The 72,089-nt window shown below is 44.9% G+C and overlaps 11 non-coding genes across 11 annotated transcripts; all 11 read right to left on the reverse strand.

Moving 5' to 3' along the window:
* Positions 1 to 5,777: 5,777 nt before the first annotated feature.
* TRNAY-GUA (transfer RNA tyrosine (anticodon GUA)) lies at positions 5,778 to 5,867 on the reverse strand. The gene is given in 2 exon segments: positions 5,778 to 5,813; positions 5,831 to 5,867. It is a non-coding gene; the product is annotated as a tRNA-Tyr (tRNA).
* Positions 5,868 to 6,017: 150 nt separating this feature from the next.
* On the reverse strand, positions 6,018 to 6,089 carry TRNAG-UCC (transfer RNA glycine (anticodon UCC)). Its single transcript has one exon. It is a non-coding gene; the product is annotated as a tRNA-Gly (tRNA).
* A 4,206-nt stretch (positions 6,090 to 10,295) lies between these two features.
* On the reverse strand, positions 10,296 to 10,385 carry TRNAY-GUA (transfer RNA tyrosine (anticodon GUA)). Its single transcript is given in 2 exon segments — positions 10,296 to 10,331; positions 10,349 to 10,385. It is a non-coding gene; the product is annotated as a tRNA-Tyr (tRNA).
* A 151-nt stretch (positions 10,386 to 10,536) lies between these two features.
* Positions 10,537 to 10,608, reverse strand: TRNAG-UCC (transfer RNA glycine (anticodon UCC)). The gene has a single exon. It is a non-coding gene; the product is annotated as a tRNA-Gly (tRNA).
* A 3,342-nt stretch (positions 10,609 to 13,950) lies between these two features.
* On the reverse strand, positions 13,951 to 14,040 carry TRNAY-GUA (transfer RNA tyrosine (anticodon GUA)). The gene is given in 2 exon segments: positions 13,951 to 13,986; positions 14,004 to 14,040. It is a non-coding gene; the product is annotated as a tRNA-Tyr (tRNA).
* A 2,495-nt stretch (positions 14,041 to 16,535) lies between these two features.
* On the reverse strand, positions 16,536 to 16,607 carry TRNAQ-CUG (transfer RNA glutamine (anticodon CUG)). The gene has a single exon. It is a non-coding gene; the product is annotated as a tRNA-Gln (tRNA).
* Positions 16,608 to 21,123: 4,516 nt separating this feature from the next.
* Positions 21,124 to 21,195, reverse strand: TRNAQ-UUG (transfer RNA glutamine (anticodon UUG)). Its single transcript has one exon. It is a non-coding gene; the product is annotated as a tRNA-Gln (tRNA).
* Positions 21,196 to 23,072: 1,877 nt separating this feature from the next.
* On the reverse strand, positions 23,073 to 23,162 carry TRNAY-GUA (transfer RNA tyrosine (anticodon GUA)). The gene is given in 2 exon segments: positions 23,073 to 23,108; positions 23,126 to 23,162. It is a non-coding gene; the product is annotated as a tRNA-Tyr (tRNA).
* A 4,112-nt stretch (positions 23,163 to 27,274) lies between these two features.
* On the reverse strand, positions 27,275 to 27,346 carry TRNAG-UCC (transfer RNA glycine (anticodon UCC)). Its single transcript has one exon. It is a non-coding gene; the product is annotated as a tRNA-Gly (tRNA).
* A 1,856-nt stretch (positions 27,347 to 29,202) lies between these two features.
* On the reverse strand, positions 29,203 to 29,274 carry TRNAQ-CUG (transfer RNA glutamine (anticodon CUG)). Its single transcript has one exon. It is a non-coding gene; the product is annotated as a tRNA-Gln (tRNA).
* A 231-nt stretch (positions 29,275 to 29,505) lies between these two features.
* Positions 29,506 to 29,577, reverse strand: TRNAQ-UUG (transfer RNA glutamine (anticodon UUG)). The gene has a single exon. It is a non-coding gene; the product is annotated as a tRNA-Gln (tRNA).
* Between the last annotated feature and the right edge of the window lie 42,512 nt (positions 29,578 to 72,089).

Here is a 72,089-nt window from a genome sequence, read left to right on the forward strand (position 1 = left end):
CCCCAATAAAGGTTTAACCCCGTGATCACCCCCCGTCGCCAGTGTCACTAAGGCTGGGTTCACATTGCAGCGGTTTATGAGAACGGATGTGATTCACACCGCACTGCAGTGCAAATCACATCCGATCTCTGTGCGATTCGAGTTCAGCCATACAGATAGTATGGCTGAATTCGTGTCGCACCCGCCGCAAACTCGCACGGGACCCTTTTTTGGTCCGCAGCAGAATCGGATCGCATGGGTGTTCACACCATGCGATCCGAGTTTGCAGATCGCACTGCGATATGCGAACTGATCTGGGGGTGTCATTAACATTTCACTGACACTCCCAGAAGTTCGCATAGGGCAGTGTGAACTGCCGCCGGGAGGCATGCGATGCGGGAACCCGCCGCGGATTCGTGGCGTTCCCGCATCGCTCCAGTGTGAACCCAGCCTAACAAGCGATCGTTTTTCTGATCGCTGTATTAGTGTCACAGGTGACGCTAGTTAGGCAGGTAGGTATTTAGGTTCGCCGCAGCTTTTTATAGCGCCAGGGACCCCCATATACTACCGCATAAAGCCCCCTGATTGCCCCCTAGTTAACCCTTTCACCAGTGATCACCATATAACTGTTACAGGTGACGCTGGTTGGTTAGTTATTTTTTTATAGTTTCAGGGCACCCGCCATTTATTACCTAATAAAGGTTTAACCCCCTGATCACCCGGCGGGTGTCATTTGTGACTGTAATAACTGTTAGGGCAGTTAGGGTTAGCCCCCTTTAGTTCTAAGGTACCCCCCTAACCCCCCCAATAAAGGTTTAACCCCGTGATCACCCCCCGTCGCCAGTGTCACTAAGGCTGGGTTCACATTGCAGCGGTTTATGAGAACGGATGTGATTCACACCGCACTGCAGTGCAAATCACATCCGATCTCTGTGCGATTCGAGTTCAGCCATACAGATAGTATGGCTGAATTCGTGTCGCACCCGCCGCAAACTCGCACAGGACCCTTTTTTTGGTCCGCAGCAGAATCGGATCGCATGGGTGTTCACACCATGCGATCCGAGTTTGCAGATCGCACTGCGATATGCGAACTGATCTGGGGGTGTCATTAACATTTCACTGACACTCCCAGCAGTTCGCATAGGGCAGTGTGAACTGCCGCCGGGAGGCATGTGATGCGGGAACCCAGCCTAATAAGCGATCGTTTTTCTGATCGCTGTATTAGTGTCACAGGTGACGCTAGTTAGGCAGGTAGGTATTTAGGTTCGCCGCAGCTTTTTATAGCGCCAGGGACCCCCATATACTCCCGCATAAAGCCCCCTGATTGCCCCCTAGTTAACCCTTTCACCAGTGATCACCATATAACTGTTACAGGTGACGCTGGTTGGTTAGTTATTTTTTTATAGTTTCAGGGCACCCGCCATTTATTACCTAGTCTCACTAGTGTACCCCTAAATTTAGGGGTGTCTACTTTCCAAAATGGGGTCATTTGGGGGGGGGGTTTGTGCCATCTTGGCATTTTATGGCCTTCAAAACTGTAACACCCTTAGAAAGCCTGAAGGCGGTGCTTGGTTTTCGGGGCCCCGTACGCGGCTAGGCTCCCAAAAAGTCCCACATATGTGGTATCCCCGTACTCAGGAGAAGCAGCAGAATTTATTTTGGGGTGTCATTTCACATATGCCCATGGCATGCGTGAGCAATATGTCATTTAGTGACAACTTTGTGAAAAAAAAAAAAAAAAAAGTTTGTAATTTTCCCACAACTTGTGGCAAAATATAAAATATTCCATGGACTCAACATGCCTCTCAGCAAATAGCTTGGGGTGTCTACTTTCTAAAATGGGGTCATTTGTGGGGGTTTTGTGCCATCTTGGCATTTTATGGCCTTCAAAACTGTAATAGGTAGTGAGGAGTGAAGTCAAATATTTACGCCCTTAGAAAACCTGAAGGCGGTTCTTGGTTTTCGGGGCCCCGTACGCGGCTAGGCTCCCAAAAAGTCCCACATATGTGGTATCCCCGTACTCAGGAGAAGCAGCAGAATTTATTTTGGGGTGTCATTTCACATATGCCCATAGCATGTGTGAGCAATATATCATTTAGTGACAACTTTGTGTCCTATTGATGACGTAACGCGTAGGAAGTGACGTCTACATCTGGGCAAGACGCTCGGCGGTCTGCTGTGCTTGTGTTTACATTTCCTTGTGAGTAGATATTTTATTTAAAATAAAATTGTGTTTTAAACTACTACACTATGGCGGTATCTTTTGGTTTATCCTTCTGAGCCCGGTGACCATATACGAGGAAATTGGAGACATTTGTGTTATTCCCAAGACTCTGCTGTACAGCCATCCCCTGGATCATCCTCTGCCACCTGGTTGCCTTGTGTGATTTTTCGCTGCTTATCTTGCAGCGGGGAGGTAATTACCCAGCGCTAGCACTACTGTCACGAATCACCACCAGAGGATCGTCCCCCGTTTGGCACACTGCACTTTAAATTTATTTTTTCTGCTGCGATTTTTTCGAGTTGCATGTTTGCATCTTATTTGGGACACTTTAGCTTGATGCACTGATATCACTGTGTTTCACATATATGGTCCGTACCATATTGTATTTCACTGTTTGCTGCTACAATTCACTTATTTGATTTTATTTGAATATTTTATGCATAGGGTTTATGCATCTTTTATGTATGCAGCAATTTCTATTTAAATTTTGCACTAAGTCACTTTTCATTTTTAATTGCCTGTGTTAGTCCACATATTTTATGTATATGTTCACGTATTTTGTGCTGGTCCACATATTCCACATCCACTCACACCTGGTTGCTATTTAGAACATTGTTTGTTATTTCTTTTGATTTTTGGTTTAAAAGCGAGCGCACACACCCCCCCTTTTAATTTATCCTATACATTGAGAGTTCACTCATACAGTGATTGCTGCTGCTTTCGATTTACCTTCCCCAAATTTTCCATAGAGCGCGGAAGCTTACAGATATACATGTATATCAAGAATGATATTCAAGTGAATATGAGGGATGACATCACTAATGGAGCAATGAAAGAGGTGGAATGTAAGGGTGCAATCAGGGAGCGGAGGTGAGTAAAAAATTCAAGAAAATCTTTAAGTATATAAATAGTAAGAAAGGGAGGCCAAAACATATTGACCCCATAAGGGATGGTGAAGGGAATTTGGTTACAAAAGAAATGGGGGGATACAGTCACCAAGACGGTAATGTTAATTTTCATAACACATCACAGGAAGCACCCTCATGGCTAACAGAGGACAGAATTCAAAATAGACTTTAAAAACGAAACATAAATAAGTCACTGGGGCCAGATGGCTTGCACTCAAAGGTCCTTAAAGCAGAGGTCTGCCCACAGCTACAAAAATTGAAAGCCAGCAGCTACACATACTGCAGCTGCTGGCTTTTAACCAGTTCCCAACCAGCGCACGCCGATGTATGTCGGCAGAATGGCACGGGCAGGCATGTTTTTGGGGATATGTTTTTTATATATTTTTGGGGGATATTTATTATAACAAAAAGTAAAAAATAATGCTTTTTTTCAAAAATGTCGCTCTATTTTTGTTTATAGTGCAAAAAATAAAAACTGCATGGCTGATCAAATACCACCAAAAGAAAGCTCTGTTTGTAGGAAAAAAAGGACGTCAATTTCGTTTGGGAGCCACGTAACATGACCGCGCAATTGTCAGTTAAAGCAACACAGTGCCGAATCCCAAAAAGTGGTTTGGTCTTTGGCCAGCAAAATGGTCCGGGCTGAAGTGGTTAATAGTAGGACACTTTCCTGTCCTGGAGTCCAGCATTGTCTGCACTGCAGCTAATGTTTCCATCAGCTGTTGGGTGCTGTCACCACCATTGCGGATAAGGGAACCCGTCGGTGTAGCCTTACGGCCTACTGTGCATGCGTGAGACTTCTTTCCTCTCTCCTACTGGCCTAGCGGTAGGGAAAAGAGGAGGGAGCTGAGCGGTGGCGGCCACGGCTGTGGCTCCCGGAAGTGGAAACAGGATATCTGTCAAAGACCGGTATCTGATCTCCTCTCCCCCCCAAAAGGTGCCAAATATGGCACCGGAGGGGGAAGGAGACAAATGAAAACAATCCACTTTTGGGTGGAACTCAGTCAAGTGATAGCCAGACCATTGTTCCTAATTTTTATGGACAGTTTACTGACGGGAATGGTACCAGCTGATTGCAGAAAAGCCAACATAACACCAAAATTTTAAAAGGGGCTGAGATATATCCCTGGTAACTACAGGCCAGTCAGCCTAACATCAATAGTCTGCAAGCATCAATAACATCAATAGTCTGCAAGCTATTGGATGAGTTGATAAGGGACTATATACAAGGTTACAGTAATGAAAAATGTATCAGTAATCAGCATGGATTCATAAAGAATGCCAGACCAATCAATCAATCTTCTATGAAGAAGTGAGCTGCCATCTAGATAAAAGAAGAGCTGTGAATGTGGTATATCTGGATTTTACAAAGGCATTTGATACAGTTCCCCACAAACATTTACTGTACAAACTAAGGTCTGTCGGCATGGACTATAGGGTGAGTACATGGATTGAAAACTGGCTACAGAGGTGAGTTCAGAGGGTACTGATAAATGGGGTGTACTCAGAATAGTCGGTGTGGAAAGTGGGGTCCCCCAGGGTTCTGTCCTGAGACCAATCCTTTTTAATTTATTCATAAATGATCTGGAGGATGGGAAAAAAACAGCTCAATCTGAGTATTTGCGGACGACACTAAGCTAAGCAGGGCAATAACTTCTCTGCAGGGTGTGGAAACCTTGCAAAAAGAGTTACAAAAATTAATGGGGTGGGCAACTACATGGCAAATGAAGTTTAATGTTGAAAAATGTAAAGTAATGTATTTGGGTGCCAAAAATATGAATGCAATTTACTCGCTAGGGGGAGAACCTCTAATCTAGGCTAGAAAACAACATGGGGGTCCTAGCGAAAAATGAAAAGGTGAAAAAACTCCCCTCTGGTCCCTGATGCATGATCCTTATATGTTTCTCACTCTCTGCCACCCTTTCCAACCAGTATAATAGTCTGGCACTTTAAAATATCACTACATAGCACTGGGGACTAATGGCATAATGCAAGCAAGTGGGATGTGAATGTACTGGGGGTGTTTTTTTTATCTTAATGCTGTGAACTAAGTAAGGTAAATGATCTATAGCCTTTAGTACTACTTTAAAGTGGAGTTCCAGCATAAACCTATCTAGTCTTAACAATGTCCTCTCCCCCTCCTAAATCCTATGCTGGGAATCTGTTTAAAAAAGATGTATGAACTTTGGTGCAGTGACATGTTTCAGTCCTCTGTGTCAGTCAGCAGTGGCGAGGAGGGAGCACCGACAGATGGGCAATAGGGGCTTATGGGGTCATGTCACCACTCCAGGCTTTACTAACTGTTGGACACTTTCTCCTCTCCCCTACAGCTACTGCTGGATGACACTGGGGGATCTCATGACCGGACTGGAGCAGGCTGAAAATAGGTAAGTATATAAAAGTTAGCTAACATAGCTGTTCAGTGGGGACATTTTTAGGACTATATAGTTTTTGCTGGATTTCTACTTTAAGAAAACAAATTTACAGGTATGAACAGGCACATTATAGTACCTTTTGTTTTTGTGTGCATTTTCTGTCACATGTTTACTTGAGCTTTAAAAGTCAATAAAACAAAATGTTAGTTAATATAGATATATTTATCTATATTTATCTATATTTTGATATATTTAAAATCTTGCTGGTTTCTAGTTATGTTGCTAAAAATGTCCTTCGAGCCGGAATTGAACCAGCGACCTAAGGATTCCTGTGTGATTTTCCTCTACAGTCCTCCGCTCTACCAACTGAGCTATCGAAGGAGTTAAATAGCCACTAGGTGTCACTATTTATACAATTAGATTATTATAAATATTTATGTATATTGTTAGATAATAAGGACAACTTTAATAGACTTAATCATTTGAAAAGAAATGATAACGTGTTATCAATAAAGAGAAAAAAAACTTTACTGCGTTGGCCGGGAATCGAACCCGGGTCAACTGCTTGGAAGGCAGCTATGCTCACCACTATACCACCAACGCTTAATGTTAAGTTAGATTTCAAGTACACCCCTTCCCCTTCTTATATTTCATATTACCTTTTTACATTCTGGTAAATTCCACTATAGTTGGTTGACATACCATAATATTATATATACATACATATATATATATATATATATATATATATATATATATATATATATATATATATATATATATATATATATATATATATATACGTGTGTGTGTGTATATATATATATATATATATATATATATATATATATATATATATATATATTTTTTTTTAGATTCTTGTTTAGATAGTTAACCATTAATTTACTGCATTGATCTGTCTTAATTTAATTCTTAAAGCGGTGTTTCAGCCATAAAAAAAATATTTAAAGTCAGCAGCTGAAACAAAAGTAGCTGCTGACTTTTAATAAGGAGACTTACCTTTCCAGGGTGCCCGCAATGTCGGCCGCCGAGGCTGACATGTCCCTCAGCTCTCAGGCCCTAGCACTGCCATTCCAACTAAGGGAAACAAGCAGTGGAGCCTTGCGGCTTCACTGCCCGTTTCCTACTGCGCATGCGTGAGTCGCTCTGCGCTTTGTGACTAACTAATCCCTCATGACCTCTTGCACCTAGTGGAATCTTCATCTATTGGTCATATCACTTGGTCCGATCATGCTCCTGTAGCCCTTATTTACACTCCCTCAAAGAACCCCTTGCCCAGGTCATTATTTTGGCGCCTCATTGAGAGTCTTCTCCAGGATCCAGAGGTTTTGGCAGATGTGACTAAATCGCTCGACCTGTACTTTCAAGAAAACGAGGTGCAGATTATGACCAGGGAGTGGTTTGGGAGGCACACAAATCGGTTCTTCGTGGGGTTTTGATTAAACATGGGGCCCGGATTAAACGGGTGCGGAATGAACAGTTGACTAAGTTATTCTTTAAACTAGCCTCTACTGAGGCAAGCCATAAACATGCTCTTACGCAGGCCCTAGAAATTGAACTGGGGACAATACGTGCCGAGATCAATGATCTACTTCATTATAAAGCAAAGGCGGCACTCCAGTTTTGCCGGAAACTGACCTATGAGTCAGGGAATAAATGTGGAAAGAATCTAGCTCGGTCTGTTAGGGAGCTGAAGTCTGCTTCCTATATACCGCAGTTGGTGGATGCGAACGGTCAATGGGCCTCTACTCCAACTCAGATAGCCAAGGTTTTTGGGGAATTCTATCATGATCTTTACAATCTGCCCCCCTCTGGATCTAGTCAGGAAGAAATAGATAGGTATGTGGCCTGCTCTGGACTGTCCACGCTGTCATTGGATTTGCGGGAACGCTTAGAAGACCCGATTACATTAAAGGAGGTACAGCGAGCGGTGGGCTCTTTGAAAGGGGGTAAGGCCCCGGGCCCAGACGGATACACTTCACAATATTATAAGATCTTCCTCCCCGCCCTTGGCCCACGTCTGGTGCGATTCTTTAACGGTTTGGGTACATGGGGTAACTTTCCAAGAGATACCCTCAGAGCCCACATCTCGCTGATTCCCAAGGAGGGCAAAGACCTGGGCCTTTGTGGGAGTTATAGACCGATCTCCCTCTTGAACTTAGATTTGAAATTATTTTCCAAAATTCTTGCCACACGTTTGGCGCAACATCTACAATCCTTCATTCATATTGACCAGGTAGGCTTTATCCCTACCAGGGAAGCCCGGGATAATATCATCAAAGTACTTAATTTGGTGTATAAAGCGAAATCATCCGGGACTCCCTGTCTTTTTGTGAGTACAGATGCTGAAAAGGCCTTCGATCGGGTCAAGTGGACATTTATATTTTCGGTCCTCCGTCACATAGGCCTAGGGGGATGTATGATGTCGTGGATAAGTAAAATATATTCATGCCCTCTGGCTCAAGTAAAAGCGAATGGGGTGCTCTCGGCCCCTCTAGACATAAGAAACGGAACTAGACAGGGGTGCCCTCTGTCACCCCTTTTATTTGCACCGTCCCTAGAACCGTTCCTCTCAACTATCTGACAAAATCCAGACATAATGGGACTTCAAATGGGCAGTATTGAATGTAAGATCTCCGCATATGCGGACGATATGCTGTTCTCGATAACGAACCCTAGAACCTCTCTGCCAAACCTACTCCGAGAATTTGAAATTGATGGGGGGCTTTCCCATCTAAAAATGTATTTTTCAAAGTCAGAGGCCATGGGGATGGCTGTCCCTCCACAAATCTTATTAGATTTGCAGTCCAATTTTCGATTTAATTGGACGTATACGGCCCTAAAGTACTTAGGTACATACATCCCGCCGGATATAACGAGTGTGTTTGCGCTGAATTTTCCCCCTCTTGTTACTAGGACACGTGGTCTCCTTCAAAAATGGCGCTCTGGTCTTCATTCATGGTTCGGGGGATGCAATCTTATCAAAATGAATATTCTTCCTAAATTTATATATCTTTTTCAGGCTCTCCCAATCCAGATTCCAGTCTCATTTTTTAAACAGGCCCAGTCCATGTTTATCCAATTCATATGGGCCCACAAAAAACCTCGACTTAAGCGATCACAACTGACATTAGCCAAACAACAGGGAGGGTTAGCTCTTCCTGATTTGCGACGCTATCACCAGGCCTCTCACATGGGGCGGGTGTTAGACTGGAACCGTAATCAATCCACTAAACTATGGGTGCAATTAGAACAGTCTCACTCTTGATCCCGCTGAAAAGCGCCCTGTGGTGCTACAAAGATCTGCCTAAGGATTTCAAATCACATCCTATCATAGGGGCCTCTCTGAAAATCTGCTATCGGATGGCTAGCCAAAATGTACTTACGACCCTGGCCTCCCCTCTATTTCCTATCCTCGGACATCCAAACTTTGTCCCAGGGATTTATTCCCGAGAGTATGATTCGATCAGATGTGCTAAATTGGACCATGCATCTAAATATGTTATTGACGGAAAATGGCCAGCTATCTCAATCTTGATCGATCCATTGGGAAAATTTCAGTTGACTTTTTGGAGTGCAGTGCGATTATATCATTTCCTCCATTCTCTTCCCAATCCCCAAGAATTTGATCGCCGTCAGACGGATTTTGAGACGCTATGTACGAGTGAGGGTCCTTTGGCCTATATCCTATCTCAGACATATGCGCTCCTGAATACACCTTTGGAGCACTCCGATTTACCGTGTCTGACCAGTTGGGAAAGGGACTTTAATTGTACATTTTCCCCGGAGCAAAGACATTGTATTATTACTCTTGTTTTTAAGTCCTCGATGTGCACTAAGATGCAGGAGACAAATTTTAAAGTTCTAACCAGGTCGTATCTGACACCAACTAAACTGCATAAATATTCCCCCTCCCCCTCCGCCTCTGACAGATGTTGGCATTGTGGGGTAGAAGAGGGTACGTTGCTTCACATATTCTGGTCTTGCCCTAGTTTGACCGTCTTCTGGAGAGAGGTAAAACGCATAACACAGAAATTTACGGAAATTTCAATTCCAGAAGAGGCAGCATTTTTTCTTTTACACCTCTCACAGATCCCTATTAAAAAATATAGAAAATACATTCTAAGACATTTAATAAATGCTGCGAAGTCCTGTATTCCGTTTTATTATAAACAAAGCTCGCCTCCCTCCATTGTTCAATGGGTCAGGAAAGTAGAAGAAATTAAAAAGATGGAAGATTTGATCCTTACAGCACAAGATAAACAGGAGACCTTTAAACAAACTTGGAATGACTGGAATGACTTCATATTCTCGCTGGAGGGATGCCGCCTGCTTTCACCTTAGTGTCCGAAACTGACCCAACGGGGCCCTTGGGCAGTGGCTATCATTGTGGGTCCCCCTTTTTTTTTTTCTCCCTTCTGTTACTTATATCTTTTTGAAAATGTGAAAAAGTGGGACATGCGGCCCCCTTCTTGTGTATGGGAATGGCCGGTATCAGGGGGATATGGGGTTTATAGGATCTTGAACCCTGACACGGCACTTTCATTAGATCTCGCCAGGATATGATTGATGTATGACAGTCGTGTAACTGCGAGTCTTTGGCTTTATGGATTGTTTTGTACTCTGTCATGGTATGTTGTATTTTGGGGACCTCTTCTCCCTGTTTTGAATAAAGATTATAATGAAAAAAAAAGTCAATAAAACAAAATGTTAGTTAATATAGATATATTTATCTATATTTAGATATATTTAAAATCTTGCTGGTTTCTAGTTATGTTGCTAAAAATGTCCTTCGAGCCGGAATTGAACCAGCGACCTAAGGATTCCTGTGTGATTTTCCTCTACAGTCCTCCGCTCTACCAACTGAGCTATCGAAGGAGTTGAATAGCCACTAGGTGTCACTGTTTATACAATTAGATTATTATAAATATTTATGTATATTGTTAGATAATAAGGACAACTTTAATAGATTTAATCATTTGAAAATAAATGATAATGTGTTATCAAAAAAGGAAAAAAAATTCTTTACTGCGTTGGCCGGGAATCGAACCCGGGTCAACTGCTTGGAAGGCAGCTATGCTCACCACTATACCACCAACGCTTAATGTTAAAGTGCTTTTCAAGTACACCCCTTCCCCTTCTTATATTTCATATTACCTTTTTACATTCTGGTAAATTCCACTATAGTTGGTTGACATACCATAATATTATGCTGCTATTAGGCCCCAAATCAGTGGTAGATTAACCATATACATATATATATATATATATATATATATATATATATATATATTTTTTTTTAGATTCTTATTTAGATAGGTAACTATTAATTTACTGCATTGATCTGTCTTAATTTAATTCTTAAAGCGGTGTTTCAGCCCTAAAAAAAAAATATTTAAAGTCAGCAGCTGAAACAAAAGTAACTGCTGACTTTTAATAAGGAGACTTACCTTTCCAGGGCGCCCGCAATGTCGGCCGTCGAGGCTGACATGTCCCTCGGCTCTCAGGTCCCAGCGCTGCCATTCCAACTAAGGGAAACAGGCAGTGGAGCCTTGCGGCTTCACTGCCCAATTCCTACTGCGCATGTAGCAGTGATCAGGGATCCTGACTGGTGACAGTATACATGCAATAAAAAAACATAATGTGACGTGATTACAAAGCGATCATGTGGTATCTGGACCACTCACAGTGGCCCAATACCAGCCACCGCAATCCACTGTGTCTGGCAGCTCCTCTCCCATGCAGCCAGTTCTGGTTGATATAGGGCAGTGATGGCGAACCTTGGCACCCCAGATGTTTTGGAACTACATTTCCCATGATGCTTATGCACTCTGCACTATAGTTGAGCATCATGGGAAATGTAGTTCCAAAACATCTGGGGTGCCAAGGTTTGCCATCACTGATATAGGGGATCATATGACCGGACCAGAGCAGGCTGAAAATTGATAATTTATATGTTTTTTTATACAGGTGTAGCGGCAGGCTCCTGAAGAGCACACGTTATGTGTTTTCAAAATTTAACTTTACCCAAACTACAGTTTGGTTTGGGTCTATTTGCCTAAATTTGACTTCTGTGTCAGTCTGACTGGGCCGTGAAATGTTCAGCCTGGCCACAGGGGGGGGGCTATCTCTGGTGGCAGGCGTGGAACTATGGTCTGGTTGGGCGTTTAATTTACTCTCTCTCTGAGTCAGGTCAGGGGGAGTGGCCCTCTCACTATGCCCTCTGGGAGAGGGTATTTAAGATGCGGGCGTCACGTGGTTTGGGGTTCCGGTCCAGTATGCTGTACTGTTTACATGGTCCTAGTCCTCCTGACCAGCCCCCAGGAAGGCTATGGCCTGGGGTGCGGATCCACCTAACTTTAATGCCTTGGGGCTGGCTAGCCCAAGGCAAGGGAACTAAGGAAGAATTCCAAGGTGGATGGGTGCCGTCTCTGGTTTGGGAGAAAAACATTGAACTTCGAGCATTCCAGCGAAGGACTCTTTAGAAGAACACCACGTGTGGGTTGGTTTTCTTAACAAGAGCCTGGAAGGGCTGAAGTAACAGAGAGAATCCAGTCTTGTGGATATCGCCAAGCAGGCTGAAAGATCCAGGTATCCTACAAGTGTTCTACAGCTTAGTTTCCCTACGTGTTCTGCAACAATGTCGGTGATAAAGACTTGGTTCCTGAGTAAACACCTGGTTGGTTGCTAGGCCTTGTGAGAGAGGGACTGTCCAACCTGAGTGTTCATCCAGCTGTGAATGGCTATTCTCTGGATGCAGTCAAAGTAAGCAAGTTCTTTAACTTTTTTTGGACTTTGACATTGGGAGTACCTAAACTTTCCTTTCCAACCCTCTGACCCCAAGTTAAAGACTGTTCAATGGTTTGAGTTTTTGCAAATAAAATCCATTCAAGTAGATCTATTTTCAGTCTTAAGTTACTGGGCCATCTACCACGGGACATCCCCTATGTGAAACAAGGAGATCGAAAGGTAATGGTAAGCCCAAAAATAACCAGCAGCTCCTTCGGGGGTTAGTGCTACACAGGTTAGCCAGCATAGTTGATAGGAGGAATGTTTTTAAGACTAGATAGATTTATGCTGGAATTCTACTTTAACCACTTGAGATCCGCGCTATAGCCAAATGACGGCTACAGCACGGATCTCCTTTTCCGGGACGACGCCAATAGACGTAGTCCCGTGTATGAGCGGCCTGCGCGCCCCCTGAGGGGCGCGCGCGGTGCGCTCTGTGATCGGTGAGACTTGCCTGATCACCGATCCGTGCAAGGGGTCGATCCCGACCCCTTATCACGTGATCAGCTGTCAGCCAATGACAGCTGATCATGTGATATAACGGAGCCGGTAATCGGCTATTATTCCTCCTCGCGCTGACAGCGCGAGGAGAAAACAAAAAGCCGATCACCGGCGGCCGTGATCGGGACATCAGTCCCGATCACGGCCAGCCCTGCTAGTGCCCACCTGCCCCCTGCCAGTGCCCACCTGCCCCCTGCAGTGCCACATTTAATAAAAGTGCCCCCCGTCAGTGCCACCCAGCAGTGCCCATAGTGCCACCCAGCAGTGCCCACAGTGCCACCCAGCAGTGCCACCCACAGTGCCACCCACGGTGCCACCCACAGTGCTCACAATCTGCCTCAAAGGTGCTGCACCCCAGTGCCACATATCCGTGCCCATCAGTGTCATCTACCAGTGCCCAGCAGTGCCGCCCATCAGTGCCCAGCAGTGCCACCTATCAGAGCCACCTATCAGTGCCACCTATCAGTGCCCATCAGTCCCATCTATCAGTGCCACCCATCCGTGCCACCCATCCGTGCCCATCTTTGCCCATCAGTGCCGCCTTATCTGTGCCCATCGGTGCCGCCTTATCTGTGCCTATTAGTGCCGCCTTAACTATGCCTATCAGTGCCCACCAATGCAGCCTATCAGTGCCCACCAATGCAGCCCATCAGTGCCCACCAGTGCAGCCTATCAGTGCCGCCTAATCAGCGCACTTCAATGATGGAGAAAAATGACCCGTTTGCAAAATTTTATAACAAACTATTAAAACATGATTTTTTTTTTTTTGCATCTTTTTTTGTTTGTTTAGCAAAAAATAAAACTCCCAGCTGTAACTAAATACCACCAAAAGAAAGCTCTATTTGTGGGGAAAAAAATGATAAAAATTTCATTTGGGTACAATGTTGTATGCCCGCGCAATTGTCATTCAAAGTGCATCAGCGCTGAAAGCTGAAAATTGGTCTGGGACTGAGGGGGTTTAAGTGCCCAGTAAGCAAGTGGTTAAGCAAACAAATTTACAGGTATGAACAATCACATTATAGTGCCCATGTTTTTGTAAGCATTTTTCTTTCAATTGTTTACTTACCATTAAAAAAGCAAAACAACAACATTTAACAAGTGAACATGGTAAAAGTTTACTGGTTTCTCATTAAGAAGGTAAAAAAAAAAAATGTCCTTCGAGCCGGAATTGAACCAGCGACCTAAGGATTCCTGTGTGATTTTCCTCTACAGTCCTCCGCTCTACCAACTGAGCTATCGAAGGAGTTGAATGACCAGCAGGTGTCACTGCTTACACACTTAAATTATTATAAATATCTAATAAAGTTATCCTTATCCAACAATACACTTTAATAGAATTAATCATTTGAAAATGAACCATTAAACATTTTCAATAAATGACATTTTGTGTATATATACCATATTGTGAAGGATGGTGATTGAGATGAATGATCATGATGATGTCTATATTGCCTCCATCTGGTTTTCCTGTATTCCAATGCATTTTTCCTTTTCAAGATATGTATAACCAGCCTATCCAGAAGCATGGAAGGGAGTTCAGACTAGTGTTTTATGCTGTGCAGCATGATCTGGATTGCAAACATAAGTAACACAGCCTCTAGGTCACTATCTTCTCTCACCCAAAACACCCTCTCTGCTCCTTTTCAAAATGTTTTCCTCTATTTTATATAGAAGGATAGTGCAGTGATCAGTTCACACTGTCCAAATGTAAGCTTCATGCATTTATAAAATGAAGACCATCAGAGGCGTAACTAGAATCTTCAGGGCCCCGGTGCAAGAAATCATGAAGGGCCTCCACCAGGGGCATTGCTAGGTCTACAAAAGATCTCAGGCTAGAGCCCATAGCAGCAAAGTAAAGAAAGTCATACACATGTATATAATATACATGTTTGTGTTTGTGTTTGTGTGTGTGTGTGTGTATAATCTTTACATAACTGGGTGTGGATCCCCCACTTACATCAGAGTCCCCAGAGCCCCCTCATTACATCAGGGTCCCCAGGGAGCCTCCCTACTTACATTAGGTTCTCCAGACCCCCCCATTACATCAGGGTCCCCAGAGAGCCCCCCTTACATCAAGGTCCCCAGAGAGCCTCCCTCCTTACATCAGGGTCCCCAGAGAGCCTCCCTTCTTACTTTAGGGTCCCCAGAGCCCCCTCATTACATCAGGGTCCCCAGAGAGCCTCCCTCCTTACATCAGGGTCCCCAGAGCCCCCTCATTACATTAGGGTCCCCAGAGAGCCTCCCTCATTACATCAGGGTCCCCAGAGAGCCTCCCTCATTACATCAGGGTCCCCAGAGAGCCCCCTTACATCAGGGTCCCCAGAGAGCCTCCCTCCTTACATCAGGGTCCCCAGAGAGCCTCCCTCCTTACATTAGGGTCCCCAGAGCCCCTAATTACATCAGGATCCCCAGAGCCCCTCATTACATCAGGTTCCCCAGAGAGCCTCCCTACTTACATCAGGGTCCCCAGAGAGCCTCCCTACTTACATCAGGGTCCCATGAGAGCCGCCCTATTTACATCAGGGTCCCCAGAGAGGCCCTCCCTCACATTAGTGTCCCCAGAGAGGCCCCTCTTACATTAGTGTCCCCAGAGAGGCCCCCTCTTACATCATGGTCCCCAGATAGACCCCCCTTCCAGGGGTTCCCCATGTACCTGGCTGGTACCTGGGCTGGGGAGGTGACAATTGGCAGCTCTATGGTGTCCATGGGCAGTGGGATCTCCATGAGGCTTGTAGTTCTCTTCCCCAGTGTATACAGTGGAGAGAGGAGGAGCCTCTGACAGAGCATGTATCAGTAACAGTGTACAGAGCCGACTCACTTGTACACTGAAGAGTGAAACTGCTAAATGCTCGGGTCAGATGCCCCTCCACTGTGTAGACTCAGGAAGAGAATTACAAGCCCCAGGGAGATTCTGCCGCCCACGGGCAACAGAGCTGCCAATCTTCGCCTCCCCTCACTGCATTCTAAATGGACAGCCAGAGGTGCAGGGGGAGATTCCGGGTCTTGGGGGACCCCCACAGTGTCAGAACAGCAGGGCCCAGTCACAAGTGCGACTGCAGCGACCCCTATAGTTCCACCACTGAAGACCATATTTTCCCAACTACTCCACCTGAAGTTAGCAGACATTATCATTAACAGTTCTTATTACATTTCATGCTCAATTTGGTACATGTCTTGCTTTTTCTTTTTTTCTTTGTTTCTTCCCTTGGCTTTCACATCAGTGAACTGCTGTCTTAAGTGGAACTTCACCCTCTCAATCAACTTTGACTATTTTTAATCTTTATACTGCTAGCATTGACAAATAGATAAAGTATATCATTTATTTGCTTATTTCTTTTACATTTCTTTAGTTACTTCCTGGTTTTAATCCCTAGGCAAATGATATCACACATCCCAAGACTCTTCAGGAGGTGAGGATGGGTTTTCTCAGCTTAGCACACCCTCTTGCTTGCATGGCTGAGCTAAGGGCAGATGGATTTCAGGAAGTAAATGTTACATGAACCATCTGCCCTTACTTGAGATGACCACGGCCAGAAATTCTAGGGGGCGTCTTTTAAAGTGATTTCTCAGCAAAATAAAGCATGGAGACATGGATGGATGGGAGAGTTTGCTTTGAATATAAAAAATGTATTAAATAGTGTTTTTGGTTTTGTGGAGCTCAGATACAGTGTAGTTCCATATTAGTAATATTCACAAAGCTTTCAGTGCAAAAATACAAACATAAGAGTTTGTAAAGGAAGGTCCCACCGAGATTTGAACTCGGATCGCTGGATTCAGAGTCCAGAGTGCTAACCATTACACCATGGAACCTCAGTAAGTATGGAGGACTATAGAGACTTCTATGAGCTTATAGATGGCGTACAAGTTAAAATTGTTTTAGAACAGTGTGTTTCCTTTAACCACTGCAATACAGGGCACTTACACCCCCTTCCTGCCCAGGCCATTTTTCAGCTTTCAGCGTTTTCACACTTTGAATGACAATTGCGGGGTCATGCTACACTATAACCATGTGAAATTGTTATTTTCTTCACACAAACAGAGCTTTCTTTTGGTGGTATTTAATCACTCCTGTGTTTTTTTTTGTTTTTTTGGGAATAAAAAAACCCCAAAAAGTTTCTTAGTATCTGTCAGTAGATTTTGCAAATAAGTAATTTTTCTCCTTCACTGATGGGCACTGATGAGGCCGCACTTATGGGTACTGATTAGGTGGCACAAATATGCCGCACTTCTGGGTACTGATAGGCAGCACTCACTTGACGGTGGGCAGGCGGCAATTGGTTAAAAAAAACAAATGGTGGCAGCTATTTGGTGTGTATACAGGGTTAATTGTGGAGTATATCAACCCCAGTGATGGTCAATTCTATTACAGGAAGAGGAAAAATAAAAGATCCACTGGCAGACTCAACAGGTAATAAAATGGTGTCAGTTCTATTGAAAGACTGCATCATACAGGTGATACTCGAAAAAATTTGAATATCGTGCAAAAGTTAATTTCACTAATGTTAAAAAGGGAAATTAATATATGAGATAGACTCATTACATGCAAAGCAAGATAGTTCAAGCCATGATTTTGATGATGATGGCTTACAGCTCATGAAGACCCCAAATCCACAATCTCAGAAAATTTTAATATTACATGCAATCAATAAAACAATGCTTGTACATAGAACAAGATCGGACCTCTGAAAAGTATAAGCATGAATATGTACTCAGTACTTGGTTTGGGCCCATTTTGCACCAATTACTGCCTCAATGCGGAGTGGCATGGAAGCTATCAACCTGTGGCTTTAATAGCAGCCTTCAGGTCTTCTGCATTGTTCGGTCTCATGTCTCTCTTGGCAATGCTCCATAGATTCTCTATGGGGTTCAGGTCAGACGAGTTTGCTGGCCAATCAAGCACAGTAATCCCATGGTCATTGAACCAGGTTTTGGTGCTTTTGGCAGTGTGGGCAGGTGCCAAGTCCTGCTGGAAAATGAAGTCAACATCCCCATAGAGCTGGTCTGTAGAGGGAAGCATTAGGTTCTCCAAAATCTCCTGGTAGACGGCTGCGTTGACCCTGGGACTTAATGAAGCACAGTGGATCAACACCAGCAGATGACATGGCTCCCCAAATCAACACAGACTGTGGAAACTTCACACTGGACTCCAAGAACCTTGCAGTGTGTGCCTCTCCATTCTTCCTACATACTCTGGGTCCTTGGTTTGAGATGTCAAATTTGCTCTCTTCAGAAAAGAGAACTTTGGACCACGGAGCAACAGACCAGGTCTGTTTTTCTTTAGCCCAGGTAAGACGCTTCTGACATTGTTGTTCAGGAGTGGCTTGACAAGAGGAATACAAGATTTGAAGCCCATGTCCAGTATCTGTCTGTGTGTGGTGGATCTTGATGCACTGACTCCAGCCTCAGCCCACTCCTTGTGAAAGCCCTCTACACTTTTGAATGGCCTTTTCCTGACAATCAGCTGCAGTCATCCCTGCTTCTTGTGCACCTTTTTCTACTACACTTTCCCCTTCCACATAACTTTTGTATTAATGTGTTTTGATACAGCACTTTAGGAACAGCCAACTATTTTTGCAATAACTTTTTTGAGGCTTTCCCTCCTTATGGAGGGAGTCAATGATAATTTTCGGCACAACTGCCAGGCCAGCAGTCTTTCCCATGATTGTGATTCGTACTGAACCAGACTGAGAGACCATTTAAAGGCTCAGGAACCCTTTTCAGGTGTTATGGCTTAATTAGCCGATTAGAGAGGGACACTTTGAGCCTAGAATATTGCACCTTTTTACAATATTAAAATTTTCTGAGATTGTGGATTTGGTGTTTTCATGAGCTGTAAGCCATAATCATCACAATTATGACAAATCAGGACTTGAACTATCTTGCTTTGCATATAATGAGTCAATCCCATATATGAGTTTCACCTTTTTAAGTTGCATTAGTGAAATTAATGAACTATTGCACGATATTCACATTTTTTGAGTATCACCTATATATGTAACTTTTTAATTTGGTATATAGATACACTTTAGGACCTTAAGGGTTAGTTCTTTTTTTTTTGCAAAAAATGAAAAGGAGAACAAACTCACAGCACCCCTCTGGTCCCAGCTGCGTGGACTTTATATGTTTCTCACCCTTTGCCACCTTCTCCAGCCATTATAACAGTCTGACACTTTATAATATCACTACAAAGTCCTGGGGGCATGGAAATTAGTGTGAGATGCCATTCCAACAACCAAATAAAGAATCCTGAATAGCAGGCTGACAACTCTGTTATTTCTGAGACAGTGGTTTATTGTTGTCAGACTGCAACAGGAAGTGCTGTTACTGGCGGGATCTTTAGGTAATATGCAACAGTACCACTAAAAACAAGTATTTGCTTTGGAAAGCTGTATGCTGTGAGGCATGATCCCAAACATCCTGCATAACAGGTTTAGGGTTTACTTATCTCAATCTTAATTTTATTAGAAAATTATACAAATAGACAAATATGCATACATTAATGGCATAATCATACCATCAGTTAATTTACAAATACATTATACAAGCTTACATAACAAACAAAACAACAACAAAACAAAAAAAATAAAAGAAGGATGGGGGAAATGATGGCAACACATAAAGATCATGTTTAGAAAGATTATGTCTTATTTAGATTCTGCTCAAGTTCCCATAAATTGTTCTAATTTCCTGATATTTCCCCATCAGTCCTCCAGAGGGCCCATACCTGATGGCATTTCTCATATGTATCCAATTTGTGTGCCAGGAGGGTCTCCATCCTCTCATTGTAATCCATTTCCATTATCCATTCCTTCACTGATGGTGATTGATTGCCAATGTTGCAGGATAACCAATCTTGGCGCTGTTAACCAGTGTCTAAGTAGACCCTTTTTTAATATTTTTATAACAGCCTGGGAGACTTGATAGCAGAGTAGACATGTGCGATTAGTTTCGTACGAATCGAAAATTCGTACGAATTTCCATAAATCCGTACATTCGGGAGGATCTGAAATACGAATTGCTATGCGTCTGAATTCTGGACGAAATACGAAATTTAATTTACGAATATCAAATCCAAATGCCTAACAAACATTTGTAATTGTGACGAAAAGTTAACGAACCTAACATTTTAAAACCCAGGAAGTCAGCACAGCACAGGGATGGTGGGAACCCCTCATAATGATAAATTCATCATAATGAACATTCATAATTGTTCCGAAAAGTTAACAAACTTAACGAAAATTTGTATTTCGTACGAGATTTCGGACATGAATTAAGAAATACAAATTAATTCTAATACGAAACGGAACGGAACAAAACAAAATGAATTTATTGATGACGCACATATCTATAGCAGAATAATTTGTGGTGTATTGGGGACTAGCTCTCCTGTAACTGTAGTGTGCAGCTACATGATCCTGTTCCAAAAATGATGAATTTGGGGGCATTCCCATCAAATGTGTTTCAACGAATCCTTGGCAGAATGACCCTGCCAACATATGTCAGATGCATCTGGCATAGTAATGGGATTATACATGCCTTTTTTTGGTTCTTTTGTTTTTCACAACATAAAACTGCTGTCTTTAGTAGTATATGCAAAGCTTAAACCTAAAAATTTAAACAACAAGTTCCACCTAGATTTGAACTCGGATCGCTGGATTCAAAGTCCAGAGTGCTAACCATTACACCATGGAACCCTTAGAATTTGGATCTTTTTTTTTTGCTTTGGTACATGTTCCTCGGCAATACCCAGGCCCCCATAACCTTTTAATGGCCAATAAAAAGCCTTCAGAATGGGGACTTTTGATTTTTCCTGTTCGGGTCCCATAGACGTCAATGGGGTTTATTGTTTGGGTCTGCACTTTTGCAATGTTTGAGAGTTCTGGTGTGAACCTCTCCAGCCAATATAACAGCCTGACACTTTACGATATCACTACAAACACTGGGGGCATGAAAATTTGTGTTAGATGCCAGTCCAACAACCCAATGAAGGATCCCAAATAGCAGGCTGACAGCTCTATTGTTATTTCTGAGGCAGTGGTTTATTGTTGTCAGACTGCAACAGGAAGTGCTGTTACTGGCAGGATCTTTAGGTAACTTTAGGACTTTGCAACAGTACCACGAAAAACAAGTATTTGCTTTGGAAAGCTGTATGCTGTTAGGCATGATCCCAAACATCCTGCAAAGCAGGTTTATGGATTACGTACACATAAACCACTCAGCATAGCAATCAAAGGGGTTATACATGCCTTTTTGTTTTGGTTTTCATAACTTAAATCTGCTATATTTAGTAGTATATGCAAAACTTTAACTTAAAAATTAAAACTACAGGTTCCACCGAGATTTGAACTCGGATCGCTGGATTCAAAGTCCAGAGTGCTAACCATTACACCATGGAACCCTTTGGCTTGATGTTTCTTTAAAGCTTTTTTGTATTGGTACATGTCCCTCTGGAGCAATATTTTTGTCACAAATGGTAAAATGTTCACTTGTTTCTTAGAAAATTGTTCAAAATACCAAAATATTTTATATAAAAGTAAATATTTTATATTTACTTTTCAATTTGATAATTGATAAAATAGATACAAACAAGAGACTCAATCAGCGCAACAAATTCTGACATGAAACAGTGGCTGAACATTGAGGGCAAAATAACAAATCCCAGTAAACAATATAATAAAAGCAGACCGCTGATAAAGTCCCGCCCCCTGGGACGTAACGCGTACGGAACCACGTGACCTACGTGACGTCACCCACATCCTCCGTTTATCCTCCTGGAATATTATTGATGTCTGCTTTATCTCCTTAGCACTGAGGTACAGTGCTTGACTTGTAAGTGCAATATTTTTTTTAATAAATGCTTTTTTTACCTATCCAACGGAGAGCACTATATTGTACCATTATCATTCTATGTACGAACAAATCGGAGTCTATGGTCAGGACATTTCATGCCATTAGTATACACCTGTCTCCAGCAATCCTGCCATCCGGTGGACCAGCATACATACCCTTGTGAAGGGACTGCTTGACTGATACACTCAGGGGTCCACACATTGAGGTGAGTGGTTAGGATTCACTCATAGGTGTGCACAGCCTATTGCATTAGGGTGTGCACCCCAAAGCTCAAACACATATGCATGTGTATATAGCATATACTGCCAGTGTCAGTAGAAAAGTGGACAATGTCAATGGGGCAGAGTTTGGTGTCAGTGGGGCAGTGGACGGTGTCAGTAGCTTTTTATTTTAATTTTTTTGTGATTATTTTTACAATTTTATTATTTTTTTTACAATTTTATTATTTTTTTTACAATTTTTTAAATTTTTTTTATTATTTACAATTTTCGTTTTTTAATTTGTTTTTTAAAAATGTTTTTAAGGGCTCCATTAGGGGGCTTTGGTGAAATATCGCAGGTCTAAACAAATGGCATCTGCAGCACACAAGGTGATTAGGATGTGCCCAGGCACACCTGGCACACCATGTGCGCACACCTATGGGCCTGATTACCTTGTCTGTCATCCATAGGACCACCATTTATGGACACTTAATGGTGCTTTTTTACATCACTGACTTTATCATTATTTCTTGATTTATTTGTTTTGTTTGTCTGTTTATGCACTGCACTGCTTTTATTATATATTTATTATATTTTCTAATGACTTTATATTTTAATATAACAAAGAATGACAAATTTAGTACATACAAGGATGGTGGTACAATATTCAAATAGCAATAAAGCTAAACATATTGATTTATGAACAGGATGAGTACATAACAATGTAAAAATGTAACGAGTATTGTGTAACGAATAAACCAAAAACGTATTACATCGAAAGCATTAGAAAATTCCATCAGAAGGAAAAAAGTAAGCTAGTGACTATTAATTCATTTTGCATGAGCAGTAATAAGGATATCAATCTAATAGGTATATATTAGAAACAGAAGAGATAATGTGTTTATTAATACCACACAATATTAAAAGAAAAGTAGAAAACAAAAAATAGGAGTGGATAGAGAGAAGAGGGTAGAAAAAATGGGGAAAGGAATTGAGGTGGGGGGTGAAGTGGTGATGTGATCCCAAATGAATAGAAAGTCTAGTCAATGCAAATAGAGTAAAATTATCAAACAAAAAAATGTTTATCAAAATGTTTATCAAAAAATAACACCCCCCAGTGGTGATTAAATACCACCAAAGAAATAGGAAGGAGGCACTTCCGATTTCTTTGGTGGTTAACAAGTGAACATGGATAAAAGTTTACTGGTTTCTATTTAAAAAATTGTCCTTCGAGCCGGAATTGAACCAGTGACCTAAGGATTCCTGTGTGTTTTTCCTCTACAGTCCTCCGCTCTACCAACTGAGCTATCGAAGGTGCTGATTTACCTGCAGGTGTCACTGCTTACATACTATAGCTAATAAAGTGTATTGTTGGATGAGAAGGATAACTTAACTCCTTCATGACTAAACTTATTTCTGACATTTGGTGTTTACAAGTTAAAATCTGTATTTTTTTGCTAGAAAATTACTTAGAACCCCCAAATCTTATATATATTTTTTTTAGCAGAGAATCTAGTATAAAATGGCGAATGTTGCAATATTTTATGTCACACGGTATTTGTGCAGCGGTGTTTTAAATGCAACTTTTTGGGAAAAAGACACTTTCATGAATTTTTAATAAAATGAAACAGTATAGTTATAGTTTTTTTTTATATACTGTGAAAGATGATGTTACGCTGTGTAAATAGATGCCAAACATGTCACGCTTTATAATTGCACGCACTCGTGGAATGGCGACAAACTACGGTACCTAAAAATCTCCATAGGACTTTAAAAATGTTTTACAGTTACCAGGTTAGAGTTACAGAGAAGGTATAGTACTAGAATTATTTCTCTCGCTCTGACAATAGCAGCGATACCTCAAATGTGTGATTTGAACACCGTTTACATATGTGGGTGAAAATTCCATATGAGTTTTCTTTGCTGCATGAGCTTGCGGGGATGGGGCGCTTTAAAAAAAAAAATTCTTATTTATTTTATTTCATTTTATATAATTAACCACTTAAGGTAATTATACGTCGGCACAATGGCACAGACAGGCACAAGCACGTACCCGTACGTGCCTGCCTTCCAGCGGGTGGGGGGTCCGATCGGACCCCCTCCTGCTGGCTGCGGCGGTCCGTTTTGCTTCAGGAGCGATCCGGGATGAGGGGATGGCCGTTGGTTTCTGGCCATCCCCTCTCGATCGCTCCTGGCGAATGAGAAGCTTCCCCTGCCTGTGTAGTGTAAACACAGGCAGGGAGGAAGTGATGTCACTCTCCTCGAAGCGGTCTTTTTGACCGGAAGGCAAGGAGAGAAGACATCCTCGTAAGTGCACAACACTACAGTGACATGTAGGTACACATAGGCACACTTTAACCCCCAGTCACCCCCTGATCACCCCCCCCCGATCAAAACCCCACCCCCCCTCCCAGTCACAGTGTCACTGATTGCAGTGATCATTTATTTACTGATCACTGCATTTAGTGTCAGTTGTAACTGTAAAAAGTGTCAGGGCAGTTAGTGTTAGGTCCAGGGTAGCCCCCTACCCCCAATAAAGGTTTAACCCCTTGATTGCCCCCCAGGTAACCCTTTCACCCCATTTTGCCAGTGTCACTAAACGATCGTTTTTCTGATCGCTGCATTAGTGTCACTGGTGCCGCTAGGTAGCTAGTTATTTTTTTGGTTTTTATAGTGTTAGGTACCCCCATATACAACCTAATAAAGGTTTTAACCCCCTGATTGCCCCTAGAGTTAACCCTTTCACCAGCGATCACTGTATAAGTGTCACTGGTGACACTGGTTAGCCAGTAATTTATTTAGTTATTTAGGTTCCCCATCAGGTTTTTATATAGCGTCAGGGACCCCATATACTACCTAATAAAAGTTTTAACCCCCTGATTGCCCCCAGGTAACCCTTTCACCCCCTTTTGCCAGTGTCCCTAAGCGATCATTTTTCTGATCGCTGCATTAGTGTCACTGGTGCCGCTAGGTAGCTAGTTATTTTTTAGGTTCACTGCCAGGTTTTTATAGCATTAAGTACCCCCATATACTACCTAATAAAGGTTTTAACCCCCTGATTGCCCCTAGAGTTAACCCTTTCACCAGCGATCACGTATAAGTGTCACTGGTGACGCTGGTTAGCCAGTTAGTTATTTAGGTTCCCCGTCAGGTTTTTATAGCGTCAGGGACCCCCATATACTACCTAATAAAGGTTTTAACCCCCTGATTGCCCCTAGGTAACCCTTTCACCAGTGATCACCGTATAAGTGTTACGGGTGACACTGGTTAATTAGTTTGCTTTTTATAGCATCAGGGCACCCACCATTTATTACCCAATAAAGGTTTAACCCCCTGACCAGGCAGCGCTAGGTTAGTGCCAGTACCGCTAACACCCACGCGTAAAGCATACACCTCCCGTAGTGGTATAGTATCTGAACAGATCAATATCCGATCTGATCAGATCTATACTAGCGTCCCCAGCAGTTTAAGGTTCGAAAAAAACACATTGTTAGCCCAGATACCTGCTAACACCTGCGTTTTGCCCCTCCGCCCAGCCCACCCAAGTGCAGTATCGATCGATCACTGTCACTTACAAAACACAACACACATAACTGCAGCGTTCGCAGAGTCAGGCCTGATCCCTGCGATCGCTAACAGTTTTTTTGGTAGCATTTTATATTTAAATCCTGAAGGCGGTGCTTGGTTTTCGAGGTCCCGTACGTGGCTAGGCTCCCAAAAAGTCCCCACATGTGGTATCCCCGTACTCAGGGGAAGCAGTAGAATATATTTTGGGGTATAATTTCACATATGCCCATAGCATGTGTGAGCAATATATCATTTAGTGACAACTTTGTGCAAAAAAAAAAATGTGTAATATTCCCGCAACTTGTGACTCAACATGCCTCTCAGTAAATAGCTTGGGGTGTCTACTTTCCAAAATGGGGTCATTTGTTATTTTGGCATTTTATGGCCTTCGAAACTGTGATAGGTAGTGAGGAGTGAAATCAAAAATTTGCACCCTTAGAAATCCTGAAGGTGGTGATTGGTTTTCAGGGTGCCGTACGCGGCTAGACTCCCAAAAAGTCCCACACATGTGGTATCCCCGTACTCAGGAGAAGCAGCCGAATATATTTTGGGGTGCAATTCCACATATAACTATGGCATGTGTGAGCAATATATCATTTAGTGACAACTTTTTGTAAACTTTTATTTTGTCATTATTCAATCACTTGGGACAAAAAAAAATAATCAATGGGCTCAACATGCCCCTCAGCAATTTCCTTGGGGTGTCTACTTTCCAAAATGGGGTCATTTGGGGGGGTTTGTACTGCCCTGACATTTTAGCACCTCAGGAAATGAGATAGGCAGTCATAAATTAAAAGCTGTGTAAATTCCAGAAAATGTACTCTAGTTTGTAGACGCTATAACTTTTGCGTAAACCAATAAATATACGCTTATTGACATTTTTTTTACTAAAGACATGTGGCTGAATACATTTTGGCCTAAATGTATGACTAAAATTTAGTTTATTTGATTTTTCTTATAACAAAAAGTAGAAAATGTCGTTTTTTTTTTCAAAATTTTCAGTTTTTTTCCATTTATATCTTAAAAAATAAAAATCACAGAGGCAATCAAATACCATCAAAAGAAAGCTCTATTTGTGGGAAGAAAAGGTTGCAAATTTAGTTTGGGTACAACATTGCATAACCGCGCAATTACCAGTTAAAACAGTGCAGTGCCAAATTGTAAAAAGACCTCTGGTCCTTAGGCTGACAATTGGTCCTGGGCTTAAGTGGTTATATTGTGTTTTCAAAAATATATATATTTTGATCACTTTAATTGCTGTCACAAGGAATGTAAACATCCCTTGTGACAGTAATAGATGGTGACAGGTATTCTTTATGGAGGGATCAGGGGTCTAAAAGACCTCCAATCCCTCCTTTGCACTTAAGCATTCAGATCACTGAAAACTGCGAATTTGAATACTTTATTTTTTTTAAAACCGGCGCCATTGGCAGCTGAGTAAACCGGAAGTGTCACTGTGATGTTGCTTCCGTGTTTACATTCAGGAGCCTGGAATGAAGCAGTTTGCGGCTTCATTCCAGTCTGTCTCTAGGCGCCGGAGGTGATGCATCGCAGATCGTGACTCCCGGTTGGACAGGAGGCCCAGTGAGAGCGGCGGGAAGGAGGGTGGGTGTCCCCTCCTGCTCCTCCGGTATAACAGCCGAGTGGCTTTTAGCCACATCGGTTGTTATACCTGGAAAGCCGATCGCTGGCTCTAAAAAATGGTACCAGGATGATGCCTGCAGCTGTGGGCATCATCCTGGTATAATCCCCAAAAGCCAAGTACGCACAACTCTGTATGTTCAGAGGGAATTGATTAAATAGATTTAATCATTTGAAAATGAATTATTAAACGTTATCAATAAAGGAAAAAGCATATGTTGCGTTGGCCAGGAATCGAACCCGGGTCAACTGCTTGGAAGGCAGCTATGCTCACCACTATACCACCAACGCTATGTAGAGAGCATGCTACATATACCTGAATGTGATTGATTTAGTACATATAACTTATTGTGATTGATGATGATTGAGATGAATGATCGTGATTATGTCTATATTAGACATGTGCACACTGAAATATTTTGTTTCAGAATTACATTTTTGTCCGAAAAATACATTTATTTAGTTTCTCCTGAAATTCGTTTTTATTTATTTTGTTTCTCTAAAAAATACATTCGTCCAAAAATCCGAAATAATTAAGGTTGAATCTGTCATTGAAGGCTTATGGTGTCTGTTGAATGTTCTAAGAAGATAACGAAAATACCCGAAATTCAGACGAAAACGAATGCACATGTCTAGTCTATATTGCCTCCATCCAGTTTTCCTTAATTCCAAGGCATTTCTCCTTTTCAAGATACGTATAATCAGCCTATGCAGAAGCATGGAAGGGAGTTCAGACTAGTGTTTTATGCTGTGCAGCATGATCTGGATTGCAAACATAAGTAACACAGCCTCTAGGTCACTATCTTCTATCACCCAAAACACCCTCTCTGCTCCTTTTCAAAATGTTTTCCTCTATTTTATATAGAAGGATAGTGCAGTGATCAGTTCACACTGTCCAAATGTAAGCTTCATGCATTTATAAAATTAAGACCATCAGAGGCGTAACTAGAATCTTCAGGGCCCCGGTGCAAGAAACCATGAAGGGCCTCCACCAGGGGCAATGCTAGGTCTACAAAAGATCTCAGGCTAGAGCCCATAGCAGCAAAGTAAAGAAAGTCATACACATGTATATAATATACATGTTTGTGTTTGTGTGTGTGTGTGTATATAATCTTTACATAACTGGGTGTGGATCCCCCACTTACATCAGAGTCCCCAGAGCCCCCTCATTACATCAGGGTCCCCAGGGAGCCTCCCTACTACTAGTTCACTATCTTCTATCACCCAAAACACCCTCTCTGCTCCTTTTAAAAATGATTTCCTCTATTTTATATAGAAGGATAGTGCAGTGATCAGTTCACACTCTCCAAGTATAAGATTCATGCATTTCTAAAATGAAGACCATATTTTCCCAACTACTCCACCTGAAGTTGTCAGATGTAGAGTTTTTTTTATTACATTTCATGCTCAATTTAGTACATGTCTTGGTTTTTCTTTTTTTCTTTGTTTCTTCTTTTGGCTTTCACATCAATAAACTGCTGTCTTTAAGCAGAACTTCACTCTCTCAAGCAACATTGACTATTTTTAATCTTTACACTGCTAGCATTGACAAATAGATAATAAAGTATATTGTATTTATTTGCTTAGAACTTTTTTTTTTACATTTCTTTAGTTACTTGCTGGTTTTAATTCCTAGGCAAATGATATCACACATCCCAAGAGTCTTCAGGAGGAGAGGATGGGTTTTCTCAGCTAAGCACATCCTTCTGCTTGCGTGGCTGAGCTAAGGGCAGATGGATTCCAGGAAGTAAACATTACATGAACCATCTGCCCTTATATAAGATGGCCAGAACCAGAAATTCTAGGGCAGTGATGGCAAACCTTGGCACCCCAGATGTTTTGGAACTGCATTTCCCATGATGCTCATGCACTCTGCAGTGTAGTTGAGCATCATGGGAAATGTAGTTCCAAAACATCTGGGGTGCCAAGGTTCACCATCTTTGTTCTAGGGGGTGTTTTTCAAAGTGATTTCCCAGCAAAATAAAGCATGGAGACATGGATGGATGGATGAGGGAGTTTGCTTTAAATATTAAAAATATTTACATTACTGAATATTCCAGAATATTCAGATACAGTGTTGTTCCATTTTAGTAATATGCGCAAAGCTTTCAGTGCAAAAATACAAACATGAGAGTTCAGGTAAAGGAAGGTCCCACCGAGATTTGAACTCGGATCGCTGGATTCAGAGTCCAGAGTGCTAACCATTACACCATGGAACCTCTTACCATCATCTGTTCTGGAGGGCTGTAGACACTTCTATGAGCTTGCAGTTGGAATGTAAGTAACAACATTAACATTGTTCTAGCAGATTTTTAGAACAGTGTGAGTTTCCTTTAACCACCTCTGCACTTACATAGCAATCAGAGGAGTTTTGCTTTTTCTTTGGTTTTTACAACATAAAACTGCTGTCTTTAGTAGTATAAAAGCTTTAACCTAAAAATGTAAACAACAGGTTCCACCGAGATTTGAACTCGGATCGCTGGATTCAAAGTCCAGAGTGCTAACCATTACACCATGGAACCCTTAAGCATTTGTTGATTTTTCAAATGATTTTTCAAATGATTTTTCAAATGATTTTTCAAATGATTTTTCAAATGATTTTTCAAATGATTTTGCCATGGTACAATATTTTTTCCACATGTGGTAAAATGTTCATTTGTTTCTTAGAAAAGGAGGAAGCAACAGCAACAAAAACTGTTCTGAACAGCCTTTGGGTGACACCACTACTCCAGGTTTTTACTTACTGTTGTTGGGTGCTCTCTCTTCTCCCTTGCAGCCACTTTTGATTGACACAGGGGATCATATGACTGGACCAGAGCAGGCAATTTATATGCATAGTGTTATGTCTCAAGGATAACTTTCTCTCTCCTGAGGTTCAGAAAAGAGAATTACCTTGTCATTTAATTTGTATATTGTGTTGTCGCATTATTAAGCTATAAATTATGTTTGTTCTAGGTTAGCTGTTACGCTTGCACTACCTACTGGCCAAACATTATTATAGTGTATAAGTGATATTATCCAGCCACTTGGCAAGTGATGTAAAAATCGTCATATGCTCTTTAGTCAGGAAGTGAAACAGCCACAGGGATAAACATGTTCAATCTCATGGCAGCAGCATAGATGCTATCTCTCCCCATCCATGGCATCGGAGATAAGCAATATTCATTTTCCTCCTCTACAGGCTATCAGGGAAAGGAGTTAGTCATTTTAGTTATTATTTTATATGATGTTTACTATTGTATGGTAATGTTATCTTATTCTTGTTGTTTTCAGTTTTCCTGCATATCACATGTGTCATCCACGTGTATATTAAAATCTGCAACACTCCAATAAAAGACACAGACAAGAAACATCAATCAAATCAATTATTGTGTGCTCAGAAAAAGGTTATCTACCTGGATAGCTACCCATAGACTCCGGGAGTACTGGGGGTGAGGCCAGGACAGTAAAATTCCGTCCAGGAAAACTACGGATAGTGCAGAAGGGGAAGAGGTTTGGCCACAGGGAAGAGCTACAGTCTGCAATCGACTATACAGCCACTTTCATACAGCAGAGCAACATACAGAGACTGCAGCCCTATACACTTACTGCTCCCACAGGCCACTACTCAGTCAAGCAGCCATGTCATGCAGTAACACATCCTCACTCAAAACCAGATCACGAGTTTATGGTTCCAGTAAGCTGGTGACAGCCAGTGTTGCAGCTGTCATTGCCCGTGGGAAAGCGGCAAAGACGCGAGCTACCTTTGCCGAACAAGAAATGCAGTTGAAATTAGAAAAGGCCACACTAGAAGCCAAGCAAGCGCAAGATAAGGTCGCAATAGAAGCCTCTATAAAGTTTGAACAAACAAGTTTAGACATCGCACTGGAGAAGCACACTATAGAAAAGGAAGCTGCAATTGCCATAGATGAAGCCGAATCCCTCGCAACGCACTTCAGAGTACTTGCACCAGCACTTCAAATCAACCTACGATACCTCTTCTCTACAGGGAATAGACGATGTCCTAGGAGAAACAAACCAAGTACTGCAGGTAACAGAGCATGAGAGCAACCAAATTCCTCGGAGCTGCAAGCAACATAACTCCTGCCAGCACATTACAGATTATGCCTATGTCTCTACACGCCACGACCCTCAACCTCCAAACCAGCATCAGAATAACTCTTCTACTACACAATGATACGAGACGAGAAGCGGAAACTTCTGACAGGTATGGTCCATAGACCAAAGAGATCTGTGGAAAAATTCCCTGACAACCTTGTCTAACTTACAGGTCCCTTAACCATATGCTCCTGTACGTCTACAGAAATCCAAGAACAAAGACTTTGTGTTTTCTGCGATGCTTCTGTCAAAGAAATCACTGCGGTAGCTTACCTCAAGACCAAGGACATGAAAGGACAGTGCCATATAGGTTTTGTCATGGGAAAAGCAAAGCTTGCTCCACTCTCAGAACACACAATACCTAGGCTAGAACTTTTTGCCGCAGTGTTAGCTGTGGAGTTAGCCGACATGATCACTAGAGAGATGAACCTAGAAATCAAAGACACTGAGTTCTACACTGACAGTAAAGTAGTCCTGGGTAGTGATGGACGAACGTTTCGCCCGGCGGTCGTTTCGCGGCGAATTTCCGACATTCGCGGTCCGCACGTTCGAACGCCTTTTTCCGTCGTTCGCCGCGGCGGACTTACGTGTTTAATGTATACAAGAACTTTAACCTTTGGTGACACGTTTATCATGTGATACAGGACAGCCAATTGAGACATGACAGCACATGGACACTTGGACATTCCCCCTAACCTATAAATACACCCGATCCGGTGGCCATTTTACATTCTTTCTTCTGTTACGATAGGGACAGGTTCCTGTGTGGAGTAGGGAGAGATAAACCACTAGCTATTTGGTACACAAAAGTTCTTTTCAGGACTGGTATAGGTGTTAGGTGTTGATAGGTTTGCTGTGCTGCTGATTCTTGCAGCAGCCTGAGTGTCTTTTGTTAGTTTAGAGAAAGGGAAAGGACGGTGTATGCTACAGGGACAGCCAGATTAGTCTTTCATCATCATCATCATCATCATCATCATTAGCTGTTACTATCAAGGTCCACAAAAGAGCTGTTCCAGTAACCACTAATCGTTCTCTTTTTTTGCCAATTTGTATAGGGACAGGAAGGAAGCAGTGTTGTCAGGCAGTGAGGGTAATTTTAAAGACTTGCTGTTATTATTAGTTCCACAAAGGTTCTTTTCAGGACTGGTATCAGTGGTACAGTAATAGGCTTGTACATGTATAATATTCTTTCTTCCAAATATAGAAAGGATATTATACTTGACTGCTGCCCTTCTGCTGCAGTCTGCTAAACATTCACAACTCACTTGTTCCACAAAAGTTCTTATAAGGACTGGTAACTTGGTATAGGGTGCTACGGTACATAGGCTTGAGTGCGGTACAGTCTGCTGTTCTGTAAGGACCGCTATCGGTCCACAATAGATAGGGTTGACGTGCACCACTGCTGACCGCTGCCCTATACTGCAGCAGTCCTTCAGCGGTATAGGGACTGACGTACAGTCTGCTAATCACTAACACACAACCTGCTTGTTCCACAAAAGTTCTTATAAGGACTGGTAACTTGGTATAGGGTGCTACGGTACATAGGCTTGAGTGCGGTACAGTCTGCTGTTCTGTAAGGACCGCTATCGGTCCACAATAGATAGGGTTGACGTGCACCACTGCTGACCGCTGCCCTATACTGCAGCAGTCCTTCAGCGGTATAGGGACTGACGTACAGTCTGCTAAACACTAATACACAACCTGCTTGGTCCACAAAAGTTCTTATAAGGACTGGTAACTTGGTATAGGGTGCTACGGTACATAGGCTTGAGTGCGGTACAGTCTGCTGTTCTGTAAGGACCGCTATCGGTCCACAATAGATAGGGTTGACGTGCACCACTGCTGACCGCTGCCCTATACTGCAGCAGTCCTTCAGCGGTATAGGGACTGACGTACAGTCTGCTAAACACTAATACACAACCTGCTTGGTCCACAAAAGTTCTTATAAGGACTGGTAACTTGGTATAGGGTGCTACGGTACATAGGCTTGAGTGCGGTACAGTCTGCTGTTCTGTAAGGACCGCTATAGGTCCACAATAGATAGGGTTGACGTGCACCACTGCTGACCGCTGCCCTATACTGCAGCAGTCCTTCAGCGGTATAGGGACTGACGTACAGTCTGCTCACTTCCTTGACCCAAAAAAGCACACCGTACTATATGCCCCTACCCTCCTCTTTGAAGAGGTTGAGCGGTGTCATATTTCTACTGGGGCTGCTTATGATATCCCTGTGCTGTGCTGACTTCCTCCTGGGGGTTCTTATTATGAAGGGATCACACTATCCCTGTGCTGTGCTGACTTCCTCCTGGGGGTTCTTATTATGAGGGGATCACACCATCCCTGTGCTGTGCTGACTTCCTCCTGGGGCTGCTTACGGTGCTGCTGTCAGTGCTGTATGTCACGGTGCTGCTGTCAGCGCTGTATGTCACGGTGCTGCTGTCAGCGCTGTATGTCACGGTGCTGCTGTCAGCGCTGTATGTCACGGTGCTGCTGTCAGCGCTGTATGTCACGGTGCTGCTGTCAGCGCTGTATGTCACGGTGCTGCTGTCAGCGCTGTATGTCACGGTGCTGCTGTCAGCGCTGTATGTCACGGTGCTGCTGTCAGTGCTCTGTATTACGGTGCTGCTGTCAGATGCCTCTATCACGGTGCATGTGTCATTCCGGTATGTCACGCTGCTGGTGATCATCTCCTGCACCCTCTTCTTTGCCTACCCTGGTCCCTGACCTTCCCTCTCCTCCATTGCCTTCATTAGCTCCATAGTCCTGAATTGTTAGAACAATTTCCCAAATAAAATAAAAATGCTTGTAGTTATCGATCCCAAATTCACCTCATACATGTATTATGTCATTGTCCAGATGGTGGGACTACGTTTTACCCCCTAATAATTACCACGTGGCCGCAAATTCGACATGAAGGTTTGCAAAGTTCGCCTCCCATTGAAGTCAATGGGGCCCGCGGCGAACGTTCGGTTTCGCGAACGTTTGGGTCCGTTCGCATTTCGCTTTCGCGAAACGTCCCGTCGGAAGTTCGTCCATCACTAGTCCTGGGGTACATCTACAACAAAACCATATGCTTCTACGTCAACGTCAGTAATAGAGTGTTGAGGATTAGGCGATCCGTACACCCAAAGCAGTGGCACTTCGTTCCAACTAAACACAATCCAGCAGACCTAGTGACCAGAGCTGTCCCAGCCAACTGTCTTAAGGACACAACATGGTTTACTGGCCCTGTATTCCTGTACAATTCAGAACACAACACTTCTGAATCTGAGACCTTTAGCTTGGTAGATACAGTCAAGGATGCAGAAGTTCGTCCTCAAGTGTCTGCATTAGTCAAGTTGGCTTCACAATATCGACTCAAATCTCATCGGTTCGCCAGGTTTTCCACAAGGAAATCACTCATTAGAGCTATTACTGCCTTATCCCACATAGCCCGTTCTTTTGGGAAAAGGACTAACTGCAAAGGCTGGTACCGCTGTAAAAATACCTAAAGTACTCAGTGACTGACCTAGAGCAATAAAAACATCTGGTGATTTACACTGTGCAACAAGAGACCTTTGCTAGAGAGATTGACTGTATTAACAACAAAAGGACAATCCCTAAACACAGCGCCCTAAGGAAACTCGATCCATTCCTCGACAGCAGTAACCTGTTGAGAATAGGAGGACGCCTTAAAGAAGCTACCTTGGAGTACGATGAGAAGCATTCTCTCATTCTCCCAGCTCAGCACCGTGTCACTGCCCTGCTTGTATAACACTATCACAGTCAAGTTAAACACCAAGGCCGGCTATTCACTGAAGGAGCTTTGAGTGTTGCTGGACTGTGGATAATAGGAGCAAAAAGATGTGTGAGTAAGTGTATCTTTAATTGCATTACTTGCCACAAACTCCGTGGACTGTTACAAACCCAAAACATGACTGACCTTCCACCTGACAGACTTAACTCAGATCCTCCCTTTACAAGTGTGGGCCTTGACGTATTCAGTCCTTGGTCTATTACCACTCGCCAAACCAGTGGAGGCCACGCCAGCAGCATATGCTGGGCAGTTATTTTTACTTGTATGACTGTTCAAGCTGTTCACATAGAGTTGATTGAATCAATGGACACTTCCAGCTTTATCAGCGCTCTCAGGCGCTTCATTGCCATTAGAGGTCCCGTTAAGCACATCTGCTCTGATAGGGGTACCAACTTTGTTGGAGCGGCCAAGGAACTTCAGATCCTTTCCAATCTAGACAACAACAGCGTGGAAAGGTATCTCAACCAACAGGGATGTACCTGGACATTTAACCCTCCTCATTCTTCCCATATGGGTGGTGTGTGGGAAAAAATGATAGGCGTAGCCCGCAAGGTCTTGAATTCTATTTTCCTTCAAATGGGAAATGTCAGACTCACACATGAATGTCTGTCCACCTTCATGGCTGAGGTCTCAGCCATCATAAATGCTAGACCTCTGATCCCAGTTACTAATGATCCAGAGGACCTCATGTTGCTGACACCTGCAACTCTACTCACTCAAAAAACCAACATGGTCAGTGCTTCAAATGGAGACTTTACTGATAAAGAACTTTTCAGACGTCAATGGAGACAGGTGCAATGCCAAGCCAATACTTTCTGGGACAGATGGAGGAGATATTACATCCAAACCCTTCAACTCAGAAATAATTGGCACGTTAACAAACCAGAGTAGATGTAGTGCTCATTAAAGACTGCCAAGCACACAGGAATGACTGGCCATTGGGACTTATCACACAGACATTCCCAAGCAAAGATGGACATGTCAGGAAGGTTGAAGTTAAGATTTCCAAACAGGGTGAAGTAAAGTAATTTCTCAGACCCATATCGGACTTGATTTTACTTGTGTCCAATGACGCTATTAGTGGCGTTAAGGGATGAGCTGAACACCCCCCGGTTTGGTTCGCACCAGAACTTTCGAACGGACCCCAAATTCGTACGAACTTTAGAACCCCATTGAAGTCTATGGGACGTCCTAAAAAGGGTTTGGGGACCTGGCTCCTGCCCCAGGGGACATGGGTCAATGCATAAAATGTTTTTAAAAATGGCCGTTTTGGCGGGAGCACTGATTTTTATGACGATTAAAGTGAAAAAAAGTGAAATATTCCTTTAAATATGGTGCCTGGGGGGTGTCTGTAGTATGCCTGTAAAGGTGCCATGTGTTTCCCGTGTTTAGAACAGTCCCTGCACAAAATGACATTAAACTAAAATAACATCATTGAAAACTGCTTGCAGTTTTAATGTTATATCTGGTTCCTGCAATATGGTTGAAAATCATTGAGAAAAATGGCATGGGTAGCCCTCCCTGCCCATTACCAGCCCCTTTGGGTCTTGTACGCATATTAAGGGGAACCCCGTACCCATATTAAAAAAAAGAAATGCTTGTGGTCCCCAGGCCCTATATACTCAGAACAGCAGTGTACAGGCGGTGCAAACAAGACAGGGACTGTGTAGGTTTGTTGTGTTAAGTTGAATCTGTAATTTTCAACTGGTACATTTTTAAAGTGTAGCTCCAGTCAAAAAAACTATTTTGAAGCTTTTTGGAAAACATAGGGAAGGGTTATCACCCCTGTATAATTTGTTTTGTCATCCATCTTTTTTCATCTAACTTGCTGTTGTCTCCTTCCGTTTGCAAGTAGGAGATGTTTGTAAGTTGGATGTTTGAAAGTAAGGGCCTGCCCTATATGCTCTGCAGAACTGGCGGAACAAGGTGTTGGTTTTGCCACAACATTGTAAGCCCTGAAAGTGACTCTTGGTGGGCGCTGGAGCGCCCTGCTGTGAACGATTATATCAAGAATTGTAATTACATGCCATTGTTGAACAGTGGTAGAAAAATTGGGCCTTTGGTGGTTGTGGTGCTGGTGCCACAACACTATAAGTCCTCACAGTTACTCTGGGTGGGCACAGGAACGGGCCCTCCTGTGAAATATTATATCAAGAATTGTAATTACATGTCCCTGTTAAACAGGGGCAGAAAAATTGGGCCTTAGGCACTGGTGCTGGTGCCACCACACTGCAACCTCTCCCATATACTCTAGTTTTATTGCAGGAATTAGCCCTGCTGCAAAGCATTGCATCAAAAATTGTAATTAAATGCCCCTGTTAAACAGGGGCAGAAAAATTGGGCCTTAGGCACTGGTGCTGGTGCCACCACACTGCAACCTCTCCCATATACTCTAGTTTTATTGGAGGAATTAGCCCTGCTGCAAAGCATTGCATCAAAAATTGTACTCAAACGCCCCTGTTAAACAGGGGCAGAAAAATTGGGCCTTAGGCACTGGTGCTGGTGCCACCACACTGCAACCTCTGCCATATACTCTTGTTTTATTGCAGGAATTAGCCCTGCTGCAAAGCATTGCATTAAAAATTGTACTTAAACGCCCCTGTTAAACAGGGGCAGAAAAATTGGGCCTTAGGCACTGGTGCTGGTGCCACCACACTGCAACCTCTCCCATATACTCTAGTTTTATTGCAGGAATTAGCCCTGCTGCAAAGCATTGCATCAAAAATTGTACTTAAACGTCCCTGTTAAACAGGGGCAGAAAAATTGGGCCTTAGGCACTGGTGCTGGTGCCACCACACTGTAACCTCTCCCATATACTCTAGTTTTATTGCAGGAATTAGCCCTGCTGCAAAGCATTGCATCAAAAATTGTAATTAAACGCCACTGTTAAACAGGGGCAGAAAAATTGGGCTGATGGCATTACCCAGAACCAGAAATGTTCTTCCAACATATCAGCGGAGGAGGAAGAGGATAGACAATCAACATAACAGGACAGTCACTCAGCATCAGCATAGGCAGTCTTGAAGGGATGTGATATTTCAAAAAAAATTATTTGGTTACATCAGCTTCAAGTGCTTGGTAGCTGTGGGTGATCCAAGACTGATTCATCTTGATGAAGGTCAGTTGATCAACTGATTCGGTGGACAGGCGCACCCTGTGATCGGTAACAAAGCCATCAGTAGCACTGGTAGATGTAGCACTGGTAAAAGAACGCTGGATGCAGGACAGGCCAGTAGCTCAATTGCATACGGTGCAAGCTCTGGCCATTGATCCATCCTCAAGACCCAGTAAGCCAGAGGATTTTCAGTGGGAAAGGTGTCCAAGTCTGACCTTGCCCCTAGGTATTCCTGCACCATGTAAATCAGACGCTGGCGATGGTTGCTGGAACCGATCATACCTTGGGGCTGCGGACTAAAAAATTGTCTGAAAGCATCAGTCAGACGGCCACCTTCTCCACCACTCCTTCTGACCGATGCCTCAGCAACACGTTGCCCAGGACCAGGAGTTTGTAACCTCCCAGTCTCTGGGAACGCGTTGCACAGACCTTTCTGCAAGGCCTCCCGGAGATGTCTCATCCTCTGCTCCCTCTGCGATGGCAAGATAAGGTTGGCAACCTTACCCTTGTACCGTGGATCAAGGAGAGTGGCCAGCCAGTAATGGTCCCTCTCCTTGATCCGAAGAATACGAGGATCCTTCCACAGGCTTTGCAGGATCAGGGAGGCCATGCAGCGTAGGTTAGCTGAGGCATTCGGTCCGGAGTCCTCTGGGTCACTAAGGGCAACATGATCCGCAGCTACCTCCTCCCAGCCACGTACAAGTCCACGTGTTTCTTGGGACTGTAAATCATCCCTACAAGACTGCTGCTGCTGATGCTGAGTGCCAGCCTCCACCTCCATGCTGACACAATCATCCTCCTCCTCCTCTTCCTCCTCCTCATCCTCTTCCTGTGTGATGGGTGGCACAGCAGGAACACTGTCTGGATAAAGGGGGCCTTGAGAGGCAAGGAAGTCCTCCTCTTCCTGCCTCTGTTCTGCCTCAAGTGCCCTGTCCATTATTCCACGCAGTGTATGCTCCAGGAGGTGGACAAGAGGTACAGTGTCACTGATGCATGCACTGTCACTGCTCACCATCCTTGTGGCCTCCTCAAACGGTGACAGGACAGTGCATGCATCCCTGATCATGCCCCACTGGCGTGGTGAGAAAAAACTGAGCTCCCCTGACCCTGTCCTGGTGCCGTAGTCACACAGGTACTCATTGATGGCCCTCTGCCGCGTGTGCAGCCGCTGCAGCATGGCCAACGTTGAGTTCCACCTGGTGGGCATGTCACATATAAGGCGGTTCTTGGGCAGGTTCAACTCCTTTTGGAGCTCAGCCAGCCGAGCACAGGCATTAAATGATCGGCGGAAATGCATACAGACTTTCCTGGCCTGCTTCAGGACATCCTGTAAGCCGGGGTACCTGCCCAAGAACCGCTGCACCACCAGGTTAAGGACGTGAGCTACACAGGGCACATGGGTCAGTTGTCCCTGTTGGAGGGCGGAGAGGAGGTTGGTGCCATTGCCACAAACCACCATTCCTGGCTTAAGCTAGCGTGGTGTCAACCACCTCTTGGCCTGCCCCTGCAGAGCTGACAAAACATCCACCCCAGTGTGGCTCCTGTCCCCCAAACAAACCAGCGCAAGCACGGCATGGCATCGTTTTGCCTGCGTACTTGCGTAGCCCCTGGAACGCCTACGGAGCACCGCTGGTTCTGAGGACAGAGCACTGGAAGAGGCCAGAGAGGAAGAAGAAGAGGAGGGGGTGGAGGAGAGAGGTGTGTCACAACTAATAGTAGCATTTTGGAGGCGTGGTGGCGGAACAACCTCCAACACTACTGCACCTTGTCCTGCATCCTTCCCAGCTGCCAGAAGAGTGACCCAATGGGCCGTGAAAGACAGGTAATGTCCCTGTCCATGTCTGCTGGACCATAAGTCAGCGGTAATATGCACCTTACCGCTGACTGCCCTGTCCAGCGAGGCAAGGACATTGCCTTCCACATGCCGGTAGAGAGCCGGAATTGCCTTCCGTGAGAAAAAGTGGCGTTTGGGGACCTGCCACTGAGGTACCGCACATTGTACAAACTCACGGAAGGGGGCAGAGTCTACCAACTGAAAAGGCAGCAGTTGAAGTGCTAGCAATTTAGCCAAGCTAGCATTCAACCGCTGGGCATGTGGATGGCTGGGAGTGAACTTCTTTCGCCGGTCCAGCAGCTGGGGCAGGGACATTTGCCTGCTATAATCAGACGTGGGTGTACTGCTAGCAGAGTGCCCGGAAGCACTTGGCTGTGACACACCTAATTCTACACCTTCATTCCTCTCAGAGCAGATTTCAGAGAGGACTGAAGGTCTAGTGGGGTTGGAGATGCCAGCTGATGAGGAGCAAGGAGAGGTCCGCTTTGTTCTTTGGTGTGGGTCTTTGGGGTACGCTTGCCAACGAGCTGCATGGCAGGTCAACATATGTATGGTCAAGCATGTGGTGCCCAAGCGGCTGATGTTTTGGCCACGCGAGATACGCTTGAGACATATGTTGCAAATAGCAGCGGTGCGATCTGATGCACTCGTCTCAAAAAAGGCCCACACCAAAGAACTTTTAGAATAACGCGCAGAGGCAGTGCCCTGCACAGGCGGAGCTCTGCGGTGTGATTCAGTCGGTGTGCTGCCCCTAAGCTGGCCCCCGGAGGGCATCCTGCCTCGTTGGATATGTGCCTCCTCCTCCTCCTCCTCTCTTACCAGGCACCCACGTGGAGTCAGTGCCCTCATCATCCCCTCCCTCTTCATCGCTGTAGCAAACCTGGCAATATGCTGTAGCTTGTGGAACATGACTGCCAGATTGCTGTCCTTCTTGAGCATCCCCTCTCTCTGCATTCACGCTACTGCCTTCCTCTAGCTGAGTGTCATCATCAGAGCCTACAAAACACTGGGCATCCTCCTGGAGCATGTACCCAACACTGTGCTCAAAGAGTTCAGGAGACTCCTCAGGAGGACGTGGTGGGTCTAGGGAAGGAGTCACTGATGATGACATTGAGAGGAGGGAAGACGATGCGTTGGCAGCTGCTTTGCTAGTACCCTGAGACTGGGTGAGAGAGGATGAGGAGGATGAAGAGGGCTTGGTCATCCACTCTACCAAGTCGTTGGCATGTTGCGGTTCAATATGTCCAGCTGCCGAAAAGAAGGACAAGCGTGTCCCATGGCCACGTGCTGATGACAATGCACCGCGTCCACGACTAGCACTGTTGTCTCTAGACACAGAGCCTGCTTGCCCTCTTTTATCGGCTCACGCCTGTCTGCCTCTCCTTGCTGGCCTTCCAGACATGGTAATGGCCTGAAGGGAGTTGGGTAAAACAGCAGTGTAATGGAGTCACACAACACCCACTAAGCCCTGCAGATTGCTCTATTAGAGAACAGCAATAAACGGTAGATACAGGTGTATATTGTGCTGGAGTCACACAACACCCACTAACTCCGGCAGATTCCTTTATTATAGAACACCAGAGATAAAGGGGTATACTGTAATTGAGTCACACAACACCCACTAAGCCCTGCAGATGCCTCTATTAGAGAACAGCAATAAAGGGTAGATACAGGTGTATATTGGGCTGGAGACACAAAAAACCCACTAACTCCTGCAGATGCCTTTTTTATAGAACACCAGAGATAAAGGGGTATATACAGATGTATACTGTGCTGTGCTGGAGGCACACACAACTTCCAATAACTCCTGCAGATGGCAAGTGGGCTCAAATAGAGAAGAGCTATGTAGGTGGATATAGCGGTGTGTACTGGGTACAGAGCACGCAGACAGCACGCACAAGCTCCTAACACTACTGACTGCAAGCTCTATTATAAAAGATAGATCACTAGCTATATAGGTGAGGTGAATATAGCGGTGTATACTGCGGTCAGGGCACGCAGACAACTACCACTACAGAAGAGCAAGATCGAAAATCGGCCGATAACGATCGGTGTGTACTGTGTTGAAGGTACACAGAACACCCACTAACTGCTTCAGACGCCAACACACTACACAAGGCCACCGCGTTGGCGGCCTTATATAGTGTGGGGCGTGTACTACACAGCCTGAGCTATGATTGGCCACAGGCATCCTGCCTGTGGCCAATCATGGCTCTCCTCGCTGCTGGCGCTGTGATTGGCCAAGCATGCGGGGTCACAGTGCATGCTTGGCCAATCATGAGCCAGCAATGCACTGCGATGACGCAGTGCATTGTGGGCCGTGAGCGGCACACGAATTTGGCTGGAACGGCCCATAATGTTCGGAATTCGCCGAACGGGCGAACAGCCGATGTTCGAGTCGAACGTATGTTCGACTCGAACACGAAGCTCATCCCTAGTGGCGTTGGTTAACGCCTGACAGGGAGTGTTATGTCTCCAGGATACGTTTCTCTCTCCTGAGTAGGATGAGCTTCATGTTCGAGTCGAACATACGTTCGACTCGAACATACGTTTGACTCGAACATCGGCTGTTCGCTCGTTTGGCGAATAACGAAGGTTATTGGCCGTTCGCTCCAAATTCGCGTGGCGCTCACGGCCCACAATGCACTGCGCCATTGCAGTGCATTGCTGGTTCATGATCAGGCTGTGTAGTACACGCCCCACACTATATAAGGCCGCCAGCACGAGTTAGTGGGTGTTCTGTGTACCTTCAACACAGTATACACCGTTCGTTATCAGCTCTTACGTTCTTGCTCTTCTGTAGTGGGTGTTGTCTGCGTGCCCTGACCGCAGTATACACCATTATATCCACCTATATAGCTAGCTATCTTGCTCTTTTTTAATAGAGCTTGCAGTCAGTTGTAGGAGATTGTGCGTGCTGTCTGTGTACCCTGACCGCAGTATACACCGTTATATCCACCTATATAGCTAGCTATCTTGCTCTTTTTTAATAGAGCTTGCAGTCAGTTGTAGGAGATTGTGCGTACTGTCTGCGTGCCCTGACCGCAGTATACACCGTTATATCCACCTATATAGCTAACTATATTGCTCTTTTTTAATAGAGCTTGCAGTCAGTTGTAAGAGATTGTGCGGGCTGTCTGCGTGCCCTGACCGCAGTATACACCGTTATATCAACCTATATAGCTAGCTATATTGCTCTTTTTAATAGAGCTTGCAGTCAGTTGTAGGAGATTGTGCGTGCTGTCTGCGTGCCCGGACCGCAGTATACACCGTTATATCCACCTATATAGCTAGCTAGCTTGCTCTTTTTTAATAGAGCTTGCAGTCAGATGTAGGAGATTGTGCATGCTGTCTGCGTGCCCTGACCGCAGTATACACCATTATATCCACCTATATAGCTAGCTATCTTGCTCTTTTTTATTGGGGCTTGCAGTCAGTTGTAGGAGATTGTGCGTGCTGTCTGCATGCCCTGCCCGCAGTATACACCGTTATATCCACCTATATAGCTCTTCTGTAGTTGAGCCATCTGCCATCTGCAGGAGTTAGTGGGTGTTGTGTACCTCCAGCCCAATATACACTACCCAATTGCTGGTTTTCCCATCTCCTTTCAGGCCATTACCATGTCTGGAAGGCCAACAAGGAGAGGCAGACAGGTGCGAGCCGATAAAAGAGGGCAAGCGGGCTCTTTGTCTAGAGACAACAGTGCTGGTCGTGAACGCGGTGCATCGTCATCATTAGCACGTGGCCATGGGACACACTTGTCCTTCTTTTCGGCAGCTGGACATGTTGAGCCGCATCATGCCGAAGACTTGGTAGAGTGGATGACCAAGCCCTCTTCATCCTCATTATCCTTTCTCACCCAGGCTCAGGGTACTAGCAAAGCAGCTGCCAACGCATCGTCTTCCCTCCTCTCAATGTCATCATCAGTGACTCCTTCCCTAGACCCACCACGTCCTCCTGAGGAGTCTCCTGAACTCTTTGAGTACAGTGTTGGGTACATGCTCCAGGAGGATGCCCAGTGTTTTGTAGGATCTGATGATGATACTCAGCTAGAGGAAGGCAGTAGCGTGAGCGCAGAGAGAGGGGATGCTCAAGAAGGACAGCAATCTGGCAGTCATGTTCCACAAGCTGCAGCCTATTGCCAGGTTTGCTCCAGCGATGAAGAGGGAGGGGATGATGAGGGCACTGATTCCACGTGGGTGCCTGGTAGGAGAGAGGAGGAGGGGGAGGCACATGTCCAACGAGGCAGGATGCCCTCCGGGGGCCAGCTTAGGGGCAGCACACCGACTGAATCACACCACAGAGCTCCGCCTGTGCAGGGTGCTGCCTCTGCGCGTTATTCTAAAAGTTCTTTGGTGTGGGCCTTTTTTGAGACTAGTGCATCAGATCGCACCGCTGCTATTTGCAACATTTGTCTCAAGCGTATCTCGCGTGGCCAAAACATCAGCCGCTTGGGCACCACATGCTTGACCAGACATATGTTGACCTGCCATGCAGCTCGTTGGCAAGCGTACCTCAAAAACCCACACCAAAGAACAAAGTGGACCTCTCCTTGCTCCTCATCAGCTGGGATCTCCAACTCCACTAGACCTTCAGTCCTCTCTGAAACCTGCTCTGAGAGGAATGAAGGTGTAGAATTAGGTGTGTCACAGCCAAGTGCTTCCGGGCACTCTGCTAGCAGTACACCCACGTCCGATTATAGCAGGCAAATGTCCCTGCCCCAGCTGCTGGACCGTCGAAAGAAGTTCACTCCCAGCCATCCACATGCCCAGTGGTTGAATGCTAGCTTGGCTAAATTGCTAGCACTTCAACTGCTGCCTTTTCAGTTGGTAGACTCTGCCCCCTTCCGTAAGTTTGTACAATGTGCGGTTCCTCAGTGGCAGGTCCCCAAACGCCACTTTTTCTCACGGAAGGCAATTCCGTCTCTCTACCGGCATGTGGAAGGCAATGTCCTTGCCTCGCTGGACAGGGCGGTCAGCGGTAAGGTGCATATTACCGCTGACTCATACCGGGTTCTCCTCCTCACACACCGATCGTGTGTGAGGAGGAGATTGCGGTAACATCTCGTTACTGCCTACAGTGTACACCAATCATACTGATTGCCCCCCCAATAAAGAGGACCACCCCTCATAGTACCTGTCAATCACAGTCCATCAGAGTACCTGTCACAGTCCATCAGAGTATTTGAGTACCTGTCACAGCCCATCAGAGTACCCGAGTACCTGTCACGGTCCATCAGGGTACCCGAGTACCTGTCACAGTCCGTCAGGGTACCCGAGTACCTGTCACAGTCCATCAGAGTACCGAGTATCTGTCACGGTCCATCAGAGTACCCGAGTACCTGTCACAGCACATCAGAGTACCCGAGTACCTGTCATGGCCCATCAGAGTACCCGAGTGCCTGTCACGGCCCATCAGAGTACCCGAGTACCTGTCACGGCCCATCAGAGTACCCGAGTACCTGTCACGGCCCATCAGAGTACCCAAGTACCTGTCACGGCCCATCAAAGTACCAGAGTACCTGTCACGGTTCATCCGAGTACCCGAGTACCTGTTCCAGTCCATCTGAGTACCCGAGTACCTGTCACAGTCCATCTGAGTACCCGAGTACCTGTCACAGTTCATCTGAGTACCCGAGTACCTGTCACAGTTCATCTGAGTACCTGAGTACCTGTCACAGTTCATCTTAGTACCCGAGTACCTGTCACAGTCCATATGAGTACCTGTCACCGCCCTTCAGAGTACCCAAATACCAGTCACCAAGCCATCAGAGTACCTGTCACCAGGCCATTAGAGTACCCGAGTACCTGTCACCAGGCCATCAGAGTACCCGAGTACCTGTCACCAGGCCATCAGAGTACCCGAGTACCTGTCACCAGGCCATCAGAGTACCCGAGTACCTGTCACCAGGCCATCAGAGTACCCGAGTACCTATTTGCAGCTCATGTCTCATAGAATATACGTTGGGGTGTTAATTTCACTGTCCTCGTGGTCCAGGACCTTCAAAAGTGTGATAGGTAGGAATGAAATGAGATGTGTCATTTATGCTCCTAGAACGCCAGAACATACTACTTCAATGTTCGGCCTCTCTATGTGGCCAGACTGTGTAAAAGTCCTACACTTGTGGTATCGCCATACTCGGGAGGAGTAGCAGAATGTATTTTGGGGTGTCATTTTTGCTATATACATGCTATGTGTTAGAAATATCTTATAAATTGACAATTTTGTTTAAAAAAATGCGTTTTAATTTTTTTCCACATATTCCAAAAACTTCTAGAAATAAATTAACCATTCAAAAGACTCATTATGCCTCACAGATTATACGTTGGGGTGTTTGCTTTCCAAAATGGGGTTATTTTATGGGAAATTCCATTGTCCTGGTACTCCAGGGCCTTCAAAAGTGTAATAGGTGGATGAGAAATGAGATGCGTAATTTTTGCTCGTAGAACGTCTGAAGGTACTACATCAATGTTGGTGCTCTGTATGTGGCCAGGCTGTGTTACAGTCTCACACATGTGGTATCGCCGTACTCGGGAAGAGTAGCAGAATGTATTTTGGGGTGTAATTTGTTGTATGCATATGCTGTGTGTGAGAAATAACCTGATAATATGACAATTTTGTAAAAAATAATAATAATTAAAAAAAAATCTTCATTTTGCAAAGAATTGTGGGAAAAATTACAACTTAAAAAAACTCACCATGCTACTTACTTAATGCCTTGGAATGTCTACTTTGTAAAAAGGGGTCATTTGGGGGGTATTTGCACTTTCCTGACTTGTTAGTGTCTCAAGAAATGAGGTACACCTGATGTACTGAAGGCCTGATCAGAAGTGATCAATTTTCAGTGATTGGCACCATAGTTTGTAGACTCTATAACTTTCACAAAGACCAAATAATATATACTAATGTGGGTTATTTTTACCAAAGATATGTAGCAGTATAAATTTTGGCCAAAATTTATGAAGAAAAATTACTAATTAGCAAAAATGTATGACAGAAACAAAGAAAAGGGCATTTTTTTCACAAAATTTACGTTTTATTTTGTTTATAGCACAAAAAATAAAAAACCCACTAGTGATTAAATACCACTAAAAGAAAGCTCTATTTGTGTGGAAAAAAGGACGCAAGTTTCATATGGATACAGTGTTGGATGACTGAGTAATTGTCATTCAAACTGTGAGAGCGCTGAAAGCTGAAAATTGGTCTGGTCAGGACGGGGGTGTAACTGCACTGTATTGAGGTGGTTAAAGGAATATTTCACTTTTTTCACTTTAATCGACATTAAAATCAGTGCTCCCGCCAAAACGGCCATTTTTAAAAACATTTTAGGCATTGACCCATGTCCCCTGGGGCAGGAGCCAGGTCCCCAAACCCTTTTTAGGACAGTATCTTGCATATTAGCCATTAAAATTAGCACTTTTTATTTCGAACGTTCGAGTCCCATAGACTTCAATGGGGTTCTAACGTTCGTACAAATTTGCGGTCCGTTCAAAAGTTCTGGTGAAAACCGAACCGGGGGGTGTTCGGCTCATCCCTACTCCTGAGATTCAGAAAAGAGAATTACCTTGTAATTTAATTTGTATATTGTGTTGTTGCATTATTAAGCTATAAATTATGTTTGTTCTAGGTTAGCTGTTACGCTTGCGCCACCTACTGGCCAAATATTATTATAGTTTATAAGTGATATTATACAGCCACTTGGGAAGTGATGTTAAAATCGTCATATCTAGAGATGGACAAACTTCCGAAGGGGACGTTTCGCGAACGCGAACCGCGAACCGCAAAGTTTGCGGTGGGCCCTATTGACTTCAATGGCAGGTGAACTTTATAAACCTACAGTTCATATTTCCAGCCACAAAATTCTTACTAGCTGTGCACACATAGTCCCACCACATGGCCACTGACATAACACATGTTTTTTTATCTGTGAAATTTTAACAATTCAGGACTCAAGCGCATGAGGCAATGGAGGAGAGGAAAGGTCAGGGTAGGCTATGAAGAGGGTGCAGGAGATGATCATCAGCACCGTGATATAGACCACTGACACCAGCACCATGATATAGAGCACTGACACCAGCACCATGATAGAGTGCACTGACAGCAGCACCATGATAGAATGCATTGACACCAGCACCGTGATATAGAGCACTCACACCAGCACCGTGTATAGAGCACTGACACCAGCACCGTGATATAGAGCACTGACACCAGCACCATGAGAGCACTGACACCAGCACCGTGATATAGAGCACTGACACCAGCACCATGATAGAGTGCACTGACAGCAGCACCATGATAGAATGCATTGACACCAGCACCGTGATATAGAGCACTCACACCAGCACCGTGTATAGAGCACTGACACCAGCACCGTGATATAGAGCACTGACACCAGCACCATGATAGAGTGCACTGACACCAGCACTGTGATATAGAGCACTGACACCAGCACCGTGATATAGAGCACTGACACCTGCACCGTGATAGAGTGCTCTGACACCAGCACCGTTATATAGAGCACTGACACTAGCACCGTGATAGAGTGCACTGACACCAGCACCGTGATATAGTGCACTGACACCAGCATCGTGATATATAGAGCATTGACACCAGCACCGTAATAGAGTGCACTGACACCAGCACCATGAGAGCACTGACACCAGCACCGTGATAGAGTGCACTGACACCAGCACCGTGATATAGAACACTGACACCAGCATCGTGATATATAGAGCATTGACACCAGCACCGTGATAGAGTGCACTGACACCAGCACCATGAGAGCACTGACACCAGCACCGTGATAGAGTGCACTGACACCAGCACCGTGATATAGAGCACTGACACCAGCACCGTGATAGAGTGCACTGACACCAGCACCGTGATATAGAGCACTGACACCAGCACCGTGTTAGAGTGCACTGACACCAGCACCGTGATATAGAGCACTGACACCAGCACTGTGATATAGAGCACTGACACCTGCACCGTGAGAGAGTGCACTGACACCAGCACCGTGATATAGAGCACTGACACCAGCACCGTGATATAGTGCACTGACACCAGCATCGTGATATATAGAGCATTGACACCAGCACCGTGATAGAGTGCACTGACACCAGCACCATGAGAGCACTGACACCAGCACCGTGATATAGAGCACTGACACCAGCACCATGATATAGAGCACTGACACCAGCACCGTGATATAGAGCACTGACACTAGCACCGTGATAGAGTGCACTGACACCAGCACCGTGATATAGAGCACTGACACCAGCATCGTGATATATAGAGCATTGACACCAGCACCGTGATAGAGTGCACTGACACCAGCACCATGAGAGCACTGACACCAGCACCGTGATATAGAGCACTGACACCAGCACCGTGATATAGAGAACTGACACCAGCACCGTGATATAGAGCACTGACACCAGCATCGTGATATATAGAGCATTGACACCAGCACCGTGATAGAGTGCGCTGACACCAGCACCGTGATATAGAGCACTGACACCAGCTCCATGATATAGAGCACTGACACCAGCACCGTGATAGAGTGCACTGACACCAGCACCGTGATATAGAGCATTGACACCAGCACCGTGATATAGAGCACTGACACCAGCACTGTGATATAGAGCACTGACACCAGCACCGTGCTAGAGTGCACTAAAACCAGCACCGTGATAGAGTGCACTGACACCAGCACTATGATATAGAGCACTGACACCAGCACCGTCATATAGAGCACTGACACCTGCACCGTGAGAGAGTGCACTGACACCAGCACCGTGATATAGAGCACTGACACTAGCACCGTGGTAGAGTGCACTGACTCCAGCACCGTGATATAGAGCACTGACACCAGCACCATGATATAGTGCACTGACACCAGCATCGTGATAAATAGAGCATTGACACCAGCACCGTGATAGAGTGCACTGACACCAGCACCATGAGAGCACTGACAGCAGCACCGTGATATAGAGCACTGACACCTGCACCGTGAGAGAGTGCACTGACACCAGCACCGTGATATAGAGCACTGACACCAGCACCGTGATATAGTGCACTGACACCAGCATCGTGATATATAGAGCATTGACACCAGCACCGTGATAGAGTGCACTGACACCAGCACCATGAGAGCACTGACACCAGCACCGTGATATAGAGCACTGACACCTGCACCGTGAGAGAGTGCACTGACACCAGCACCGTGATATAGAGCACTGACACCAGCACCATGATATAGAGCACTGACACCAGCACCGTGATATAGAGCACTGACACTAGCACCGTGATAGAGTGCACTGACACCAGCACCGTGATATAGAGCACTGACACCAGCATCGTGATATATAGAGCATTGACACCAGCACCGTGATAGAGTGCACTGACACCAGCACCATGAGAGCACTGACACCAGCACCGTGATATAGAGCACTGACACCAGCACCGTGATATAGAGAACTGACACCAGCACCGTGATATAGAGCACTGACACCAGCATCGTGATATATAGAGCATTGACACCAGCACCGTGATAGAGTGCGCTGACACCAGCACCGTGATATAGAGCACTGACACCAGCTCCGTGATATAGAGCACTGACACCAGCACCGTGATAGAGTGCACTGACACCAGCACCGTGATATAGAGCACTGACACCAGCATCGTGATATATAGAGCATTGACACCAGCACCGTGATAGAGTGCGCTGACACCAGCACCGTGATATAGAGCACTGACACCAGCTCCGTGATATAGAGCACTGACACCAGCACCGTGATAGAGTGCACTGACACCAGCACCGTGATATAGAGCATTGACACCAGCACCGTGATATAGAGCACTGACACCAGCACTGTGATATAGAGCACTGACACCAGCACCGTGCTAGAGTGCACTAAAACCAGCACCGTGATAGAGTGCACTGACACCAGCACTATGATATAGAGCACTGACACCAGCACCGTCATATAGAGCACTGACACCTGCACCGTGAGAGAGTGCACTGACACCAGCACCGTGATATAGAGCACTGACACTAGCACCGTGATAGAGTGCACTGACTCCAGCACCGTGATATAGAGCACTGACACCAGCACCATGATATAGTGCACTGACACCAGCATCGTGATAAATAGAGCATTGACACCAGCACCGTGATAGAGTGCACTGACACCAGCACCATGAGAGCACTGACAGCAGCACCGTGATATAGAGCACTGACACCTGCACCGTGAGAGAGTGCACTGACACCAGCACCGTGATATAGAGCACTGACACCAGCACCGTGATATAGTGCACTGACACCAGCATCGTGATATATAGAGCATTGACACCAGCACCGTGATAGAGTGCACTGACACCAGCACCATGAGAGCACTGACACCAGCACCGTGATATAGAGCACTGACACCTGCACCGTGAGAGAGTGCACTGACACCAGCACCGTGATATAGAGCACTGACACCAGCACCATGATATAGAGCACTGACACCAGCACCGTGATATAGAGCACTGACACTAGCACCGTGATAGAGTGCACTGACACCAGCACCGTGATATAGAGCACTGACACCAGCATCGTGATATATAGAGCATTGACACCAGCACCGTGATAGAGTGCACTGACACCAGCACCATGAGAGCACTGACACCAGCACCGTGATATAGAGCACTGACACCAGCACCGTGATATAGAGAACTGACACCAGCACCGTGATATAGAGCACTGACACCAGCATCGTGATATATAGAGCATTGACACCAGCACCGTGATAGAGTGCGCTGACACCAGCACCGTGATATAGAGCACTGACACCAGCTCCGTGATATAGAGCACTGACACCAGCACCGTGATAGAGTGCACTGACACCAGCACCGTGATATAGAGCACTGACACCAGCATCGTGATATATAGAGCATTGACACCAGCACCGTGATAGAGTGCGCTGACACCAGCACCGTGATATAGAGCACTGACACCAGCTCCGTGATATAGAGCACTGACACCAGCACCGTGATAGAGTGCACTGACACCAGCACCGTGATATAGAGCATTGACACCAGCACCGTGATATAGAGCACTGACACCAGCACTGTGATATAGAGCACTGACACCAGCACCGTGCTAGAGTGCACTAAAACCAGCACCGTGATAGAGTGCACTGACACCAGCACTATGATATAGAGCACTGACACCAGCACCGTCATATAGAGCACTGACACCTGCACCGTGAGAGAGTGCACTGACACCAGCACCGTGATATAGAGCACTGACACTAGCACCGTGATAGAGTGCACTGACTCCAGCACCGTGATATAGAGCACTGACACCAGCACCATGATATAGTGCACTGACACCAGCATCGTGATAAATAGAGCATTGACACCAGCACCGTGATAGAGTGCACTGACACCAGCACCATGAGAGCACTGACAGCAGCACCGTGATATAGAGCACTGACACCTGCACCGTGAGAGAGTGCACTGACACCAGCACCGTGATATAGAGCACTGACACCAGCACCGTGATATAGTGCACTGACACCAGCATCGTGATATATAGAGCATTGACACCAGCACCGTGATAGAGTGCACTGACACCAGCACCATGAGAGCACTGACACCAGCACCGTGATATAGAGCACTGACACCTGCACCGTGAGAGAGTGCACTGACACCAGCACCGTGATATAGAGCACTGACACCAGCACCATGATATAGAGCACTGACACCAGCACCGTGATATAGAGCACTGACACTAGCACCGTGATAGAGTGCACTGACACCAGCACCGTGATATAGAGCACTGACACCAGCATCGTGATATATAGAGCATTGACACCAGCACCGTGATAGAGTGCACTGACACCAGCACCATGAGAGCACTGACACCAGCACCGTGATATAGAGCACTGACACCAGCACCGTGATATAGAGAACTGACACCAGCACCGTGATATAGAGCACTGACACCAGCATCGTGATATATAGAGCATTGACACCAGCACCGTGATAGAGTGCGCTGACACCAGCACCGTGATATAGAGCACTGACACCAGCTCCGTGATATAGAGCACTGACACCAGCACCGTGATAGAGTGCACTGACACCAGCACCGTGATATAGAGCACTGACACCAGCACCGTGTTAGAGTGCACTGACACCAGCACCGTGATATAGAGCACTGACACCAGCACTGTGATATAGAGCACTGACACCAGCACCGTGCTAGAGTGCACTAAAACCAGCACCGTGATAGAGTGCACTGACACCAGCACTGTGATATAGAGCACTGACACCAGCACCGTCATATAGAGCACTGACACCTGCACCGTGAGAGAGTGCACTGACACCAGCACCGTGATATAGAGCACTGACACTAGCACCGTGATAGAGTGCACTGACTCCAGCACCGTGATATAGAGCACTGACACCAGCACCATGATATAGTGCACTGACACCAGCATCGTGATAAATAGAGCATTGACACCAGCACCGTGATAGAGTGCACTGACACCAGCACCATGAGAGCACTGACACCAGCACCGTGATATAAGGCACTGACACCTGCACCATGAGAGAGTGCACTGACACCAGCCCCGTGATATAGAGCACTGACACCAGCACCGTGATATAGTGCACTGACACCAGCATTGTGATATATAGAGCATTGACACCAGCACCGTGATAGAGTGCACTGACACCAGCACCATGAGAGCACTGACACCAGCACCGTGATATAGAGCACTGACACCAGCACCGTGATATAGAGCACTGACACCAGCATCGTGATATATAGAGCATTGACACCAGCACCGTGATAGAGTGCGCTGACACCAGCACCATGAGAGCACTGACACCAGCACCGTGATAGAGTGCACTGACACCAGCACCATGATATAGAGCACTGACACCAGCACTGTGATATAGAGCACTGACACCAGCACCGTGATAGAGTGCACTGACACCAGCACCGTGATATAGAGCACTGACACCAGCACCGTGTTAGAGTGCACTGACACCAGCACCGTGATATAGAGCACTGACACCAGCACTGTGATATAGAGCACTGACACCAGCACCGTGATAGAGTGCACTAAAACCAGCACCGTGATAGAGTGCACTGACACCAGCACTGTGATATAGAGCACTGACACCAGCACCGTGATATAGAGCACTGACACCTGCACCGTGATATAGAGCACTGACACCAGCACCGTGATATAGTGCACTGACACCAGCATCGTGATATATAGAGCATTGACACCAGCACCGTGATAGAGTGCACTGACACCAGCACCGTGATATAGAGCACTGACACCAGCATCGTGATATATAGAGCATTGACACCAGCACCGTGATAGAGTGCACTGACACCAGCACCATGAGAGCACTGACTCCAGCACCATGATAGAGTGCACTGACACCAGCACCGTGATATAGAGCACTGACACCAGCACCGTGATAGAGTGCACTGACACCAGCACCGTAATATAGAGCACTGACACCAGCACTGTGTTAGAGTGCACTGACACCAGCACCGTGATCGAGTGCACTGACACCAGCACTGTGATATAGAGCACTGACACCAGCACCGTGATAGAGTGCACTGACACCAGCACCATGATAGAGAGCACTGACACCAGTACCGAGACAGAGAGCCCTGACAGCAGCACTGATACCAGCAACTCGCTGCTGGGCCCCAAAAATATGACACAGCTCAACCTCTTCAAACAGGAGGGTACGAGCATATAGTACGGTGTGCTTTTTTTGTACAAGGAAGTGAGCCAAATGTAGAAAAAAGGTCTGTGTGCTCGATTAAATAAATCGTTTATAGAGATATACATGGTCTACTGGTCACATGTGTTGAATTCCTCCGAGATCCATGCCTCATTCATTTTTATAAATGTGAGGTAGTCCACACTGTCGTGAGCTAGGCGAGTGCACTTATCGGTCACGATCCCCCCTGCTGCGCTGAACGTACTTTCGGACAGGACACTGGACGAGGGGCAAGCCAAGAGTTCCATTGCAAATTGGGCAAGCTCTGGCCAGAGGTCAAGCCTGCCCACCCAGTAGTCCAGGGGTTCATCACTCCTCAGAGCGTCCACATTGGCCATTAACCCGATGTAGTCGGACACCTGTAGGTCTAGGCGTTCCATGATACTGGATCCGGATGAGACCTGTGGATGGGTCGGCTGAAAGAATGACCTCATATCAGAAGACACCAACACATCTTCAAACCGCCCTCTTCTTGCAGGCGCTGTTGGATTAGTACCCGCAACTCTTTCTCTGGGAGTGGGAATTCCTCCTCTGCCAGCGCACACGCAAAAGCAGAATGCAGCATTTCTCGAAGCAAGGCCTGGAAGTGCTCCATTCTGACAGCCCTCTGTGACGGTGATAACATTTCTGCCATTTTGTGTTTGTACCGAGGGTCTAAGTACGTTGCCACCCAGTACTGGTCCTTGACCCTTATGCTTTTTATACGGGGGTCCCTATTAAAACACTGGAGCATGAAGGCCCCCATTTGCACTAAACTGGAAGCGGTGTGGTGGCCTAGCTCCTGCTCATCATCCAGGATAATGTCGTCCTCCTCGTTCTCCTCTCCCCATCCACGCACAACAACAGGGATCCCAGAAAGGTTTAAAGCATGCTCTTCTTGCTCTTCCTCATCCGCCCCGGCACCATTCTCCTCTGACTCCTCTTCAGACTCCTGTTGTTGACTTGTGAATGAATGAATGACTTATATAGCGCTACCTATACGAACTGAATCGCCTCTGGGCGCTTTTTCTTGCCACCGGTGTCCATCTGTTTTTGTCTCCGATAGAGTAGCCACCCTGGGAATTCATCCAGCATTGCGACTTCCTCATCTTCCCGCTCCTGCTCCTCCACGGCTTGATCAATGACACGACGCAATGCACGCTTCATAAAGAAGGCATAAGGTACCATGTCACTGATGGTGCCATGGCTGCGACTGACCAGTTTGGTGATCTCATCAAATGGCGCAGAAGTCTGCATGCGTCGCCATGAGCAGCCACTGCCGCGGTGAAAAAAACCCCAGCTCCCCAGAACCTGTTCTGCCGCAGAGTTCGTACAGGTAGACGTTAACTGCACATTTCTGTCAGAGCAGCCTATCAAGCATATAGAAGGTTGAGTTCCATCACATCGGGCAATCGGAAATAAGACGTCTGACCGGCAGATTGTGTTGCCACTGAATGTCAGCAAGGCGAGCCATGGCCGTGTAAGATCTCCTGAAATGGGCCGAGATTTTCCTTGCCTGCCGCAAGATGTCCTGGACCCCAGGGTATTTGACAACGAATCGCTGCACGACCAAGTTTAAGATGTGTGCCATGCATGGCACGTGCATAATTTTGCCCTGTTTGAATGCGCTAAGCAGATTGGCACCGTTGTCACACACCACTTTACCAACTGTCAAATTGAGCGGTGTTAGCCACTGATCTGCCTGTGAATGCAAAGCTGAAAGGAGTGCAGGGCCAGTGTGGCTCTTGGCTTCCAGGCACAACAGAAGCAGCACAGCATGGCAACATCTCACTTGGCATGTCAAATAGGTTCTGGGGAGCTTGGGCGGCGCAACGGAAGAGACGCTAGGATCAGCAGAAAAGGAGGAGTCAGCCGAGGAGGAGAGGGAGGAGGATGGAGTAGGAGGAGGAGAAGAAGAGGAAGGCCTGCATGCAATCCGTGGCGGTAAAACCAAATTTACACGGGTGCCACGGGTTACATGCTTGACAGCCGTCAGAAAGTTCACTCAGTGGGCAGTAAACGTGATATACCTTCCCTGCCCGTGTTTGCTAGACCACGTGTCTGTGGTCAGATGTATCTTGGCATCGACACTGTGTGCCAGAGATACATTCACTTCACACTGAACATGGCCATATAGCTCTGGGATGCACTTCTGTGAGAAAAACTTCCTTCCTGGGACCTTCCATTGTGGTGTTCCAATGGCCACAAATTTTCGAAAGGCCTCCGAGTCCACCAGTTTATATGGCAGTAGTTGGCGGGCTATCAGTTCTGACAAGCCAGCCGCCAACCGTTGGACAAGAGGGTTAGCCGGCGTCATCATTTTTTTACGCTCGAACATTTGGCACACGGAAGCCTGCCTTTTTGCAGAAAAAAGTGAGGATGGCGTGATGGAAGGGGGAGTGGAGGACAATTGTGAGGAGAGAGGAGAAGTAGAAGAAGAGGCTGGATGGTGAGAGCCTGGAGTGTGGCTTTGTGTGTTCCGTTGCTCCGACTGGGCTCGGTGATGGCAGCTCATGTGCCTTCTTAAGGCGGTCGTCCCTAGGTGAGTGTTGGGCTTACCGCGACTTATGCGTTGACTACAAAGATTGCAGATGGCAACACTATTGTCAGCAGCGGACATGTTAAAAAAAGCCCACACTGCGGAGCCATGTGCCAGCGTCCTGGGAGCGCCAGATGTGACCATACATGGTTGATGCCTCGCTCCTGATACATTCGGAGTCTGGTTGTCCCTCATGTGTGATCTAAGTTCTTCCTGCTTCTCCTTATCTGCTGGTCCATATCTCCCTCTGAACTCCCCACCTCTTCCTCTCTTGTGGGTTCCCACGTGACATCACTAGACACGTCATCATCAACGTCACCTTCTCCATCGCTACAATTAGAGATCTCGGAGTAGGCAGCAACAGTGGGGACCAACCTCCTCCTTGGGCTGATCTGGGTACTGTCGTCAGACTGCTGAGTGGTGGTTGTTGCTACCTCCTCTTCCTGATCCAATGCCAAGAGTGGCTGCGCATCGGAAATGTCTTGATATGGATCGGAAAATAATTCCTGTGACTCAAGCGGAAGGTATATGGTGGTGGTGGGGTTGGTGGTAGTGTCTTTGGGGGTGCACACAGCAGAGAGTGAAGAAGAGGGTGCAGATCGAGAGGAGGAGGAGGGTGCAGAAGAGTAAGGCTGAGTGAGCCATTCAACCAAGTCTGGTGCGTCCTTTGACGTAATTGCACGCACCTTCTGCAAATTGCCACTTTGGCTCAAGCCTGTTGTTCCTGCCCTACCCCTACCACCCATGCGGAAGGGCCTGCCTCTTCTTCTGCCTGTCATTTTTTAAATGACCCTGTGACAAAAGTCTCTAGAGAAGTGCAGTATGTATGTGGGAGAAGGTATATAACACCCCACTTCAATCTGTCGTTTTTGGGGGCCACTGGTCTATCACACCAGTTATAATACTTTTTTTTATTGCGTTTGTCACTCTTTGTAGTATCCCTGTAGAACCGCTCAGCAGTCACAATACTGCACAGTGGAAACACACTATACTATGCTTTCTATATGTGCAAGTATTTTATACGTGTATTACACACCTGTATACTGCACACCAAATAGTACACCTATACCAGTCCTTAAAAGGACCTTTGTGGACCTAGTAGCTAGTGATTTTCAGACTGTACCTCAGTCATTACACTGATAAAAGACTGCTGCAAAATAGGGCAGCAGTCAGCAGCAGTGCACTACAACCATATATATTGTACACCTATACCAGTCCTTACGAGGACCTTTGTGGACCTAGTAGCTAGTGATTTGCAGACTGTCCCTCTGTCACTACACTGATAAAAGACTGCTGCAGAATAGGACAGAAGTTAGCAGCAGTGCACCACAACCCTATATATTGTACACCTATACCAGTCCTTACAAGGACCTTTGTGGACCTAGTAGCTAGTGATTTGCAGACTGTCCCTCAGTCACTACACTGATAAAAGACTGCTGCAGAATAGGACAGAAGTTAGCAGCAGTGCACCACAACCCTATATATTGTACACCTATACCAGTCCTTACAAGGACCTTTGTGGACCTAGTAGCTAGTGATTTGCAGACTGTCCCTCAGTCACTACATATAGGACTGCTGCAGAATAAGGCAGTAATCTGCAGCACAGCCCTGCACCAGCACCCTATATATTGTACACCTACACCAGTCCTTACAAGGACCTTTACAGGGGGCTGCACATACAGGGGGTTCTTCCAAAGAAGCGGGGTTCTTTAATTAAGTGGCACTTCTGCTCTTATAAGATCCATCTGAACATTTTCTTCTCTCTTCACAGGTAAATCTGAATTTATACCCCCATCTAATTCAAACTGTACACTGACTTTACTGCTCACATGCTTCTTTGGTAAATCTGCGTTTATACCCCCATCTACTTCAAACTGAACACTGACTTTACTGCTCACATGCTTCTTTGGTAAATCTGCGTTTATACACCCATCTACTTCAAACTGAACACTGACTTTACTGCTCACATGCTTCTTTGGTAAATCTGTTTGTCACTGCTGTTTCAATCTCAATCTGTAGGCATGCTCACATTATTTCAATGTTTATCTAGCTATTAAGTCTTACCTAAATTATGGGTTCTCGTATCTTTACAACTTTGGCCTTTTGGTCCTCTTTCAATTTGAATGTGATCTGAAAAGATTTGCTCTGCTAGCTGTGTGCCCAATATTACCTCCTGATTGATTAATTGCCAGATTCAACCCACACCCAACACAGTATAAAAACAAGGCCTTCAACAAGGGGTTCTTCCAAAGAAGTGGGGTTCTTTAAATAAGTGGCACTTCTGCTCTTGCACTTCAGTGATTTGCACAAAGCAATCCACAGCAGACTGCAGGTAACCTAATTTCCAAATGATCTCACCTTCCTCTCTGAAACATGCACTCTTTACTTCTCCTCCTTTTCACAATTGCAGCCTCTCTCCTCAAACTCCCTTTTCTTCACCCCCCTGCTCCACCCCACAATCTGTACATATCGCCATCACTTCTCCCCTCTCCTTACTACTGCACTCATCACCTCTTTCTAACTCTAAGACCACTTGCTAACAAACACCCCAGGATACTGAAGCATGTCCCCTCATACAAATCCTACTCTCATATTACCTCCCTTACTTTTCTACTTCTAGCCACTGGAGATATTTCCCCTAACCCTGGGCCTCCCTTATTTAACTGTACCCAACACACCCATCACCCTATACCCTCCGGCAGTCGCAATCTATGCAATTTAGTATTGATTCCTCTTCTTCCCAACACCAGCTTCCCCCTCTCCTGCGTCCTTTGGAACGCTTGCTTTGTCTGCAACAAACTCACGGCTGTTCATGACCTCTTTGTCACTAATTCCTTTAATCTACTTGCTCTCACAGAAACCTGGCTCCACGAATCTGATACCCCTTCTTCCGCTTCCCTCTCCCAGGGTGGCCTTCACTGGACTCACTCCCCTAGGCCTAATGGACGCAAGGGAGGTGGAGTGGGACTCCTCCTATCCCCCAATGCACCTTCCAGGTTATTCACTCCCCTCCCTCTCTTTCCCTCTCATCATTTGAAGCTTACTGTATACGTCTATTCTGCCTGGCTACCCTACTTTCTGTCTTCAGAAATTCCCACAATCCTTCGCGGTGATTTCAACATCCCTGCTAATACAAACACTCCTGCTACTTCTAAACTTCTAAAGCTTCTACTCATTCTGATGGCAACACCCTTGACCTTGTAATCTTCTACCTTTGCACTCCATGCAACTTCTCAAATAAACCTTCTCTTCTTTCCGACCATCACCTAATTAATTTCTCTCTCTCCCTGTCTTCCAACACCTTTCCCTCCAATCGCCTAACCATCACCCATAGAAACTTTTGCAACTTCAACTCTTCTCTCCTCTATTCTGCTGCTGACCACCTCTATGACAAAATCTCTCCCCTGTCCTGCCCCAACCAAGCCACTTCCATCTACAATAAAACCCTGTCCTCCACCCTGGACAAGCTTGCTCCAATCACTACACGCAGAATCAGGCCTCGACCCCTACAACCCTGGCAAACAGATGACACATAAATTCTCAAAAAACGTAGTCGCGCTCTTGAACGTCTGTGGCACAAGACCAAGTCTCGCAAAAGCCGCGTACACACGGGCGGACTGTATGGCGTACTTAGTCCGTCATACAATCCGACGGACAGTCCGTCATACTTTCGACTGAACGAACTTGACCACACACGGATGCACAAACAGTCCGTCGAAAGCTTGCGCGATGACGTGTACAGCACGTATGACGGGACTAGAAATAGGAAGTCCAATACACAGCAAAGCACCCTTCCGCCGTGTAAATCCTTTCTGAGCATGCACCATTCTTAGTCCGTCGAACTAGCCTACTGACGAGCGGATTGTCCGCTGAAACCAAAGTACGACGGACAGAATTTCGAAAAATCCGAAATACTTAGTACGCCAGACTGCACGCTGAAAAAGTCCGCTGAAGCCCACACACGAGCGGACTGTCCGCTGAAATGTGTTTCGACGGACTAAGTACGCCATACAGTCCGCCCGTGTGTACGCGGCAAAAGACTTCAACCAATACAAGTCTGCCCTCCAAAAATACTACTCTTTCCCCCACACTGCCAAGCAGACCTATTTTACAACTCTTATTAACACCTTCTCGTCCAGTCCCCGTAAACTTTTCTCTACCTTCAACTCTCTACTCCGTCCTCCACTGCCTCCACCCACTGACTCACTCACTGCCCTGGAGTTTGCTAATCACTTCAAAAACAAGATTGATACAATCTGTGATGAAATCTCCACTCTACAGGTATCTCCCCCAGTTAAGACCCCACTACAACAGGTACTCTCAACGCTCCCCTTATTCAAAACTGCTACTACAGATGAAGTTGCTAAACTCCTTTCTAATGCCCACCTAACCACCTGCCCCCTGGATCCTATTCCCTCTCAAACACTACGGTTGCCATCTGACTCTATACTACACTCTCTAACTCACATCTTCAATCTCTCCCTCACCTCTAGCATTTTCCCCAATGCTCTAAAACATGCACTGGTCACCCCATACTTGGACCCTACTAATCCTAACAACCTATGCCCTATCTACTTGCTCCCATTTTCCTCTAAACTCCTTGAACGTCTGGTTTACAACCAACTGAGTGACTACCTCATTAAAAACAACCTTCTTGATCCCCTTCAATCTGGATTTCGCCCTCAACACTCAACAGAAACTGCTCTTTTAAAACTCACAAATTACCTACTAACTGCAAAAACCAACGGACACTATTCTGTACTCCTACTTCTGGACCTTTCAGCTGCATTTGACATGGTTGACCACCCTCTCCTCCTCAAAAAACTTTACTCCCTTGGTCTCCGTGACTGTGCTCTTCAGTGGCTCTCATCCTACCTATCCCAACGCACCTTCAGTGTCACTTACAATTCTACTTCCTCCACTCCTCTTCCCTTCTCTGTCAGAGTCCCCCAAGGTTCTGTTCTTGGACCTCTTTTATTTTCAATCTACACCTCTTCCCTGGGTCAGCTGATAGTCTCTCTTGGCTTTCAATATCATTTCTACGCTGACGACACACAAATCTATCTCTCCACCCCTCAACTCACTCAATCAGTCTCCTCACGCATCACCAACTTACTAACAGACATATCTGTATGGATGTCACAACACTTCCTTAAACTCAACTTGTCCAAAACCGAACTTATAATATTTCCTCCCCCATGTGCCTCTTCCCCTGACTTCTCTGTCATGAGTAATGGCACAACCATCCACCCAGCCCCACATGTCAGGGTGCTAGGTGTTATCCTGGACTCTGAACTCTCCTTTCAGCCCCACATCCAATCACTTTCCAAAGCTTGCCGCCTCAACCGCTGCAACATCTCTAAACTACGTCCTTTTCTAACCAATGAAACCACAAAGCTCCTGATTCACTCCCTGGTTATCTCTCGCCTTGACTACTGCAACTCCCTCCTCATTGGCTCACCTTTAAATAGACTATCCCCCCTTCAGTCCATCATGAATGCTGCTGCCAGACTCATACACCTTACAAACCGCACAGTGTCTGCTACCCCTCTCTGCCAATCCCTCCATTGGCTGCCACTTGCCCAACGAATTAAATTCAAAATACTAACACTTACTTACAAAGCCATCCACAACTCTGCCCCCAGCTACATCACTAGCCTAGTCTCAAAATACCAACCTAATCGCCCACTTTGTTCCTCCCAAGACCTCCTGCTCTCTAGCTCCCTCATCACATCCTCCCATATCCACCTCCAGGACTTCTCCCGAGCATTGCCTATCCTTTGGAACTCACTACCCCAATCTGTCAGACTGCCTCCAAATTGATCCACTTTTAGGCGATCCCTGAAAACTTTCCTCTACAGAGAAGCCTATCCTGCCTCCATCTAACAACTGCACTATTGTCTCCATTAGCTCATCCCACACAGCTATTGCCCTTTTGTATAACTTGACCCCCCCTCCTAGATTGTAAGCTCTAACAAGCAGGGCCCTCTGATTCCCCTTGTTTTGAATTGTATTGTATTGTAATGTCTACCCCAATGTTGTAAAGCGCTGCGTAAACTGTCGGCGCTATATAAATCCTGTATAATAATAATATATATATATATTGTACACCTATACCAGTCCTTACAAGGACCTTTGTGGACCTAGTAGCTAGTGATTTGCAGACTGTCCCTCAGTTCCTACACTGATAAAAGACTGCTGCAGAATAGTGCAGCAGTCAGCGGCAGTGCACCACAACCCTATATATTGTACACCTATACCAGACCATACAAGGACCTTTGTGGACCTAGTAGCTAGTGATTTGCAGACTGTCCCTCAGTCCCTACAATGATAAAAGACTGCTGCAGAATAGGGCAGCAGTCAGCAGCAGTGCACCACAACCCTATATATTGTACACCTATACCAGTCCTTACAAGGACCTTTGTGGACCTAGTAGCTAGTGATTTGCAGACTGTCCCTCAGTCACTACACTGATAAAGGACTGCTGCAGAATAGGGCAGTAATCTGCAGCACAGCCCTGCACCAGCACCCTATATATTGTACATCCATACCAGTCCTTACAAGGACCTTTGTGGACCTAGTAGCTAGTGATTTGCAGACTGTCCCCCAGTCCCAACACTGATAAAAGACAGCTGCAGAATTGGGCAGCAGTCAAGTATAATATTCTTTCTATATTTGGAAGAAAGTACATTATATGTGTACAACCCTATATACTGTACACCTATACCAGTCCTTAAAAGGACCTTTGTGGACCTAATAGTAATAGCTAGTGATTAAACTGACTGTCCCTGCTCCACACAGAGTCCTGTCCCTACACTGATAAAAGACAACTGCAGAATCAGTCAGCAGTGCACTCAGCAATCACCAGCACAGCAGTGCACCAGAACCCTATATACTGTACACCTATACCAGTCCTTAAAATGACCTTTGTGGACCTAATAGTAATAGCTAGCTAGTGACTAAACTGACTGTCCCTGCTGCACACAGCGTCCTGTCCCTCCCTACACTGACAAAAGACAGGCTGCTGCAATCACCAGCACAGCAGTGCACTGAACCCTATATACTGTACTACACCTATACCAGTCCTTTAAAGGACTTTTGTGGACCTAATAGCTAGCGATTTGTGTCACTACAGTCTCTCCCTGCTCCACACAGCATCCTGTCCCTAAACTGACATAAGACAGAATGTAAAATGGCGGCCAGATCAGGTTTATTTATAAGGTAGGGGGAATGTCCAATTGTCCATGTGCTGAAATGTCTCAATTGGCTGTCCTGTACCCCATGATGGATGTGTCATCATGGGTCAAAGTTATTTCACACTGTAAACACATATGTCCACCGGGCGAACAGCGGCAATAGTCTGCCAATTGGGCGAATCGCGAACACGCCAAATTCGCTGCAAACCGACCGCTGGGCGAACAATTCGGCCATCCCTAGTCATATACTCTTTAGTCAGGAAGTGAAACAGCCACAGGGATAAACATGTTCAATCTCATGGCAGTAGCCTAGATGCTGTCTCTCCCCATCCATGGCATCGGAGGTAAGCAATATTCTTTTTCCTCCTCTACAGGCTATCAGGGAAAGGAGTTAGTCATTTTAGTTATTATTCTATATGATGTTTACTATTGTATGGTAATGTTATATTATTCTTGTTGTTTTAAGTTTTACCGCATATCACATGTGTCATCCACGTGTATATTAAAATCTGCAACGTGCCAATAAAAGACACAGACAAGAAACAGCAGTCAATTATTGTGTGCGCAGAAAAAGGTTATCTGCCTGGATAGTTACTCATAGACTCCGGGAGTACGGGGGTGAGGCCAGGACACATAGCTTAGCCAGCATAGTTGTTAGGAAGGGGGTGACACTAGATAGATTTATGTTGAAAATCTACTTTAAAATCTAAAAAAGTTTTTTACTTTAAAGCATTGTTTGCATTAAGGTAAAAAAACATTTTAAATTTCCCTGTGCCCCCCTTCCCCTGTATGAAGAGTAAGAGAGGGGAGAAGAGATCAGCACTGTGCATGGCTGCATCTTTTCTCCCCCTACTTCCTCTTCACGCAGTATTTGAGCTGCAGGTGTCACTACTTACACACCTAAATTATTATAAATATTTTATTATTATTATTAAATTATATTAAATGTATGTTAGGACATCGCGGGAGCCAATCATCGGACCTATGTAAACAAGGCCTTCCTCTGTCTTCCTCTGGTCAAATCATGCCCTACACAGTTAGAAAGCACTCCCTAGGAGCACACTTAATCCTTTGATTGCTCCTAATGTTAACCCCTTCCCAGCCAATGTCATTAGTACAGTGACAGTGCATATTTTTAGCACTGATCACTGTATTAGTGTCACTGGCCCCCAAAAAGTGTCAGTTAGGTGTCCGATTTGTCTGCTGCAATGTCGCAGGCCCGCTAAAAATCACAAATCGCCACCATTACTAGTAAAAAAAAATAGATAAAAATTCCATAAAAATATCCCCTAGTTTGTAGACGCTATAATTTTTGCACAATTCAATGAACATACACTTAATGGGATTTTTTTTCTCGTTCAAAAGTTTTTATTTTATGTTAAAATAAATTACATGTACAGAATATAAGACAAATTATTTGATACCAGAAATAAAAATAGACATAGACATATTGAAGTACGGATGATACAAAGCAAAGAAGAATTTCAAGATATTCTCATGGGAATGACAATAAATGGCCTTATATATTTTAGAATTTGAAAACATTCTTATAGCTGAGTTTTAAACATTTTAATCCCAAGAAAATATAAATATGTCTAAAAGAAAATATATGATTTTAAAGTTTTGACCATAACTTCTAAAGTATGTTTATAGTAAGTATTATATAGTAAGGGAAGAACATAAAAGGTATATAGGAGGGGAAGGGGAGGGAATAATTCTCCGGAGGAGGTTTTATATATCAGCTAATGTTGTAATTCTATAAAAAAATCGTAATCACCATAACAATAAAACTCGGTTATCAATATTATCTGAGGTATAATATTTAATCCAGGGTTTCCATATGATATCAAACTTTGTCATCTGGTTTTTATCTATAGCGTCCATTTTAGCATGGATGAAAGATTGATTCATTCTACGTTTGGTTTCTGCAATATTCACCACATCTGTTTTCCACGCATTGGCTATAGTCTGCTTTGCGGCTATCAGGAGTGTAAGAACTAATTTGAATTGTTTCTGATTCAGAAAGGCTGGTTTTAAATTAAGGAGAGCTATAATTGGGTCTGGAAAAATTGGACGATCAAAAAATGTTGTAATTATCAGAAAGATCTTTTTCCAAAATGATTGTACAATTGGGCAACGCTACCAGGTATGTATATAGGTACCTTTTTCTGGACAGCCATGAAAGCAGAGGCCAGTGTTGTCTGTTGAGAATTTGGTGACTCTCGCAGGAACCAAATACCAGCGTGTGAGAACTTTATATGATGATTCAGACGCCAATATATTTATAGAAGAAAATTTTGTGAAAGACCATATGTTGGACCAAGACCTAGAATCGATCGTACAATCCAAATCTTTTTCCCACATGGCCACATATTTAGGTATAACAGTATTAGAATTAGATATCAATTGTGTATACAATGATGTAATAGCATGTGGTTCCTTGAGACAAAATCTTTCAAATTGAGAAATATTATGTAAGTTTACATTTAAATTGAAAAGAGGAGTATAAAAATGTTTGATTTGGAGATATCTGAATATTTCTGGTTGTGGAAGCTTATATAATTCACATAGATCTGTAAAAGATTTCATTGATCTAGTTGAAGTTAAATTATATAGACAAGTGATACCAGCCTTAGACCAAGCTTTAAAGGTTTTGGGATATTTCCAGGCTGGGTAAAAAGTCGGATTCTTGTGAAAAGATAATAGCGGATTTTGTGGAGATTGCAGACCATGTGAATTTCTATACCTATCCCATATAGATAGAGAGTGCTTAGAAATGGGGTTATTTATAGACTTACGATCCGCAGGTTGTAACCATAATATATTGTTTATAGGAAGAGGATCACAGTCTACAGCTTCAATGAAGACCGATAAAGGAATCTCTGTAGTAGAGTGATATTTTGTTAATTGAGATAATTGAGCTGCCTTATAATATATGTTAAAGTCTGGAAATCCCAAACCACCCAAAGCTTTGGGGAGAACAAGTGTTTTTTGTGAAGTCTGGGTTTTATTTTCCCCCAAGTAAATTTCGTTACTTTTTGTTGAATCAGCCTAAGAAAATATGCAGGATTAGCGGGAGAGTTCTGAATAAATATAAAAATTTCGGAAGAACAGACATTTTTATGATATTGATTTTCCCAAACCATGATATCGCCACTGATGACCAATTAGATAACGACCTTGTAATATTTTTTAATAGAGCTGGGTAATTAGCTGCAAATAAATCGGAGAGGTTAGGAGTAAACTGCACACCCAGATATGGGAGGCTATGATCTACCCACTTAAAGGGTAGTGAATTTTGTAAAGATTGTTTACCGTATATACTCGAGTATAGGCCGACCCGAATATAAGCCGAGGCCCCCAATTTACCCCCAAAAAAACTGGCAAACTTATTGACTCGTGTATAAGCCGAGGGTGAGACATGCCTGTCCATCCCTGTGTGTGTGTCCGTCCATCCCTGTGTGTCCGTCCATCCCTGTGTGTCCGTCCATCCCTGTGTGTCCGTCCATCCATCCCTGTGTGTGTGTGTGTCCATCCATCCATCCATCCCTGTGTGTGTGTGTCTCCATCCATCCATCCATCCATCCCTGTGTGTGTGTGTCTCCATCCATCCATCCATCCATCCATCCCTGTGTGTGTGTGTATCCATCCATCCCTGTGTGTGTGTGTGTCTCCATCCATCCATCCATCCGTGTGTGTGTGTCTCCATCCGTGTGTGTGTGTGTGTGTGTGTGTGTGTGTGTGTGTGTGTGTGTGTGTGTGTGTGTGTGTCCAGCCTACCTGTGTCCCGAGCCTTTGTCCCGAGCCTCCGTCCCGTGTCGTGCCTTGCCTTCGTCCCGTCCCGTCCCGTCCCGTCCTGTCCTGTCCCGTGCCGTGCCTTGCCTTGCCTCCGTCCCGTGCCCTCTTCGTCGGCGGCCATTGTAAAATTCAAAAGCCGCGCCTCCTCCTTCGCCTGTGATAGGCGGAACACTGAATTTCCCAGCAGCCTGTGTTCCGCCTATCACGGACGTCGTATCATCCTCGTCCGTAGTACGAGGATGAGAAGATGCCCGTGATAGGCGGAACACAGGCTGCTGGGAAATTCAGTGTTCCGCCTATCACAGGCGAAGGCGGAGCCGGAGGCGCGGCTTTTGAATCAGAATGGCCGCTGTCTGTCTGCTCGACACGCTGATCGAGCGGGCAGACAGCGATGACTCGAGTATAAGCCGAGGGGGGCACTTTCAGCCTCAAAAAAGAGGCTGAAAATCTCGGCTTATACTCGAGTATATACGGTATCTTTCTTCACAAGTGAAATGTTTAATGCTGAAGATTTTTGAATATTGACCTTAAGGCCCGAAATAAATGAGAATTCTTGTAGTACAACCATTAGATTTGGGGCCGAAACATGTAGAGAAGATAGAAAAAGGAGAATATCGTCTGCGAATAAACAGAGCTTATGATGAAAGCCACCCATTTTAATACCTGTTATAGTGGGTTCCATCCTAATTCTTTGTGTTAAAGGTTCAATGAGTAAAGCAAATAATAATAGCGAAAGTGGACATCCTTGACGAGTCCCCCTCAGTATATTAAACTCGTCCAATTTGTACCCTGCATATCTGATATAAGCTTTGGGATCTTGATACAAATTAGAGATCCATCGTAAAAAATGAGGGCCGAATCCCCATTTGGAAAGGGTATAGTTCATATATGACCATGATACTGTGTCAAAAGCTTTCATAATATCTAAAGAAAGAAAACAAGTGGGAATATGCCTTTTTATTAGCGGCATGTGACAGGAGTGCTGCACGTCTAATATTATCTGACGTAATGGAATCAAGCACACTTGATCACGATGTATAAGATTGCCTATAATAGTATTTAATCTGTTAGCTAGAATTTTGGCTAAAATTTTTACGTCAAAATTTAGTAACGAAATAGGGGGATAATTAGACCCGGTCCATTTCAAGACGCTTTAGTGGGATAGCTGGTTGTAATTCTTGAAAAAGTGCAGTAATAGCACCGTTTAAATCAGTCACAGATTCGGGTATTCCTCTAATACGTATATTGGAGCGTCTTGCACGATTTTTCGAAATCCTCCAATTTGGATTGTAATATGTCATTTTCCTCTTTAAGAAAATCTATTTCTGAGGCAATGTTAGATGTATAATTTTCCAGATCGTCTGCTCTAATTTCCAGTGCTGATGTACGCTGACCAAGATCTCTAATTTCTTTAGTAAGTTTTGTGGTGATGGTATCTGCAGTGGATTTTAGTGATTTTTGAAGCAGATTTTCTATTTGTTTCAGCGTTACAGGAGGGAATTAGTCTTTTTGTGTGGAAAGTTCTAAATTCTCCAGAACTGACATATTTTTATTTTAGGTATTTGGTTAGAGAGACTATGTGCCTTTAATGAGAAAACATCTTTATGTAAAGCAGCAGAAGGGGCTGTCTGTTTGTTCTCCTCACTGTGCCTCCCCTCAGAGGGGGAGGGTTTCAGTGCCATACTGCTGTATGTATGAGGCGGCGCTTTCTTTTTAATTTTCTGCCTCATGAGTCTCCTCTGACCCCCCGAATGTCACCTATATAAGGTAGGGATATTTATCTACCATTTGGTATGATATGTGTGCGGAGGGTCAAGTTACCTGGCTCCGTTGTCCTGCTGAGAATGGAGCTCTAAGCCAGCATTACCTCTCGGTTTGGCTCCACCTTCTGCCAATGGGATTTTTTTTACCAAAAATATGTAGTATATAGAATATATATTAGCCTAAACTGATGAAGAAATTAGATTTTTTAATTTTTTTTATTATATGTGTGTTACAGCATTAAGTAAAAAATACAGCTTTTTTTCAAAATTGTCGTTCTTTTTTGTTTATAGCGCAAAAAACAAAAAATGCAGAGGTGACCAAATACCAAAAAAAGAAAGCCCGATTTGTTAGAAAAAAGGACATACATTTTATTTGTGTGCAGCGTCGCATGACTGCTCAATCATCAGTTAAAATACCGCAGTGCTGTTTGGCAAAAAAAAGTAATGAAGGGGCGTAAACCTTCCCGGCTAAAGTGGTTAAAGTGTATTGTTAGATAATAAGGATAACTTTCATAGATTTAATCATTTGAAAATAAAACTATAAAACTTTATTAATAAAGGAAATATTATGTTTTGCGTTGGCCCGGGAATCGAACCTTATAGTGATTATAGTGATTGTAAACCCTCAAAGTTTTTCACATTAATGCGTGTAGTGTAGCAGCCCCCCAGAGCAGGAGATGATTAGCAGAGAGTGACTATTTTTTCAATTTCAGGGTGCAGGCGTCTAAAGCCAGCACCACACTTTTTTAAAGTTCCTGCTGGCCATGGCTGATGACAGCCGATCTCTGGCGGAGTGATTCTCCTTTCCTCCCTTGGTAACTGAGGAGGGCAGAGGACGGGCTGTATCTGAGCGGCGGGAGATAAGAGAGAAGTGGTTGATAGAGATGGCCTTGCGGTTCGCCCAGCGGTCGATTCGCGGCAAATTTTGGTCATTCGCGATTCGCCAAACCGGCGGACTTCTGGCGCTGTTCGAGCGGCGGACATATGCGTTTACATTGTGAAGAACTTTGACCCATGACACATCCATCATGGGGTACAGGACAGCCAATTGAGACATTTCAGCACATGGACAATTGGACATACCCCCTACCTTATAAATACACCTGATCTGGCGGCCATTTTACATTCTGTCTTTTGTCAGTGTAGGGAAAGGACGTTGTGTGGAGCAGAGACAGTCAATTTAATCACTAGCTATTACTATTAGGTCCACAAAAGTCCTTTTAAGGACTGGTATAGGTGTACAGTATATAGGGTTGTAATACACTTAGAATATACTTTCTTTCAAATATACAAAGTATATTATGGTGCACTGCTGACTGCTGTGCTGCTGACCGATTCTGCAGCTGTCTTTTGTCAGTGTAGGGATAGGAAGCTGTGTGGAGCAGGGACAGTCAGTTTAATCACTAGCTATTACTATTAGGTCCACAAAAGTCCTTTTAAGGACTGGTATAGGTGTACAGTATATAGGGTTGTACACGTATAATATACTTTCTTTCAAATATACAAAGTATATTATGGTGCACTGCTGACTGCTGTGCTGCTGCGTGCTGACCGATTCTGCAGCTGTCTTTTATCAGTGTAGGGACTGAGGGACAGTTTGGTGTTTTGGAGCAGGGACAGTCTGCAAATCACTAGCTATTAGCTAGCTACTATTAGGTCCACAAAGGTCCTTTTAAGGACAGGTATAGGTGTACGATTTGGTGTGCAGTATATAGGGGTGTAATACACGTATAAAATACTTGCAAATATAGAAAGCATAGTATAGTGCATTTCCACTGTGCAGCATTGTGACTGCTGAGCGGTTCTTCAGCAATACTAAAAAGAGTGACAAACGCAATTAAGAAATAAGTATTATAACTGGTGTGATAGACCAGTGGCCCCCCAAAATGACAGATTGGGTGTTATATACCTTCTTCACATACATACTGCACTTCTCTAGAGACTTTTGTCACAGGGTCATTTAAAAAATGACAGGCAGAGGAAGAGGCAGGCCCTTCCGCAGGGGTGGTAGGGGTAGGGCAGGAGCAACAGGCTTGAGCCAAAGTGGTAAATTGCAGAAGGTGCGTTTGATTACATCAAAGGACGCACCAGACTTGGTTGAGTGGCTCACTCTGCCTT

This window comes from Lithobates pipiens, unplaced genomic scaffold, assembly GCF_037356315.1.
Source record: "Lithobates pipiens isolate NorthernLeopardFrog02 unplaced genomic scaffold, aLitPip1_a1.2 Scaffold_18, whole genome shotgun sequence".
In the NCBI taxonomy this organism is placed as follows: domain Eukaryota; kingdom Metazoa; phylum Chordata; class Amphibia; order Anura; family Ranidae; genus Lithobates; species Lithobates pipiens.